The 72,089-nt window shown below is 33.1% G+C and overlaps 3 protein-coding genes across 9 annotated transcripts; 1 reads left to right on the forward strand and 2 right to left on the reverse strand.

The window, feature by feature from the left end:
- Positions 1–14,773: 14,773 nt before the first annotated feature.
- Positions 14,774–20,607, reverse strand: LOC109006069 (zinc finger CCCH domain-containing protein 3-like). 2 transcript variants are annotated; one of them, XM_018985231.2, is made up of 7 exons: positions 20,204–20,607; positions 19,269–19,438; positions 19,038–19,091; positions 18,177–18,272; positions 17,726–18,031; positions 16,377–16,643; positions 14,774–15,454 (listed from the first exon to the last, which is right to left on the reverse strand). In XM_018985231.2, exons 1-7 carry the CDS (start codon positions 20,265–20,267, stop codon positions 15,095–15,097), a joined length of 1,317 nt encoding a protein of 438 aa, XP_018840776.1. In that variant the 5' UTR covers positions 20,268–20,607; the 3' UTR covers positions 14,774–15,094. The 2 variants fall into 2 exon arrangements, with proteins under 2 accessions (XP_018840776.1, XP_018840775.1); XM_018985230.2 differs by having other exon boundaries at positions 18,156–18,272; positions 20,204–20,605.
- Positions 20,608–24,618: 4,011 nt separating this feature from the next.
- LOC109006070 (sialyltransferase-like protein 2) lies at positions 24,619–33,407 on the reverse strand. 6 transcript variants are annotated; one of them, XR_004801268.1, is made up of 17 exons: positions 33,274–33,407; positions 32,922–33,048; positions 32,773–32,846; positions 32,297–32,386; positions 32,022–32,126; positions 31,332–31,432; positions 30,479–30,671; positions 30,299–30,389; positions 30,156–30,220; positions 29,484–29,638; positions 29,325–29,406; positions 28,830–28,939; positions 28,569–28,625; positions 27,229–27,728; positions 27,025–27,076; positions 25,069–25,250; positions 24,619–24,896 (listed from the first exon to the last, which is right to left on the reverse strand). XR_004801268.1 is itself a non-coding variant. In XM_035689039.1 (14 exons), exons 2-14 carry the CDS (start codon positions 33,007–33,009, stop codon positions 27,542–27,544), a joined length of 1,371 nt encoding a protein of 456 aa, XP_035544932.1. In that variant the 5' UTR covers positions 33,010–33,048; positions 33,274–33,407; the 3' UTR covers positions 27,094–27,541. The 6 variants fall into 6 exon arrangements, 4 of the variants coding, with proteins under 4 accessions (XP_035544932.1, XP_018840778.1, XP_035544952.1 ...); XR_004801272.1 differs by lacking the exons at positions 24,619–24,896; positions 25,069–25,250 and adding an exon at positions 25,262–25,453; XM_035689039.1 differs by lacking the exons at positions 24,619–24,896; positions 25,069–25,250; positions 27,025–27,076 and having other exon boundaries at positions 27,094–27,728; positions 32,022–32,099.
- Positions 33,408–39,209: 5,802 nt separating this feature from the next.
- On the forward strand, positions 39,210–51,934 carry LOC109006071 (E3 ubiquitin-protein ligase COP1). The gene is made up of 13 exons (XM_018985237.2): positions 39,210–39,736; positions 39,988–40,065; positions 40,607–40,762; positions 41,174–41,530; positions 46,530–46,687; positions 46,808–46,873; positions 47,482–47,560; positions 48,045–48,200; positions 48,304–48,402; positions 49,679–49,783; positions 50,326–50,505; positions 51,220–51,330; positions 51,431–51,934. The coding sequence occupies exons 1-13, from the start codon at positions 39,389–39,391 to the stop codon at positions 51,599–51,601; spliced, it is 2,064 nt and encodes a 687-aa protein (XP_018840782.1). The 5' UTR covers positions 39,210–39,388; the 3' UTR covers positions 51,602–51,934.
- The last annotated feature ends 20,155 nt before the right edge of the window (positions 51,935–72,089 follow it).

Raw genomic sequence — 72,089 nt, forward strand, 5'->3', positions numbered from 1 at the left:
CACAAAACTCAATCAAGCATCTTAACTCACTACTATTCAAATATAAACTCAAATCATCTAGATACTCTTAGCATCCAAACGAAGTCATATGATAATGACTCTATATGTGAGGAAAAATTATGGCAAAGAGTAGGAATTACATGAGGTGGTATTGAAGTTATTATGTTAGTTGTGTTTTCTTACTACTGGTTATTACTAAGAATTCACAAAAGTATAGGAGATGGAAATGGGATAATTTTGCTCAAAATGGACCGCCAACTAAGATGGTATATGTCCCTCACATGTAGAGCTGAGTAAAAATTTGAAAATTCCGACTTTGCTCAAATTCCGCTCTCACTTTGCTCCAACTCCGACAAAATGGAGTCAGAGTCGGAGATGTCACTAGACCGACTCCGATCTGATCCTACTCCGACTCTGATATTATATATGTTATAAAAATATATATTTACCTATATATGGATCATATATACTAGTATCTTACATAGTTATATAACTAAAACTTATATAGTTTAATATACTTATATAGTTAAATTCAATAATATACTAGTATGAGCTAATTATTACATAATATACTTATATTATAATATAAATAGACTAATAATAGTTTAGTATATATAAACATTATAGTATTACTACCACGCATAATCAAGTATAAAAATAAGTTAGATGCTAGTATTAAAATAATTATAATATAATAAGTTAATAACACATAATACTAATTTATTAGAGTATAATAACATATATTTAGACACTAGAAATTCTAGTATACAATTAAGTTTGAAATAAGTTAGACACTAGTATAATATAATGACATGTAATACTATAGTATAATAACATATAATTAGACATTATAATATAATTCTAGTATATAAATAAATTAGACACTACGATAGAAATAACTATTAAGTGTAGTATAATAAGTTAATGATTTAGTGGTTGGGAACAAATAACAATATTTGGTGGTTGGCTTTGTTTTAACAGTTTTGTTTATGTAACTTATATTTTAGTTTTGGCTTGTAGTAAATTAGTTGTGAATGATTTAGTTTATATATATATATTTATATATATTAGCTTTGGCTTGCAAGTTGTAGTAAATCAACAATGAATAATTTAGTTTTTGTTATGTTTTTTTAACTTATATTAAATCAGTAGTGAATGATTTAGTTTTTCAATTTTGATTATATTTTTAATAAAATTGACATAAATCACCAGTGAATGATTTAGTTTTTAGTTTTAATTTTTTTTAAATTAAAATTTGAAAGTCCCAAAAAAAATATTTTTCAAAAAATGGACTAAATATGAAACTAAACAAAAAAGCCCAATAAAAACCTAAATCTGACTCCGACTCCCACTTGTTAGAGTTAGAGTCGAATCGGAACCTTCATAAGTCGGAATCGGAGTTAGAGTTTGGATTTGAACTCCGACAAAAGTTGAAGTCGGACTTAGGGGATTCCAACTCTGACTTTGTTGGTGCTTACCCCTACTAAGGCGTATGTAGTTAGCGCAAAGCTAAGATATGTAGTAGTGGGAAGTGGCTAAAAAGCTTAATTTTGTAAGAAACAATAAGAAAAAAGTAGAAAAGAAAAATATGTGAAGAGGGAGGGTAAGGATGAGGCTGGATCTCCCCGCTCTATTATCTTTGAGTTTCGACAGAGATCGATGCAGTAAGGAGAATAAGAAACCAGAAAAAAGAAAAAAAAAATGCATATGCCAAGTAATTAATATGGAAAAGGCACTTAGGTAAAGGTCCAAAGGAGGACGGAGAGGAGGGTTTCGAAGATTGACCGACCCTTTTTAAGTTTGTTAGAATGTTGCTATGGTCTTATTTCAATTTATATTATTTCAACATTTAAATACCTTTCAACACAAATACTTTCTAATTTTTAGGTCTTGTTTGAATTGAGAGAGCATCTCAATATATCTCATCTCATCTAATCATTACAATTTTCTCAAACTCTAATACAAAATATAATAAACAATTTAAAATTTTTAAATTTCAAAATAAAAATAATATTTTATTCAATTTTCAACTTTCATCTCATCTTATTTCATCTCAACTCACTATCTAAACTTTAATCTTAACTTTTTATATAATTATTATAATTTTTACAAATTTTTAAACAAAACATAAAAAAAAAACAATTCAACATTTTCAAATATTAAAACAAAAATTATATTAAAAAATTATATTCTAACAATATTTTAATTTTATAATATTTTTATTCAATTTTTTCTATCTTATTTTTTCAAAACCTCATAAAATATTTTAACTTAAATTATTTAATTTCTATTTACAGACTATTTTACTATTATTCACAAATTCTTTATCTCATTTCAACTTTTTAATAGTCAATTTGTTTCTATGTTAAACATTTTGTATGACGGAAAATCAAGAAAACTAACGTTTCTGTGTTTGGCTGTAATGCGAAAATATTTTTTCAAAAACGTTTTTTGTTGTTAAGTGCATATAATCTTTTACGTGAACGTTAAATTTGTATGTGACAATTAAAATTGTAATATTAATGCGTCAAATTTTACTTCTATAATAAACTTTGTTATATATTAGGTAGTGTTAAATAAAATATTAGACCATATGGTCTATCTAAAATCATTTTCCGTTTACTTCTCCACACATCTAAATATATAGAAAGCTGAAAACGATTTTCAAAAATATTTTTAAATCGAATCATGCTAACCCAAAATTGAGAAGATATATATATATATATATATATATATATATATATATTTAGAAGATATATTGGTTGTAGTAAAGTAACAAGACCCAAAGTACAGAAGTAATGTCTAAACTGTCACTCATTTTAATACAAGAGCTATGTTGGGACACACGATTTTTTAACTTCAAGGTCAAACTCATCTCAACTAAATTTATATATTTTAATTTATTTATTTACTTTCAAATATATTAACATAATTAACAAAATATTAATATTTACATATCAATTCAAATTATTTAAAATCATCTCAATATCTAAATATAGTTTGAATATTTTAGAATATTTATAAATAATAGTAAAATAGTTTGTTAATAATAATAAAATAATTTGAATTTAAATATTTTATTAAATTTTGAAATATGAGAAAAAAATTAAATAAAATTATTGCAAAGTTAATATAAGTTTTTAATTTAATTATAAAAGCAATGGACAAGAACGTTAGCCATTCTCGAGACCATCACACTGACTGCTGGCACCACCGACCTCAACCCCTGACTGCTATCTCTGTCCTCTCTCAGGCTTAAACCACTCCCCCCAACCTCCCTGTCCCAGACCTGCCCTCACTCTTTAAGTTCTTATAAAGAGAATACCGGGTGGCCGGTCGGGCTGTTATTCTTCAATAAACAGCCATCCAATACTGATGTGCCACGCATGTAACTTATGAAGCTTATTTTGAATTTGTCTACACCCGATACAGCCCCCTCACTTCTTCGTTTTCCCTTCCATTCCATTCCCAACCCATCTCAACCCCACGACAGAACTCGCCCCCACGACAGAAGTCGACCCCACCACGACGAAACTCGACCCCACCATGAAGGATTGAGATTAATTTCTTAAAAATATTTAATAAAATTTCATCGTTTATTTAATTTATTTCAATATTTTCAATTAAATTAATATTTATTTATATTTAAATCAGTATTTTAATCTTTTATTGTTAAATTATTTTGAAGACCCCAAGATGAAATAACTGGATAAACACCTATAACTTTTTCATTCTCCCTCACTTTTCCCTCCCCTCTCTCTCTCCTCCCTCAGCTCACGCGTACGCGGTATGCTGCCCCTCCTCCCAGCCGAATCTTCCTCTGCCCAGCCCGACGCCGCCGTGCGTCGGTGAGCCTCACCGCCTCTTCCACCGGCACCACCTCATCCACCGGCACCACCTCACTCCGGCAAGTCCCCCCACACCGGTCTCCCTCTCTCACGCTCTCTCCTCCTCTCTCTCGGCTGTGCACAACCCAAATGGGTTTGATGTTGCTGCGCCGCCGTGCGCCATCCTCCGGCGCCACCACCTCCACGGTAGCCTCCTCTCCCACCGGCCATCCCCCTCCAGGGAGCTCGGCCTTCATCTCCGTGCCGCTTGCTCCCACGAAATCCACCTCTCTCTTGCACAGGTTCTCCACACCCATGGCGGAGCTCCACCTCCTCTGGCCACTGCACTACCACCGGGACCTCCTTTCGCCACCGACCACCTCTCGTAGCCGTCCTCACGCCCAGCCGAGCCACCATGCATGTTCACCTTCCCTCACGGACGCCCACTTCCCCTTAGGCCACCTCCACCACCGTAATTTGTGGTGATTTTTTTTATTTTATGGTATTTTTGTTGTGATTTTATAGTGATTTTGTGGTGATTTTGTTAATTTGGAGAATTTTTGTTATGATTTTATGATGATTTTGCCGTGGTTTCTCTTAGAGAGGGACGCGGAGATTTGCGATTTTGTGATTTTGCCATGTTTGTTACTGTTCACGATTACTGTTCATTACTGTTGATGTCACTGTTCATTGGACGATAGGCTCTTTTAAGTATAAGGAATATATATATATATATATATATTTAGGAAAACACTAGTTTCACATACCGAAATCCTCCAACGATTTTTTTTTTAATTTTTTTATTTAATGATTAAATAAGTGTTTTTAAATGAATATGTGATTTTTTTTATTTTTAATAAATATTTAAATAGTTTTAAAAAATTGTAAAAGAAAAAGTTAAAAATAAAAAATTAACTTATCTGTAGAGAATTTCGATAAAACCATATGTGAACGTAGCAACGTCCATGTATTTATCCAAATAGTTTATATCTGTTTAAATTGAGATCCTTAAATTCAAATAAAAGGATACTTTTTTATTATTTTTCACTTCTCTAAAATTTTTTAATGTGGATCTTTGACTCCTTCGGAAAGAAAGGGCACCTTGCCCAAGAAAGCAGACAGCTTTGTTGCCCTAGAACTGTAGGATTTGGACCAGGACCTCAACGCTAATTTTATTTATTTATTATTAATCTAATAATAAGATCTAAATAATATAAATGGTTATTTTAATAATAATAGAATTTAATTATATTTTACTCTCTCAAACTTTTACTTAATTTATAATATACTTCTAAAACTAATAGTTATATCAAAGTAGACCTTCAAACTTTCAAAACTTTTCAATTCCTCATTCTGTTTACTAGCAACATCAAATTTAACAGAAATTCATTGTAAATATATAATTTTTATCTAATTAATTATCATTGACCATATAAAATATAAATTAATATATACTATCTATTAATAATAAATCACTAATCATTAACTATATATAAAATTATTTTATACTTAAGTTGTAAGCAAGTATAGATAATTTATGTACACAATGAAATTGTTTGATATTCATTAACAATATATAAGTTAATAAAAAAATTATTTAATGATTTATGATTTATTATTAATTGATAACATATATTATTTTATATTTTATATGATTAATAATAATAAATTAGATAAAAATTATATCTTTACATTGAATATTATGTACATGAGTAATACGTGCAGTGAATTTTTATTAGATTTAACGTTCTTGGTAGATAGAGGAGTAAGATTAGAAAATTTTGAAAGTTTGAGGGTTTACTTTGATGTAATTATTGGTTTCGGATGTATATTATGAATTAAGTAAAACTTTGAACGGATAAAATATAATTAGTCCTAATAATAATAATAATAATAATAATAATAATAATAATAATAATAAGAGAAGTAAAAAAGAAAGCAGAAGAGTACGATTAGGTAGGGGCTAAGCTTAAAATTCCTTATTCACGCATGGAAAATTATAGATATATAATCTCATCCGCAATTAGATTCAAATACCATCGAATAAATACTGATAAAATGCAGACAGGAATAAACAAGCTACTTATAATAATAAAAGGATAATACTATTCTCTCATCTCTATTTTACAACTCAACTCTACCGCTTTGTTTTTTAGTTTTTTTTACTTAGTGATTAAGAAATTATTTTTTAATAATATTATAATTTCTTTTATTTTTTAAAAAAAATATTTAAAAGTGTTAAAAAATACATATACAAAAAGATAAAATAAATCTCTATAATTAACGGTAGCTTCCAATGGTAACTATGAGCGGTGAGTGTAGCAGCACTCATAATAAAATTTTGTTTCTGTATATATTATAAATTGATCCTTTTTTTTTTTTTTTGTTTTAATAGATGCTCATGCTGCACAGGGGTGGACCAATTTTTTTATAGGATCAGGTTTTAGTTGACCCTATCACTTTCTAGGAAAAACATTTGTTAAATACTAACTAATTATTTGTAATCCCGAGTTTTTACACTGTCAACATGCTACTGAAATGGATTATGCAAATAGTATTGATATTCTAGTTTCTCTATCACTGTAACAAGTCCAACAACAAATGATATATTGATTTGATTTAACTTTGTCTTATGAACTAAGCATCGTTGATTTGGTTATTAAGACTCACTCCCTCATTATGGTTAATTGACTTAATAAAGTTTCTTCTCTCTGAATTTACTTAGATATTTGGGATGTATTTTTTTATTTCGAAAATGATTTTTTTTAGTATTAATCAGGTTTACGAAGAAAGTAATGAGCTAGTAGACAGTCTAACAAATTATGGTGTTATGGGACATACGGTAAACTTTTCATCTCTCTTTCAACACCCTAAGCATATGATTACTCTGTTCTTTCCGGATTGTCTGGGTCTTCCTACTATTAGGTACTAAGTTTTCTAGTTTTTTTTTTAAAAATCTTTTTGTAAACTTATATAAAAAGTCTTCATATTTTTTTAGGAATTTGGTTTTGGGCCATTATTATTTTTCTTTGTAACCCCAAGTTTAATTATCTCTACAAGATATTTTTCCATCATAAATAAGGGTAATTAATAAAATTGGAGTCTCATCATCTTTTCTAAAAAAAACTAAAAAAAAAGAAAAAAGAATTACATATTGATATACCAAGCTTGTAAGTAGTTTAAAGTTTAAACACCAACTTGATCCTTGAAATTACTATTAGCAACTGAATCTTTTGCTCAATGTGATTGTAAAAATAGTCAAATTGATCTAACTCACCAAAATACTGTTATAAATGTTATATCAACACTAACGAGGGTTACACACATGCCACTTAACAGTCCACATGTGCACCATATGTGTAAAGGTTAGAAAAAAAATTATCTGGACTTTTAAAAAATTTCTGTTATATACAGTTACTTATATGTATTTTTTATGCACTTAATTGATATAATTGGTAAAAAATAATTATTTTATATTAAAAAAAATGATACAGCCAATCACATTAATAAAATACGTAAAAATAATTACACATAAATTTTTTATTTCTAAAAATCATAAACCTTTTCAAAAGAAAAAAAATTCTTAAAAAAAATTTAAAGAAGAATTTAAAAATTAATGAATAATAGCACCTCATCTGGACTTTAGATGATACTACGAACTGCCGAATTCTCTAAAATTTCTTTAAATTTTAAAATAATAACTAATTATTATAAAATAAAAAGTAATTTAGAAGAAAAACGCTGTCGTGCGGTCACCCTATGTTGCCGCCACTATTTTTTCGCTGAGTTTTGGTTTTCCAGTTTAATAATTTTTATATATTATAGTTGTTAATATTTATTTTATTTTCTATTTTCTATTTTTACAAAAAATAAAAAATAAATTACCATTTCCCTTTATAAACTAGTCATAAGTTTTTTAATTTCTATACCATATTAATTTTTTTTTTCCATTACAATAAAAGACCAGAAAAAATCCATTACAACAAAAAAGAAATGGGAGAGGATCATTAATTATATATGTATCAGCCACTATTTATTTCTACACCTCACACATCTAATTTTTTCATAAGTTGTAGAGTGTGAGGTGATGAATAGTAATTGATGAGATAAATTTTTTTTATATAAGACCCGTTTGGTTTGATAGATGGTCTCAATCCATCTCATAACATAATATCTCAACATTTAAACACCATTTAAATACAAACATTTTATAATTTTTAATTTTTTCATCAATTCATTACCTAATTATTACAATTTTTTCAAATTTTTAAATAAAAAAAATCAATTTTTTTAGATTCCAAAATAAAATTAATATTTTAATTTTATAATATTTTTATTCAATTTGTTCTCTCTCATGAAAAATCTCAGAAAATATTTTAATTCAAATTATTTCATTAGTATTCATAAAATATTTTACTATTATTCATAAATTTTTATCTCATCTATATAATCAAACGGGTCTCGTTTGTAGATGAGATGAGTTGAGATAAAAATTAAAAATTGACTAAAATATTGTTATAATATTTTTTTAATATTATTATTGTTTTAATGTTTGAAAAAGTTGAATTATTTATTTTATTTTGTGTGAGAGTTTAAAAATTTTGGAATACTTAAATGAAATGGGATGAGATATATTGTGAAAATAAACGAGACAATAAAGAACATTGGATATTGTCATGTTAAAATGGTGATCTTCATTCCTCCTAAACCTAATAGTTCCACGTTGAGATTGATTAAGACCTACTATGGATGACAATATGTGATACGAACCATTAATTCAACACAAACACGATATGATAATAACGGATTTGGATTTAGTCTTAATGAGTTTGGATCAAAATGGATTGACCTGTTAAGAAACGATTTTTTAACGGATCAACATGTTTTGATCCGTTATGACCCGTTAAGAAAGTTAAAGTTACAATTATACCCGTATACCTAAAAGTAAAATTGTTGGTATTTTAATTTCGATATTTTTTTTATTTGGATTGTAATTTTGAACTTGTAGTTAGTTTTATATTTTTTTTTATAGATATTATGATTTTAACATTTATATAAAATTATGCTAAACTTAATAAGGTCAAATAGATTAATTTCGGATTTATTCAATCTATTTACAGAAATGGATTGAAACGAGTCGAGTCGTGTTTTGTTAACTTATTTTATAGTATTTATTAACTGATCAAAATATATTAATATGATACGATCCGTTATGTTAATAAATCATGTTACAGTTTGAGATTTTGATATGATAAATTTAACGAATCGTGTTTAAATTTATTTATATAATATAATATATATATATTTTGACATGATACGTGTAATTTGACATTCCTAAAACCCACGATAAGACACATCAGTAGCTAATACCCACAAGAATCACACTGATCGAGACCCATAGTTTGACCAACCGGGAGCATCGGGTTGCCCGGTATAACTAATGCACCCGACCGCGTTGGACCAAAACTAAAGCAAAGACGCTTTTCTCTATGCAAATAAAATATATAGAAATTGATAGGTATATAATTATTTTTATAATATTTTTTATAATTATGTTTTAAATAAAATATATTTTATAAAATAATTTATAAAAATAATATTATTATATATTTATTTATTAATTATAAAAAAAACTGCACATATATCATTATTTTAAATATATTTATTTTGAACTAGAGAAAAAGACAAGCGGCCTTCTCTGACCAGGACTCGTATTTTGGGGATCCGGTGGGTGCCAACACATCACGCCAACCGACAGCTGTATGATGCTCTCGTCGTCTACGGCCCAATGTGTGCCTCACACCTTTCCACATAAAAATAATGACAGTATGCCCTTTTATTTTACTCTCTTATTTTGATTATTTATGTTTTTATTTTTTTAATTTATTAATTAAGAAATTGATTATTAATATGTTAATATTTTTTTTTAATTTTTTTAAATATTAAAAAAATTAAAAATATAAAATATAAAATATAAAAAATATCAATTTTGGCTAGACAGCACGCCCAACGGTTATTGTTGGCATCAGACAACCTAGTGTCACTCTTGTACATAATTCTAAGTTGCCTACTTTATTTTAAGGCTGTGTTTTTTTATAGGATTTTAAGGTTATGTTTGGGCAGTAAGATTACTACATTACTATTTTATATTTTATAATTAAATTTTACAATTATTTAATATTTTATCATTTTTTACTATTATTTATATATTATCTGATATCACTTTACTATCTAAACTTAGCCTATGTTGAAACAAGAAAGGCCCGTTTGATTTTGTTTTACATCTATTTTATCTTATTTCATCTCAACATCTAAATATCATTCAAACATAAACATTTTTTAATTTAAAAAATTTTAACTTTTTTATATAATCATTACCTAATCATTACAATTTTTCTCACATTTCAAATAAAATACAAAAAATATTTCAACATCTTCAAATTCCAAAAAAAAAATTACATTAAAAAATTATATTTTAACAATATTTTAACTATATAATATTTTTATTCAATTTCTCTCTCTCATTTCTCAAAATTTTATAAAATATATTAACTCAAATTATTTTATTATTATTGACAAACTATCTCACTATTATTTACATATATCTCATCTCATATGTGTAACCAAATGAGGCTTAAGAACAATTGCATTAGCTCATCCTTATTTTTTTCTTAAATTATTTCGTTTTTGCAATCATTTTTTTTAAAAATTTTTAAACATACGTATTTAATCAGATTATTAGCAGATGGTGGCAGTGTGCAGCATTAGTTTAATAGTTTGAAAAATATTTTAACGTTTAGTTTAAATTTTCATTAAATATTTAAAAAATTGTTCTTTTACTTTTCAAAAGCTTTCATTAAAAAAGCGTTATGTATTTTAATTTTAAAAAGAAAAATATTTGATTTACTAAATTATATTATAAAAATAAATTCATAAAATGACGTAATTCGTTGTAGAATCTATTCATACCTCTCCATCAAGCTGCCATGCAATGACTTTATAAAAAAAATAGTTAGGAAGATCTAATCCGAAGGTTGGTCCGGTCCATTGTGATCATCCCATTGTTTTGGACGTTTATGATTTTATCATATTGTTTTATAATAGTAGATACTTTATAATCATCGAAATTGCATTTATCCTATTTATAGGAATGTGTTAGCATTTGAACTAACTATTGTAACAGTTATTCTATTATTTAATCAGCGTGTAGAGCACACTGTCCATATTATTTAAATAATAAAATTTAATTTATAAAGTTTAAATCTAAATATTTTTCTTCAACATCAAATTATACTATATAAATATTTTATTAAATATGTTATCTATACCTACTTATAATTAGTAGAATATTGTGAATGCAAACGTATATTTACATAATTACATAATTATTTACATAATTATGTAAATGCAAACGTATATTTACATAATTAGACCATTAAAGTAACTATATTTATTAGATTATGTATTGGTATTGGTGTGTCAATATGCAAATGCAAAATCATTTCTCTTTTCGTATTCTTGTGGAGTTTTCCCAGAAGCGCACGTTAGCATAATTTGGCCAAAAAAAGAGGTGTGGTTGGGTAGCTTGAGCCGGGTGGTAAAGCTGGATTGGTCTGTTAAAATCGGGGAACATCGGATGGTGGAGATTAAAGATAGGCAGAGAAAGCGGGGTCCACGAATTTTGATAGCAGTGGCGGAATGATTAAAGTGTGCACGACATCGGGTGGGACCGACCCTACTGTATCAGAATCAATGTTTTGAATACCGTACCGGATGGCGTACTGGTCAAGACACTGGAACGAAATATTTCGGTACCAGTACCGTTTCGGGATAGTCGATATATGAATAAATTATATATATAAATATATATAACAATTATATTCTAAAATAATAGTTTATATATGAATAAATTATATATAAATACATACATACATATAAATTATAAATAGTCTAATCTAAATTGGGGGTCAAAAAATAAACTTGTAGTTTGAAAAAACGAAAAAAAAAAAAAACACACAGGCCGAAATATCGGCCGGTACAGGCCGAAATTTAGGCCGGTACGGCCGGTATTTTGGCCGGTACGGTATATATCTAGTACCTGTACCGGCCGGACGGCCGAAACGAAAAATTTCGGCCGTACCGGCCGGTACGGTACGAAATTAAAAACATTGATCAGAACCCATATTCCAGAGACGAAATAAAAAACACAAATTCTTCGCAAATTAAGGCTTGTTTGTAAAAAATTTCTATCCCCAAATTCTATTATCATCTCATCTCATTTCCTTCTAAAATATTACTCGAATACATATACTTACAAACTAATCATTAAAACATTTTTAAATTAATCAACTTCTCGAACTTTCAAATAAAAAATAAAAAATAATTCAATTTTTTTAAATTATAAAATAAAAATTATATTAAAAAATTATATTCTAACGATATTTTAACTTTGTAATATTTTTTTTTTCAATTTTTTTTCTCTCATTTTTCAAAGACCTATAAAACATTAAAGGATTATGGTTCAAAATAAATAATATGGTATTTGAAGGCAAGTTTGATAGTCCAAGTAAAGTGATAATTGCTGCTATATCAAGTCTTAAGAGTTTTCAAGAATTTAGACTTGAGGGGAACCAGAATAAGAGGGTAAATATCAAAAGAAGAAAAGATACAAAGTGGAAGCCACCAGATGAGGGTGTACCAAAGGTAAATTTCAATGCTGCTATTGATAAAACAAATAACAGAGTTGGGTTGGGCATAATAACAAGAAATTATAAGGGAGAGCTTTTGTTCTCATTATGTGCCTCAAAGATGTTTAGTGGGAGTTCAGATTTGGCTGAAGTTGTTGCCTTATGGAGAGCTATGGATCTAGTTGTGAAACTAGATGGTAGAAATGTGGTTTTTGAAGGAGATGCTGAAAGAGTGATAATAAAAGGGAAGGGAAATATATGTGTATTGATGGGGTAGTTCTTTGATGACATGAGAAGCAGACTGGTTCATAGACAAGATTGGGAATGAAAGGTGAATGGTGCTGGATTGAAGAGGAACCTATTGAGATAGCTGGTTTAATTAATAGAGAAATGTTATGTAATAATTTAGAGCAACATCATGCTGGTGACAGATTGTAAACAGATGCAGTTTTGCACATTTTGATTATGAATGAATGAGAAGTACTTATTGATGATTCAAAAAAAAAAAAAAAAAAAAACTATCTCACTACGATTCATAAACTATTTTATTTTATTCACAAAATTTTCATATCATCTCACTCCCCTAGCATGCCCTTATTTTATATTTCGATTATTAAATAATTGTAATCTATCTCCCACATAAAAAATTTAGTATAGATAACCTTGCTAGAGAAATCGCAAATTTTAAAAATGTCTAAAGAAGAAAGAAAAAACCTTGAAAGATGGAAATCGAAAATAAATTTAAATAATAAATAAAATCAAGGAAAATGAATGGTTTATTTCAAAGAAAACATGAAATTTAAAAATTAAATAATTAGAAAAACTATAAATAATAAAATGAAAAAATTCCTGAGAAAAAAAGTAAAAATAAAATTTATTTTATAATTATTTTATTTTAAGTTTTTAAGTAGTTTTTGTTATTTATAATCTTTTCTCAAAAAAAAACTTGATAGCACATTTTGTACTTTTTGAGAAACTTTAGGGATAATCTCGAATTTTCAAAGAAGAAAATTGTGTACATTGTAATTCATTTATGGTATGGGTAATCACAAGAAATTGATAGTTTATGAAGCTTATGGAAGTTAGGTGTTGATTTGAGGGGGATTTGCACTATTTATCACACTAATTATCATCCTCGTATATGACATAGAATTATTAATATATATATACATACATAGATATATAAAAATAAAGGATGATATATATTTTCCTAATTATGTAATGCCATAACAGACAATAATAGTGAAAGGATGACTAGTAAGCTCCTCGATTTTAAAGAGTAATACTAGATACAGTCATATATTGTATAGGCGCCGCATTCTTTTTAAAAAAGAGCGGGATCTACTATTAAAAAATTAATTTTTTATATGAGTCTTTTATTTTTGCATTTTTTTTAAAAATAGTGCGTGATCCTTGCATACTCTACGACTGTAAATATCATTTCTCAATTTTAAAACCCCAAAGAGATGCATAATTTGATAGATTCATTTATTATATTTTATTAGGGCCTAAAATTTTATTTAAAGTGTGCAAATATAATATGGATCTCTGTATTAATTTCTCTCTCTCTCCAAATTATAAAAAAGAAACAAAACTATGCTAAGACTCAAGGGTGGCCTTTTCTTTAAAGATCAATGTGCAATAAGGCCTCTCTCGTTTAGATACAGAATCATCTCATCTAATTATTACATCTTTTTCAATTTTTGATATAAAATATAATAAACAATTCAACTTTTTCAAATTATAAAATAATAATAATATTAAAAAATAATATTCTAACAATATTTTATTTAACTTTTAATTTTGATATAAAATCATCTCATTTCATCACACTATCTAAATGAGACCTAATTTTAGGCCTCAAAGATCAATCCATAAACTGGATGAACGCACTGTGCATGGGATTCATCCCCGCGTACGTCCGAGCATAACCATAAGGCAGCAAGCGTTGATGTGTTGTAATTTATTTATTTTTTAATACATGGAGAGAGGGGATTCGATCATTGATTTTCTTAGTGAGAAATGAGAAATCAATATATTGCCAATTGATCCAAAGGATTTTGATACGCTCCGCTTTTAGAGTATGCCGTGGTATGTATGTGTACTGATGTGTTTTGATACGTCTAAAGGAAAATGCTTGGTGCCCTCAAAAGTATCTGCATTTTGCAAATAGGTTTTTTCATATTTGTGCAGGTGTCTGACAGCTCATGGCACATCTAATAACATTGAATCATATCACCAACAGCTGCTATTTTCGTGTAAGCAAAAAGCAAGAGGTTGCAGGGCTCGATAATTCTAAACTTCACTCAACAATCAAACACCAAGCATTCTGCATATGCCCTCATCAACTCGAATGAATATCATCCAGCAAAAAAAAAAAAAAAAAAAAAGAAATAATTTTGGGAATTCTTACAAACTATCACCTGCATTCTTATTCACCACAAAAAATGCCTTCCACGCCCCCCCAAGCTCCACAGAACCGCAGGTGAAAAAAGGGGTGCAGGAGGTCCCGGTAACTGATATCTCCTTGATATCGTGCATCAAAAAGTGCTATGACAAGAGAACTAAAGTGAAGTGACTTCAACCAGATTGATCATGTAAAGGTTCTGCTGCTGAGCTTTGAATGGAGTGTGGTGAAGAACCGGCCTCTTCAGGTGAATCCTCTGAAGTCTTTGTGTCTGATTTCTCATTTTTGTTGCTTGCAGCATCATGTTTCTGGACCCAATCAGGAAATTTTGATGATTTCGAAGGGGAAGTCTCAGATGAGCGGGCTGTTGACATACTTCTCGGATTACCGAACCGAGGTGAATCAAGCATAGCTAGATTAGGGAGGCCCAAGCTATAATTATGAGGAACCGCCACAACTGGGTGATCAAATTTGCAAGTTGGGCCGTACTTGCAGAGCCCATACATACTGTAGTACGAACATACAGCTTGCCCCTGTGCACATAGCAGAGCCAGAAGTCAGTCCACTGATAGCGCAAACATAGGAACAAGAAACCAAGACATTAGTAGTGAACTAGCTATTCTTAATTAGAATATTTATTTCCTCTTTATTCTCATGATAATTTATTCCCTATCAAAATTATCATAATTCACAGGCTCTTAAAAATGGCACCTTCTGTTTAACTGACGGTTAAGATGAATAAGTGAGAAAAAAATAAAACGAAGTAGGAAACTCTATCGAAAAACAGAGCTACCAAGTGAGAAAAAAAAAAAATTTATATGCAAATATTGGAGAACAAGTTGGGGAAAAAGTTTGTAGATGCTGATTTACCAAGTATTTGAAGTTTTGTATTGGAGAAGAAATCGAATTGGTTGTCTTTTCTATTTTCTTGTTAAGCTTTGGAAGAGATGAAATCATGCGAAATGCGAAATGAAAAATCTGATGCAGACGTTGATGCATACGTTGATGGTAGAACCCAAAAATAAAATAATGATAGAAAAGTGAATAGCTAGCCAGTTTCATTGGCTAGATTTGGCCAGCCGAAATAACAATGGGTAAATTTACTGTATATTTACTTAGTTTATTATGGGGTGTGTTTTGAGCTAGCTAGCCAAACTTTGGCTAAATTTTATCTATAGCTAGCTCACTATAAGTGCTCTAATAGCAACAGTAATTCGCTGAATTATTAAATAATCAATATATTCCTCGAAACTTTAATCAACAGCAAACAAGTTACGAACAAAATATGGTACTTAGTAAGTAGTTCAAATTTGCAAAAGAACAGAAACATGAAATTCTTTCAAAAGACATTCATGATATTCAAAATTACACCAAAGTTTCAAGCAATTGTGAAAGCAGACTGTTAGACAAAGTAACATGCATGTTACTGTTTATTAAATAGATGAAAAAACATACCGGTCTCAAAGGAAGGCCAGGTGGATTTGCCCCTGATTGTGCAATTCTTTCTTTTGGGTGATGGAACTTGCAATCAGATCCATATTTGCATGTCCCAGTGTTCATAAAATACCGGCACTCTGGTTGATCAGGCCTCTCAGGGAGACTTGCAGTAGTTCCTGATGACAGCCCTCTTGAAGCTGACTCACCTAGATTCTTGGAGTTGTATATAAAGTTGGAATAAAGAACAGCGGTAGAACCGTTAGGAGACATAGGGTTCATGTTTCCCTGAGTAAAGAAAGGAAGAAACGCATGATCAAAAAATAAAAGTGAAGAAAATTCCAACGCGACCTAACAAAACCATCTCCAGCCTCCAACTAGATGCAATAAAAGTGAAGAGAACTCCAGCACAACCTAACGGAACCATCTCCAGAATCCAACTAGGTGCAACAACTATTCTTTTTTGCCGAAAGAGGAACAATGAAATGAGGCCATCTAAGAGCATTAAAATGCTCAATTTAAGGGGCTTATGTGTTCGAATGTGTATAGGCAGATGATAATTAGGCTATGCCTCTTTTTGTTTTTGGCCATCATAATTACATTACAACAACGTCACCAAAGAAATTATCACCAAGCAAATTTATTTATACTTTTTGGTTATCTCATAATAACTTTTGCAACCAAAACTTATATAAGGCATTTGTTCGTCTTTACACCTAAATCCCATAAACAATAAAACTGTTGGTTTCAACTAACATTGCAACACAGCTCACCCCAACCGATAGGCAATGACTAATGCTCTAGCAGATATGGTACAGTGAGGGTCACAGGTTGGCCGCCGCGACAGAAAAATCATAGAGCCAGTTTCCACATTGTTGTGGTGAAAGACTTGTCCAAGAATCTTAAAAAAAAATGTGAAATAAACTTTACACTGGTGTCAACTATGCTTGCTAATTGCTTTGAGGCCTCGTTTGTTTTCAGAAAACATCTCATCTCATCTTATCTAATCATTACAACTTTTTCAACTTCCAATATAAAATAAAATAAACAAGTCAACTTTTTCAAATCCCAAAATAAAAATAATATTAAAAAATATATTCTAACAATATTTTATTCAACTTTTTAACTTTAATCTCAACTCATCTCATCTCATTTCATCTGCGAAAACAAACAAGCCCTGAAAGTATCCTTGTAACATAGTTCCAAAGGGACTACATTAAGCTACAAAATGGCTTATTGTTCCTATAGAAACTGTATAGAGAGGTTGGAAATAATGATGAAACAGCCAAATAGAAAACAAACCAAACCAAATGCAAAGTTCTTATAATTTAAAGCAACAATTTGCTCAATTTAGGAGATTATGTACCGACCATGTACGTGTTCCAGCCCTGGGCAGGTACAATGCCTTGAGGAAGAAAAGCGGGCATGTAAGTTTCCGGACCTGGAAAACGCGGGCCAGATATATATGGCACTCTTGGTAATGACCATGCAGGAAGTCCACCGGTATAAGGTAGACCTGATGAAGGCATAACTGTTGAGCCCATAGATCCAACATCAGCATGCCCAGTTACTGGTAAAACAGTTCCAAGTGATGCAGGCTGCGGGTGATGGAACTTGCAAGCAACTCCAAACTTGCACAATCCAGTTTGCATGTAATAGGAACATTGTTTTTCTTCCTGAAAAAATATCAGAACAATATGTCCTTTACAAAAAGAGAGAGAATGGAAGGTTGGTGGCATCATTCTTTGCATTTATCGCAAATGAATCAGTAAACAGCACTAAAACGACAAAGCTAAGGACCTGACGCATGGGGAGACCTACAACGTTGAATGAGACTGGTCCAGCACCACGCCTATCCCTTGGATGATGATATTTACATGTTGATCCATATTTACAGGTCCCTGTCTTCAGAAAGTACTGCAATGCATGGCCCAGATGAACATACATAAACTACTACCAATAAAAGAAGGTTGATCCAGATGAACTTCAAGCTAGGTTGTTGAGCATTATCCTTAATAGTCAAAACCACATCATCTTCTTTTGCTTATTAGTAGTACTTGATTTTGCAGAAAAAGTTTGGATGTCATTTAGAATAATACATCAAAGAGGAAACGTCTGAGAATATATAGATAAACATTCCACAGCATACAGATGATAAGTGAAAATAAATCTCAAATACAGATGGTGTTTCCATCCTGAAACAATTAATCAAGGAACAATTTCTCCTACTGGCAACAAATCCTACACAAAACTGCAACGGTCCGCAACAGATTATATAATGGGGGAAGAACTGGTGAAAAACCAGAAATCCCACAGAATAACATCATTTAAATGTTGCTGTCAGAAAGCTTGTTACTTTTCCTTTTTTGCCTACTAGAAATTCTTGTGCCAAATTCATTTTTCTCCAAAACTGTCGGCTCTTAGAATAATTCTTATGGAATCTTTAATATACTAAATATGAAGTAATAACTTTCTATGTCTATAAAATTGAAAGGTATATCAAATTAAACAAAACATTTATTAGAAAGCAAACCACATTGTAATTTTGTTTTTACTACTTCCGTTACTACAGATCACAAAACAAACAGTAGAATAAGAGACACCAATAAAGAAGAGTACAATTTTATTTCTTTTCATTCTTTCTTAATCTTTTTCAACAATCGAAGTAGATTAAAATCATACCCCACAGTCAGGCTGTCCAACTCTTTCTGGGAGTTCAACACTGTACAGAGAACCCTACACGTTACAATTTAATAGAAGGGTGGTCAGTGCTGAAAACTAAGAACCAGGTGGATGCGGCAAACATGATCCTTCAGTGAAAGCCACATAAAAGAGAGAAAAAAAAAGCATAGTTTTCTACAAGATTCAAGTACTAAACTCCATTTAAGATGCTAAAAGTAATTGCTTTATTACCTGAGAAACATAAGAAGGGTGATTATAACGACAGTTACTTCCATAACCACACAATCCAGTCCTCAAATAATACAGGCAGTCAGGTTCACCAGGTCGATCAGGATATGGAGCTGATTGGGCGGCACCATCACCCTCCTGATTATCATTGATTTTTAACCGCCAAAACGCTTCTAAATCACCACACAAAAAAAATATATATATATAAGCCAGAATTTTGAATAGCTTGAATCTGCATTGCATAAATTACTGAAGCTCCCCAAAAACAACAACCCACTTATAAACAATCATTAAGATAATAAAAGGGCCACCACACTAAATTTTGACATGTAAGTACAAAAATAACAACAGCAAAACTAAAATTATTCAAAGCCTGAATTCACATTGCGGTTTTTGTTGTATCAGGCAGCAAACATCCGGAAAACACAAAAAACATGTCACTGCAATCATGAAAGGTATCGTAACATGACTATATTTAGCTTGATAAAAAACACATTTTACCGTTGTCACAAAAAACAACAAGTCCGATTCCTTCCTAAGCCTCAACATTCATAGCCCCAACTATCAATGTTTCTCAAATTCATAACCCATCTTACATCAAATAAAGAAAACAAGACAACACTCTATCGAAACAAGCTCAAAATTAAGGTACACATCACATAAGCCCCACAAAAGACAGAGTCTTCCAATCCTCGATATGCAATGTACCATGGATCATACTTCATCAGAACACCCAAATAGCACCAAACATACGAATTAGAAACAGAGAACCGAAAAAAAAAAAAAAAAAAGGGACTTAAACTATTCACATACAAAGCAAATATGATAACTGTAATAACCACAACACCACGATCAGTGCCAGAACATCAGAGATATTTCACAAAAGCCATAATCAGATCTCTAACACTCTACAAAGGGTGCACGAAATTCAGTACTACCTTCAATGGGATTAGCGGATTGATTAGGAGTAGCATTCTTCTGAACCTGCCGGTTATCTGGCATCGGTAGCACGGAAAAAGCGTAAACCACAAACCCGGAAAAAAAATCTTCAAGTTTTTCTCGATTCCTCCAATCAAACCCGGAAAAAAATCTTGAATCTTTCACACAAGTCACAGAAAGGGCATGATTTCGAGCGAATATGGGTGATCAAAGACTGAAATTGATGGGAATTGAGATGAAAGTTGCTAAAATTACATAAAAGAAAAAGAAAAAAAATCCAGAGAACCACGTTTCTGAAGAATCAATGTGAGAAATCTAACACATACATATTCCAATTCCATATATATATATATATAAAAAATATACTTTTCCTTTTCCTTTTCCGGTTTGGAAATCTCTTGGATCTTTGAATGTGAAACCTGGAAATATAATATAGTAAATAATGATTTTTAACATACTAATATTTAAACTCCTTTACTCTGTCAAAATAAAAAAAAAAAAAAACCTCCTTTACACTCGTGTACGGCTCGTCAATTTTGGGACGTTGTTCCGAAATTACTATCTTGCCCACCTCGGGAGTATTTGTTTATATTCTCTGTTTGATTAATTTATTATTAATTTCGATAATAATAATTATTTTATAAATGAAAAATGATAACGAATTATTTTCTCGTTTTTTGAGTTCTAACTTCTAAGATATGTCGTAAATCGTGACCGTCATTGGTCGTAAGTACGAAGGGCGGTGGTGGATTTGGGCCCTTCGATATTAATTAATGGCGGGACCCACGGGAAGCGCTATGAAGGGCATTTGTGTAGTTTTGTTTTTTATTTTAAAAAGGAAATTCTTTAGAGAAAAAAAAAGAGAGAGAGAGAGAGAGAGAAATGCTAAAAATCGTCGCCGTCAAAGCAAGCGAATGGGATGTGGGGCATGCGAATTGGTAGGTAAGTGGACTGATATGGATCGTCCGATGTGAATATTTTTCTTTTTATGGGAGTGTGGGGCCCCACAGTTAGCGAAGAAAACGAACTTGTCTCGAATTTGCTAAAACTTGGGGGGCCCCACCAGACGGGGGGGATTCGCTGTGGGGGGCTTAGCATATTTCCCAAATTGACCCTCATGTAGATGTAACTTGCCACTAGTTGACTAGTGTTTGTTTTTAATAATAGAAATAAATAAATGCCATTAGAAATTATGTTCTTTTTTTTTTTAATAAATAGAAATTGCGTTGTTGAATCTAACTGTTTGTTTTATTATTGGACTTGCTCTTTTCATATATATATATATATATAAATGATTAACAATAAGAGAATGTTTGGATAGTGAATTAAGATTAAATAAAAATTAAAAATTAAATAAAATATTATTAAATATTATTTTTAATATTATTATTATTTTAAGATTTAAAAAATTTTAATTGTTTATTATATTTTATATAAAAAATTTAAAAAAATTATAATGATTAAATGAGATGAGTTAAATGAATTTTTGTATTCAAATCAGACCTAACCGATTAGTTTATAAATATAAATAGATTAGATCACTGGAATTGATTGTCTAATTTGGATTTAGTTTGCAACTTTAAGTTAATATTCATGGAGATATCTCAATCTCTGATGGGAGAAAATAGTCTTAAAATAAAAGAGTAGGCGGAAGAAGTCAAATATGAGTTTAGACAATACAAAGGCTAAAAAAAGCAAAATAAAATACAAGGGAGAAGGGGGTAAAATCGTCCGAAGTGGTTAATTTTGGACCAAGAATTCTCAAACTTGGGGGATGGTGATTGCCGAGTCCACCACCAAGAAGCCAATGTGGGTCCAGGAAAAAGCGATAAATAAAAAAATTAATAAATAAAGGTGTTGAATATAAAACAGTAAAATACAAAAAAAAATATATATATATAATAAATAAAAAAGGGAGGGGCAAAAGTTGGTGGTGTGGGGGAATCAAAATCTGCCACCTGTCATTATAGTTATTGGAAACGAAAGTATTCAAAAAAAAAAAAAAAGGTATGATTTGGTTGGGTTTTAAGGACTTGGTGTGTTATGAACTGAGTGTATACAATACGTCAACGTATTTGACCCCTCCTGACCAAGACTATCCATTGATTTCACTTTTCTACAACACTTTCTTCCAAGAAAAATGTCCAAAGCCATCGCTCTTATTTCCTTCTTTGCCCTTTTATTATTATTATTATTAATTATTAATTATTTAAATATTGGGTTAGGCGGCCATCTGGACGGTCACCTTATGTATGACTAAAAACAACGGGTCCTTCCAATGGTTTCTTTTAATTTGCTTTGTTATATTCTAAGAACATAATTATGGTATGCATCAAACAGTTAGTTGTCAGTTGAGAGCAAATATATTGACATAAAATGAAAAAAACAAAAAACAAAACTAAATTTCCTATTCTTGTATGAGCTTTAGAATTTCAAGTAAAAAAGAGTACACACGTGATATGAATAACATTTGCTGATGCCTAGATGTTTTATCTAAGGGAAATGCTTCGGGACCGAAGTGTGTTCCGAATGTTTTTTTTTTTTTTTTATTAAATGATTAAAAATTATTTTTTAATGATGTTGTGATTTTTTTATTTTTTTAAAATTTTTTTATGATGTTTAAAAAAATACATAAAAAAAAAAGAAAAAAAGAAGAAAAATAAAAAGCCTATTCAGGACACAAAATGGGTCCCAAATTTGAGACCCATAGCAGTTCCCTTTATCTAAATTATATTAAATATGTAATAAATGTTATAAGATCTATTTAATTGTTTTTTTTTTATCTCTCTCATATTTAGTATTATAAAAATGAGAAATGATAGTTATAGTCGTAAGTCTGCAAGCACTACGTAATCACTTTAAAAAAAATAAATACAAGATTCACATGAAAAAATTAATTTTTTTAATAGTGAAACTTATTATTTTTTAAAGTGATTACACGGCTTGCACACTCCACGATTGTATGTAACATTATTATATAAAAAATAATATTTATTATTTTAAAATGTGTAAGTTCCATGCACTCAATTTAAAAAAATAAATAATAAATCTGGATCCACTTTTTTAATGATCCTAATCTAGTAGCTAGTACGATTTACACAACTCTCACAAAATAAGAGGCAAATGTGGTTGGTGGTTTTATCTTCAATTCTTCCATTTTCTACCCCTTAATTTTTAGGAATGTTGGGTTATGGAAATTAAGGATAATCCTTTCCCTCTTATTTTTTTCCCAGGAAATAGAAATATTTCGTTACCAAGCCAAACATTGGCTTTCAACCATTAATGAGATAATGCTTCTCCAATTTAATTAGGTGCTGCTATTATGAGCAGTCAAAGTTAGGCGTGTCCTTAGTACAAATTGAGTTTTTTTTTTTAGAAATATTTTTTAAATATTTAAAAAAAATAATACATTAATAATTATTTTTTTAATTATTAAATAAAAAAAAAATACACGAACAATCAAAATGAAAAAACAAAACATGGCGGATAATCATTTTCTTTAATTAATTGCTACCAAAGGCAGATACAATAATGAGTAGTTGTCTTATTAGCACAAATTGTTGCTCTTTTGGGACATTTGTCAAACACCACAAGCAACAACTACTAGTCTACTGCAATCATCTTGTTGTTCAAACCACACCTCCCTCAGTTTCGCCTACACTTCCTTACTTCCTTCATTTCCTTTTCTTTTTTCTCTGTTCCCTTCTCTATATATCTTTCTGTTTTTTTTTTTCTTTGTATTTTAGTTCGCAGCTTCTGAAAGCTAGGATGATGCCATTAGGAGTGTCCTTTTCCCAATCATCCATTCCACAACCCATATAAGAAGTTTACTCAATACTTTACGAGCAAGTTACCAATGCATATTAACCCCATAACTTGAACCAGAAAGCCGTACATTTGTGCTAATATATTGCTATGTATGTCTACTTTTCAACACAACAAAAAAGGAAGAGGAATGAAAAATGTTGGGTATTGAATGTTAAGTTTCAGAAAAGCGGTTGGTAAAATAAGAGCCATAATAAGAAGAAACCTTGACCAAAACGAAGGAGACCTAATCACTACTCACCGTTTGTACTAAAGAAGGCAGTTAACAGTTGGTCGAGAAAGTTAAAGCTACATTGATTATTGCAATCCATATATATATATATATATATATATATATATATATAATATAGGTCAATTAAAGCTGCGGTAGGCCATAACAGACAGACTTTTATGTTCTTCCTTCTTTTCTTGAAGGGTTAGACCTGCTGGGATCTGGAAAATCATAGCATATATAGGTCCATAATTATTTCATTTGCAACCATGAAATCTATGGAGAAATCTATAAAGTTTTAAAGATGATGACCTTAGCATTCAGCAGTAAAGATACTCAAAAATCCCTTTCTGAAAAGTGAGAAATCCAGTGTTAGGAGACCTCTAAATTTATTTTCAAGTCTGCAGTATAATTCTTTAACCCTTGGATAATTTATTTTAAAAGCTAAAGTTGATTTAATGAGAATAATAATGCTGTCAGGAAGCACTGCCTCAACACTAGTGTTGAGAGAATTGAATCCTTGATCAGTACTTTCTCTTCCAACCTAGCTAGCTAGCTAGGGAGCTGATCTGGAATGGAGAATACTCCCTCTACCAAAGTGAAACTTCCTGAGGTTTCTGCTGAATCTTCCAACTTCACAAGCTGCCCCCAAATGGCTGTGGACACAGGAGAATGAGAATGAAAGTGAGATGGAGAATTATATGTAGCAAAGCAACCTCTAAAGTAAATTCTGTGTTGTTCTTTGTGGGAAGATAAAAATAATATTTGGGAAGCATAAAAGTGATGAAAGCACCAATTGAAATTGCAGTAGTTGTAGTCATTTGGTACCTGAAATAAGTCAAAAGTGTAGAGTAACTTTAATGGAAAGGTTCTTGGAATCAACCCCATATGAAAAGCAATTGGAGCTCGAGTACTGCTTACACGTATCATGACTTCTGAGTGGATCAGATTTTCGCAAGTCATCAGGAGAGAAACCAATCTCATCGACAAAGACACCATCATGTGCTGGCCTAGAAGTAATGTAAAATAATGGTCATTGGAAGCTTAAATGAAATTAATGAACTTAAATATAGAAAGGATTCTGAAAAAACTATGCTCTCTCTCTCTCTCCTCTTGTTTTTTATTCGTAAGTTAAGCATGCATCCAATGGCAATGGGTCTTGAATTCATAGCTCCAGCAGCATCCATCCTATGTTTAGGAGCATCACACCTTCCTATGGCAAACAAGGTATAAAGTTTTCATTTGTTTAATCAAAAGAATAATTTTCTTTAGAAGATCTCAAGACGGCACAAACAAACATTTATCACTGAACAACACACGATCAATGATGAAATGAAGAGCACGAAAACATATTTAAATTAACCGCATGCTACTCTTTATGATTCTTGTAAATAGGATAGAAATGCAGATGCATGCTAATTTATTCATATCTATCAAATTAACGAAAAAAACTATAAAAAAAACTAGCAATCATCCCAGCTTCAGCCCCACATGTAGAAATCATATGAGAGAGAGAGTTCTTATTTATTAAATAGCTTCTGCTGGTTTTCCTTCTTCTGCAGGGAAGCAATAGAAGTTAGATGGGCATGAGGATTAATGAGGAGCCAACCTTTCCCTCAAACCAAATCATAATTACGATGAATTACTCCATGAAGCTAGCTCAATCTACTGGAGCACTTAATAAAACAACAAACGTAGATGGAGAACACTTTTTTTTTTTTTTTATCAGTAAAAAGAGAGATATTATATATATGAATGAAATAGACATAATCCTTGTACACAGGACGTATACAAAGGAACTCCTAAATACATTCTAAAAGCGATAAATTAAAGACAGGAAATCTTGAACATTGTCCCCATGTAATACAATAGTGGAAAACCAACACATTAGAGTGTGGAGAAAAAAATTCTTCAACTCAGTACTTGTGCGTTCCTTATCTTCAAAACAACGCGCGTTCCTTTCCGTTTAAATACACCACATAATACACAACGGAATCATCTTCCACACTGCTGCCACTTGCTTGCAACCTTGCAACTTTGACCAACATCCCAACAAATCTACCACCTTAATAGGCATAATCCAGACAATATCAACCCTCAGAAAGATCTCATCCCACAACACTCTTGTTACCTCATAGTATAGTAATAGATGGTCCATAGATTCTACATTCTTCTTACATAAGTAGCATCAATCCAATACTACACATCATCTCTTCCTCAAATTGTCCGTGGTCAATATCTTCCCAAGAGCTGCACTCCAAACGAAAAAAGCTACTCTAGAGGGCACACAATAGATGGAGAACACTAAATTATATTCTATACAATTTCTAGATTTAAACATGACTTATAATTCTTTCCAATATGCAATAACTTTGAGATTTTATAGTTCTGTCCTATAATATGATTACCACTTGAAATACTTTGATTTTCAAGAATCGAATTGCTTTCCAGTGGTCAACGAACCAAAAACACCAAAACCAACTAGTGAAAGTTATGATACCTGAATACGTTTAAAACAAATCATCAAGCAGTTCTCTGCAATGCAATGCAATGCAAGGAAGATTTCTTTCGAAGCAGTAAAGTGGAATTAATAATACATCCAAATAATTGAAGATCAGATGTTTTTTTTACTATCCCTTTATTACATTGAGGGAATGCACTGAGATTTGGGAGAGGGACTCAAGAAAGTTTTAGAAAGAAACGAATAAACATGTTGAAGGTTCAAAGTATCAAAACAAAGCAGAAACACCGATAATGCAACTGTCCTAAAGAGTATGAACAAACCAGGTGGTTGGGTTTTGGGCCTTTGATCCATTATACGCACAACCGTTGGAAACTAGCCGAAGGAAACAAAAGCAAAAGAAGTACCAAGATTAGACAGAATTTGAAATATTTGACGAAGTACCAAGATATTGTTGAAAAATTCACTTACAAAAGGAAAAGTAAATCAATAAAATTGAAAAAAAAAGAAGGGAATAAGACTGTTACAAGGAAACCATTTTCTGTGTACTAGCAATCTCTTGAACATTCTTTCAGCTGACACAAGTGCATTTAGAAGGAATGGAAGCTTATCCACCACCTGCAACCCAATTGCCATCTGCATATGGGGCACTACTAAAGCTTTTACAAAAGGCCGGGGCATGAAAAATCTTCAACGCCTTGGCCAAATTCTTTAACATGGACTGACAGATACTAGCTGCTTCCGGAATAAACTCAACAATCATCGACCTGCAGCGATTTCTTCATCCACTTGCTAATAGAGAAACCGATATAAATCACGTATCAGTCAGCTCTGCGTGATTTAATTGGCTGGCACTGTGCAAAGTACCCCTTGTCCTAGACTGTGCTCCAGCGGGTACATGGTTGTGCCCTTCACAAATTTTTTATGGTCAGCAGCGACCTTTCTGATGTTAGTAGGCTCTCTCTCAACTTGCTTCTTAACGATCGAACATGAGGCAAGTGGGTCACCTGACGCACCTCCAACCCTCCTACACAAAATTATAAAATAACATATTAACAGAATGTTATGATCCTGAGAATTAAAGGTTTAATTAAATTAGTATCCAACAGTTCTGAGGCTTTTGGATCAATGGTTGGATCTTTAACAATTGTTAATCCTTGGGATCATAAAACAGAAGCAGACAAATTATTCACCACATGTCCAAGACAATAGGTTTGAACTTAATAGAAAATCAGAAATGGTTTGGAATGGGCACGGACCCTGTGTCCTAGCATCGCTCATAGGAAATTGATCTTTGTGTTATTGAATATGAATCTACTCAAGAACTATAGCACTCGAGGCTTCACTTACTAAAAAGTAATCTGGGCTTTGAATTATGCTTTATAAGCTCCATCTATTCCTCTACTTAATATTATATTAGAAAAGAGATAATGCATTAAAAACCTCAATTAACATTGCAGACAGAGATATCGAATATGGAATGTCACAAATGAATTTTTTTTTCTATAAGGCCTCGTTTGTTTTCACAGATGAGATAAGTTGAGATAAAAGTTAGAAATTGAATAAAATATTGTTAGAATATATTTTTTAATATTATTTTTGTTTTGAGATTTGAAAAAGTTAATTGTTTATTTTATTTTGTGCGGAAATTTGATAAAGTTGTAATGATCAGATGACATGAGATGAGATGAGAATGATTATGAAAACAAACGAGGCCTAAAGGAAAGGCAGTAGTCGTGCAGAGCTTCCATTAGTCAGAAAGACACCATATGATATAATGGATCTATTTTTAAAAAAAAAAATCCAGAAAATTTTCCTTCTTTCCAATATTGATGGTTGATGCAACTATGTACGAATCAGCTCATGCCTCAAAACTGTTGAATTGTAGCACTTGCAACAAATGGACGACTCCTGCCACATAAAACTGGTGAAACAATTTCAGAACCTCTCGATACACAAACATGCTTCAAGTACTTGACAATCCCAATTGCAAAGGTTTATAAAACTTTTGAGAGAAAATAGAAGTTGTACAATTCATTCATGAACAAACATCAAGTCAATGAATTTTAGCAGCTTATTCTCAACTATAAATTTTCAAATCTACAAAGAAAAATAGAAGATCACTTACCTCAATAATTTCTCTGATGCAATTCTAGCAGCTCTAATTGTGCCATGGCTTGGTACCCATTTGATGACACGATTTGGATCAGCTCGCATAGGAGAATGGATTTTGATCAGCTTAACAAGCAGAAGAAAAAGACAAAACGAAGTTAAATGATATAGAATAACAAAAAATGATAATATTTCACTTATATCAAGAAGTGCTATGGAGCACCCATACAAGCTGTTACTAGGAAAAGTTCTATTTGCAAAAATTAAACTAAAGCATAACCCTACATATTTTGCGATCATCGTGATTGTAATTCAGTAATCAACATAAAACTGTTTGCTCCATGAACCCTGTTAATAGAGTTTGCAACTTCAAAGCCCCATAACAGGGACTGGGCACTGGTGGTCTTTGTTCTCTCAAAAAGAATAAAAACTTTTCTGATCCAATCATCATTAGGTTAATACCAACAAAACTATACATGTATCAATAGAGAAAAGAAGCTTGTAGACTTACTCCCAAACACTCCATCATTTGATAGTAAGCCCTACCATGCAAAGGAGTATGACCTTGTCGAGATTCTGAGAAATATCTAGTCCTGAAAGAATATTACAAGGATCCCTTACATAAAAGTATTTCATTTGGAAACACTAACAGCTGAAAGAAATTTTATACCATTCTTTATAACCGGGATCCACAGTGAAGCCATACATATCTACTGATTCGCAAATAGAGAGAGCAAATTCAAGAGCCTTGAGCCCAGTTCCTTTAGCTGCTGAACCAAAGGATGCACCCAGCATGAGATATATAGGATTTTTTATTGGAATATCCTGCATAAAAAGGCCCCAAAAAGAAAATTCAAGCTTTCAGTAATATATTTAACCCCAAAAGCAAGGAAGTAATGTTATATTATCAAGGAATGCCAAAGTGAGCATTTATTCAAGAGGGAATACAAATGATAAAGATTTCTCCAAATTTTTTGGGGGTTTGAGGGGTAAGTAAGAGCAAAATTTCAACAAGTAGGCAAGAGCGGAGATTTCAAAAATTGGTTTGCTGTCAGCAAGCAAACTTTTATTTCTCCCTTTTCATCTTTGGGTCAAAATCAGCAATTAAAAGCACGTTCCTAGAGTATAGAAATACATGTATGACTTTCAAGGAATGAATGTACAAATAAGTACCAATTTTTTTAAGTCACAAAAATTATGAAATTATTATTATGTTTCTAGACGGTGATTTACAACAAGAGGGAAATGTTAGGAGAAACAATCACATTTATGCAACAAATATTGGAGTCGACCAATGTTTTTTTGTGGGACCAGCAAAACTACAGGGAAGCAACATACAGACCAGTATCATTTTCTTCATGATATCATGAATTGTCGTTTTAATGATCAAGACCTCCCTCCTTGTTTCTGCAGAAACCATATCTTCAGTGTTCCTGGTAAAATGTGACAGGATTCACAAGTTACAATAGAGCATGGTGCTCATACCATCTAACTCCACAACTTTATCAAGAGCTTTGGCAGATCCCCTATTAAGAAGACGGAATGTACTCTTTTTGCCAACATAGTCTGAATAGATCTGCAATGCATCCAATAACAGAAAAGGAAGATCAGTTATTAAGTGAAGCAAACGACAGATTTCTAACATCAATAAATAAGCAGCTTGACCTGGATTGGAGCACCATTTTCTCTGATAACAGCATCGTAACCATCTATCTCCTTTCCAAACCTTGTTTTCAATAGATCACCTGAGTTCCCAATAACAGCACAACGACCAAATTGTCGGGGAAGATATGGTGGTGTTTGAGGGAGTACCAGTGAAAGTTTCTCCATGCATAGACTCTTGTTCTCACAGTGATTGCTGCGATGGAGAAATGAGCTACATCAGATTGCATGGGGCAGTGAATATTTTCAGCAGCTTTAAGAACTTACTTTACATTTGAAAAAAATAATATCTCTAAAAAAAGTTACAGCCACTTGAAAACTTTCTATCAAGGTTTTTCTTTTGCATAATTTTTTAACTTTCTCAGGATTTATAGGGAAAGTAAGATTTTGTTATGCACACATCAAAATGATATAATCTCATACTACAAGTAAAAGTATTGTCTTATTTCACATCATAATTGTACTAGACGTAAAATCAATGCCGAAGTCATATGGGCCATTGGAACCAGAAAGCTTTTATCATCTTTTAAATAATTCGTGATTAGCTTACATGAAAATAGATCAATTGTATCAATATTACATAGTTCATACTCTGGGCAGATGATTTAGGTGCCGTTTGGATAGTGAGTTGAGATAAAATGAAAGTTAAAATTTGAATAAAATATTGTTAGAATATTATTTTTTAATATTATTATTGTTTTGGAATTTGAAAAAGTTGAATTGTTTATTATATTTTGTGTGGGAATTTGAGAAAGTTGTAATGATGAGATGAGATGAAACACTTCTTGTATCCAAGATTTTATTAATAGATTGATTAAAAGTAATTCCAGTACCAGCCTGTTGTATAACTACTTACAGAAGTATTCCCTTATTGATCCTGTGCCACGCATATTCCTCCCATCCATTTGGCAAAGCATCAATGAATTCTTTGGTGAGTATTGTGGTACTATTGCGCACCTGAGCAAAAAACTCAATATAAGACATATCAAATATAAAGCATATAAGGAAATCTTAAACAAACATATCAAAAACCCAGTGTACTTGACAATAATCAAGGCAAAGAGAAATGGAACAACAGATTAAGGGCATGCTTGGTAATGAGATGAGAATTCTTAAATAGTAGTGAAATTGTTTGACTTAAGATTTTTTATTGGGTTTTGGAAAATGAGAGAAAAATTTGAATAAAAATATTATAAATTTAAAAATTTGTTTGAATATATTTTTTTAATATTATTTTTGTTTTGAAATTTGAAAAAGTTGTATTGTTTTTTGTGTTTTGTTTGGAAGCTTGGAAAAATTGTAATAATTAGATGAAAAAGTTGAACATTTGAAATTGAAAAGTGTTTTGTGTTTGAGTGATATTTGGGAAGGAAACTATGAAAAGTTTTGAGATCAACTCATCTCACTTCCCAAACATGGACTAACTTTATTACACAACGGTGCCAATTACAAAGATAATTCACTAAGTCTATTAGGCATATCTTGTCTCCTTCAAAATTAATCAAACAGTTGAATGATAGGATCGCCAGGAAAACAGCAGGCTCACCTGTTCCCATGTAGCCACAGTTTCACACAGATTAAAATCAAATGACAACCCTTCTAGTTCACCAGTTTTAGGATCTCTCTGTTTGCATTCCAAATTTCCAAGGAACTAAGTCAGAGAAGAACAACATACAGTTGAGCAATGTAAAGAAACACCAAATACCACAAAATTAAATTTAAAAAATCAAAAGTAAATGTTTGCTGACATGACTAACTTATGCATAATATATAAATTATATCTATCCAAGCATCTGATGCAAACCTAGGAGAAGAATTTACCCATTTGGGGATGGTGTCGCTAGGGAAGTTAATCTTGACCTGACAATAATCTTTGCCACTCGCAGCTTGTAAACCTAATCCATTTGCTCTCTGCACGGAAATCCAAAATCAGTAGCTACACAAAGAATCACGCAAAGCATAACTTTCCTAGCCATGTAGCTCCCATAGAAGTCAGATCCACTAAACACAAGTCAATGAAGAGTAGAACCACTGGATTCGAATTTCAACTGATACTCGAATTGATTACGCGCTTCAAGCTACAAAAACTCCTCACAAATGTAACTCCATTTTCAAACGAAGTCAAATGAAGCACTTCCATATCCAAACACGTGAATTTATCCAATCACAATTTCAACGACAAAGTAACTGGTGTGATCATTTCATCAGTTTAGTAATATAATTTGGATGAATTCAAAAAAAAAAAAAAGTTGCAATGTTCAAATTGATAGAAAATGAAAAATTAAAAAACTTCTCACCACACACTTCTGGAAATCGCTCTGCAAAGACCGCAAGGCTTCCAAATCTTCATTCGAAGGCCAATAACTTTCGTCTGAAAATGGCACATTCATCAAGTTTACTCATGCAAGTATCTATCACGCACAAATAGACATAATCTATTACATACGGAGATGGGTGACGCCAGTGAGGTAGACGAATATTGCAGCGAGTCCTGAAGCTAAAGACACTAACAATCCAAACTGCAAAAGCCTCATCTAATGCTTAATTCACTTGCTAGCTTTATCGTAATCCACCTAAGAATTCCAAATCAATAAAACATGACAATCAGATCAGATTACAACTGAGATATTTCTTTTTTCAGTTCCAACAAAAATAAATTAAATAAATTCTTATGAAGAGAAACAAACAATGTGCAGATATAATTAATCATTTGTAGATAGATGCACCAGAAGAGAATTTATTAGTTCAATAAAATGTTGAGCCCTAGGCATATAACAGAGAGAGAAATGGTTACGAACTAGGCGAAGAATGGGTGGTTTTACGACTCTGAACGTGGGGAGTAGGAACCAAAAGCCCGCGAGTAAATATGGCGGAAAATTCTCTGAATTTACGAATTCAGGGCTCAGGCTCAGAGAGAGAGAGAGAGAGAGAGAAGAGATGAGCAATTACCCTCGTCTAAAAATATTAGTGATAATTATATTTTAGCCTCGAATTTTCATTCTATTCATTATATATCTCCGAAACTATTAATTACATTAAAGTAAATCATCAAATTTTTAAAATTTTCCAATCTCCCCTTCCATTGACCAATAGCGATTTAATAAAAATTTATTATAAAAATAAAATTTTTATCTAATTTATTATTATTAATAATATAAAACATAAATAAATTATTAATATATATTAATAATAAATTATTAATTATTAATTATATCTAAAATTATTTTATATCTAAATTACAAGAAAATAAGAATAATTTATGTACACAATGAAATTATTTAATATTCATTAATCATATATAAATTAATAAAAAAATTATTTAATGATTTATGATGTATTATTAATTAATAACATATATTATTTTATATTTTATATGGTCAATAATAATAAATTAGATGAAAATTACATCTTTACAATGAATATTATGCATATGAGCAGCACGTGCAGTGAATTTTTGTTAGATTTAACGCTGCTGGTAGACAGAAGGGGAGATTGAGAAGTTTTGAAAATTTGAGAGTCCACTTTGATGCAATTAGTAGGTTCGGAAACACATTATAAATTGAGTAAAAATTTAAGAAAGTAAAGTATAATTAATCCAAAATATTAATAAAAATAAGATTTAAAGACGTGGCTAGAGGAAATATATTATATCAATTTTATATTTAAAAAAATTTTACAATCTCTTGAGTGGTAGCAAGCCATTTGAAAGTTTTTATATTATATAATATTCACGTGAGATAATTTGATTTGTAAAAATTTAGAATTTATTTTTTAAATCAAAATTATGTGTAAAGCATAAAGTTTGTAACTATATTTTTATAAGAGTTTTTTATAAAATAAATATTTCTCTTTTCATTTATTGTAATTGAGAATATTCAATTTCAATATCCTTTTTAAATTAATCACTTCAATAAATTTTTGTTTTTAAAACCATATTATTAATTAATATAATTAAAGATAAAACCTCAGGTCTTTTATTTTTTTGAAATCAGTACTTTGCCTTTCATTCATCAATAAAGTTGCTTATTACAATGCTTTTCAAATTGAATGCAACTGATCTCAATATCACTAGGTCCCTCTTCCAACCATACGCATCACCTTCAAATAATACGTGTTAAACCGATTTCCAAGTAGAGAGCGATTGCCCTCCTAAGGAAATTTAGGGCTCGTTTATTTTTAGAAATGAGATGAAATGAGATTAAAGTTAAAAAGTTGAATAAAGTATTGTTAAAATATATTTTTTAATATTATTTTTATTTTGAGATTTGAAAAAATTGAATTGTTTATTTTATTTTGTATTGAAAGTTAGAAAAATTGTAATGATTAGATGGGATAAGATGAGATATTTTCTGAAAACAAACAAAGCTAATCCTGCATTGACCGGGTGATTAACAAATAACTGAGGCATGCAGAAAGTTGCAATCAAATCACATTCCCAGTTTCGGATGACTACTCCTCCACCCATCTTAGAATTTTCACCATCTAAAGCAGCATTCCGGATTGCTTTTGGGACTCCAATACCTGGCTTTTTTCCAAATAATCTGTTTACTGGCCCTATTGCATCTTCTGGTTCCTTCAATGAAGCTTGAGCTTGCTGAAACTCCTCTAATTTAGCTTTAGCACTGCTATAAACAACTCTGGGACTATCAAATTTCCCTTAAAAAATAAACTTATTCATCCTTAATCATATTCTTTTGAGAACACAAGCTATCTCCTCCAGCACAGTTATCTACAAATTCGTCACCATCCTCTCCCATAAAACTAATGAAATCTTCCGCTGCACAACCCCATTTTTGTAATACACTGAGTGACTCAGCCCAGACATCCGGAGCTGCATGACAACTCCATAGAGCATGGCATGTCGTTTCCTCCACCAGTTTACAGATTGGGCATAAACCAGTTTCAGTAACTTTCTTCTTGTATAGATTGTTTTTAGTAGGAAAGGCCTCACTAGCTGCTTTCCCGAAAAACACCTCAACTGCATTTGGGACTTTCATCTTCCTAGTGTTTTGCCAACCAACTTTAGAGCTTATAGTATATGATTGTTGACCCCCATCACTTTCAATCTTTGGACTGCTAGATAATATGCACTCTTAACAGTAAAATTGTAAAATTATTTTTATTATAACGTAGATTTAACAGATCACATGAAACTACTTCAATTTGTGAGATTACTTTTGTGTAATCTATTTATAATTGTATTACTCGTCTTCTAATATTTTCTTAATGTAAACTATAGATATTTTTATTTTTTTTGCATTATATTAACAAATAAATGAATAGAGTGGGCACTCATCGGAGAAGCAACTCACAACACTAGCAATGGTTTATTCATTTTTATCTTTATCTTCATATTTACATAATATGTCTTTAAATTCATCTATATTGATTTATGCATCTCTAAATTTTTACATTTCTATGAATATTACTTCTTCAAATTGCATTATTCACTCTCCAAACAATATTTTTAATGTTTTTTTCTCTTTCTTATCCATTAAAATCAACTTTGTGTAATTTGCATTAAAATGATTTTGATATATAAAATTTATATTAAGTTGATGATACAAAGTATTTTTTAGTACATATTAATAATTATTGATAAAATTTGTCATTTTAATATATGAAATTGATAATATTTAGATATATGAAATTTATATTTTTGAGCACATAATGTTAATTATAAAATATATAAAAAATAATAATTTTAAGAAAAAAATTAAAAATAATAATATTTTATTATTATTTAATTTAATGTAAAAAAATTTTTTGATAGACAAAATCACATCTTTTCAAATATGCTTGTAGAGAATCCAATGGTAGTTGCCGACGCTGTTGGATGCAGGCATTAACTCCACTGAAAAAAGCGACTGCAGTAACCATACGCTACCGTTGCCAGAGCGGAATAAATTGCGAAATTGCCAAATTTGGTCGTGCTGCCTGCAGCAGCGTAAAGGACAGCCAGAGGCATATTGGTCATTTTCACTCTTCATAGCATTTATCACAAAAAATGCCACCCAAAATAATTTACAAAATAGATTATAATTTGAGAGAGGAAAACATAATATCTATAAAAAAAATTAAATTTACAATTACTCCAAATTATCAATTTCGATTAGTGGTTTAAATAAAGAAAAAATTTATTTATCATTTCAATTCCTATCATCTTTTCATCATCTCATGATGTAGTAGTAAATGATAGGTTCATAAGTAAAATATAATAAATAATTTATAATCACCTATTGCCACATAAGATGATGAAAGGATGATAGAAATTGAAATGATGAATAACATTACTCTTAAATAAATTGAGTTTAAACTAGTAGTAGGTCGTCAAGATTATTACTTTTATTCTAATACATTATACAAGTCAAGTTAAAACTTATTAACGAATTATATTTTATGTTCACGAACAAATCATTTCCTTTTTTTTTTCAGAATGAATATAATAAAAAAATTATTTATATTATATCTTATAACTTTATCTACATATTTTAAAATAAAATTTGAATTTTTGTAAATATTTCTATATAGTTTGTATATACAAATATAAATATAAATGATTATATTCATAAGAGTTCAAATATTATAGTTCGTATTAGAAACATTGTTCTTCTTATTTTCTATATAAATAGAACATTCTTATTTTAAATTTAAATTTAATATTCTAAAAAATAGTAAATCAAATATATAAAAGTTTATGAACTTATATAAGTCGGTCGAGTTGAGTCAAGTGTTATACGAGTTGTATAATCTCATAATCGATCATAAGTTTTGGTTTATTATCGGCCTATTTAAGTGTAATAAGAGTTTGATCTCGGACAACTTGTTAAGTAATTTTATTTTCGACAATTATCCCATAAACTCTTAAAAAATTGCAATGTACTATTTTTTTTTCTTTGCACTTTTGATTTCTTGATCTAAAATTAATTTTCAATTTTTATGTTTTGAATCTTTTAATATATTCTTTTTAACAAATCATTCTTTTTCATTTCTCTCTTTTTTCTTAATTTTTAATTTTTTTATGAATGATATTGTGAGGGAGGATGTTCCTAGTGTTAGGCCAAACCACACGAGCCTAACCCGCGAGGCACCAATGGGCCTAAGGGTAGTCCGATAGTAGGAAATCAGTATAAAAGGATAGGATGAGTCAGGCCAAGAAGGATAAAGTCGGCTCAGGAAGCCCATAAAGAAGCAACAAAATAGCACGCGCAAAACATGGATCATGAGTTAGAAGGCCTGACAACTCTACTGGCCGACAATCCATATACACAGGATCAGGGACAACCCTGGTACTTGGACACTGACGTCTGAATAGACTTGGAAGGTGGGTGCGCCAGACCGAGATCACGCTGCATTTAATGAAAATTAGAGACGGACACGCCATGATGTGAATCCTAGACTGTCAGCAGTTGCCATGATCAGACATGGATGCCTTGTCGCATGGTAGGACGTTGGAAGAGGGCACGACCTGAATACGAAGCAACATCACCACGATCGGCTTGATAGGGGACCACCCTTACTAGGCATATATACCATTTCGTGGGGGCAAAAAACTCTCTAAGCACTCTCGCTTGAACTCTCACTCTCTTAAATTATAGATTGAAACTTATATTAACTTAAGCATTATAGGTGTTTCTCACCAACCCGCGTCCTTATTCCTTCATTTTCGCATGAATGGATTAAACAAGGCGAAGTTGCTCATGCCGGGAAACATGATATTAACAAATCTTTATGAGGGGCTAGATTACAATTTTTGGAAGTTTAAAGCGATAATTGTCATAATTAATAGTTCGAAGAGTGATTATAAAATGGATATTAGATGGTAGCTTGAGAGAGATTTGTTTGTTCTTTATTCTAAAATTAAAATTTTTTACGCAGCACGTCCCTGTCTACATAGATATCTCTAAAATGCGGTCTGAATTCGTCACCAAAAGCAGCACCTTTAGTACTCATCCTCTCTCTACCAATTCTATGCGACGCTAGCATGGTTTAATAACTTTAATTTAATAATAATTACCACAAGTATACTAATTAAAAAACCATTTACATAAAAGAACATTTATAAAAAAATTGTAATTAGATAATAATTATTAAAAGTAATATAGATTAGATAATATAGAAATGATTGTTGCAGTCGTGAGTACAAAAATACCATACAATCATTTTAAAAAAAGTAAATAAATACGAGACTTATATAAAAAAAAAAAAATTTTTAATAATAGATCTTACTTTTTTTCAAAGTGACTGTACAGTGTTTATGTACTTCGTGACTACATGTAGTATTACTCTAAATAATAATTATTGATTAATGCTAGATTCACACATACTTTTTATAAAAAAGAATGATATGTATTATTAAAAAGTAAACATTTTATACATAAAGTACACTTAACTTGCGTATATTAAAATGATAAAAATTATTTTTCTTAATTATTAAAAAGATTATCTAAACTCATTATCTAGTGTCTATACCGACACCACATCTGCTTTAATTTTTATTTAGTTATTTATGTTAAACTTGTTGAGTTATCTACTCATCATTTCTATATAACATTCTTGTTAATGGAAAAAAATAAAAAAAATAAAAAATAAAGTATGTGTATGATATAAAAATGATGAATTAAAATTTTTATTTGTTTTGAAAAAAAAAAAAAAAAAACAAGTTAAAGGGAATAAAGCAGGGGCTGCGCCAACTGGCTCAAAACAACAGACCCCGGTAAGGCAGTTAGCAACTGGGGAGAATGGGATCGCGTGGTCCGTTCTCACCCTCACAAACTTCGGTTCTGGGTCCCACTCTTCTCTTCTTGCAAGTTGCAACTTCATATGAACGAAGAAACCGTACAGAGACAGATTTTTCGCAGATAGGGAAATTTTACTGAGAGAGAAGAAAGAGAGAAAGAGAACTTAGAAGCGATGGAGGAAGTGTCAACGGGCACGGGGCCTTTAGTCCCGGCGGTGGTGAAGCCGGAGCCGGAGCGGGAGCGGGAGCCGAAGCCTAAGGCATCTCCATCTTCCTTCTCGGCGGCGCAGCATCCGGATGAAGAACCAGAAGGAGGCTCGGGCTGGGGATCGGAGGAGCTGGACAAGGACTTGCTTTGTCCGATATGCATGCAGACGATCAAGGACGCGTTCCTCACCGTGTGCGGTCACAGCTTCTGCTATATGTGCATCGTCATACACCTCCGCAACAAGAGTGACTGCCCCTGCTGCTCCCACCACCTCACCCTCCACCAGTTATTCCCCAACTTCTTGCTCGATAAGGTTCTTTCTCTTTTGTTTCTATTTTAAGCACTCGATTGCCTCAAACATAATGAATAATAAACGTTTTCAAATTAACGAGAAATTTCCATTGACCGGACCTAATTAGTTTAATTTTTTATTGTTAACATCGTAGTTAATTTGGGATTACATGTGAGAGTTGGAACATAGAATAATGAACACTTTTTCTTCTTGAAATTGATCTACTTGGAAATGCAGCTTATTTGTGCGGTTTATGTGTCCCAATTTTGTAGCTACTGAAGAAGGCTTCTGCTCGTCAAATATCCAGAACCGCTTCTCCTGTGGAACAATTTCGTCACGCATTACAGCAGGTCAGATTTCGTGGACTAGTTAGTAGTTCTGTTACGATTAAAGCAACATTTATTATTTATGTTGTGATCCTAAATCTTCAGTTAGAAAATTTAAAATCCAATCTCACTAATAAAACTGACGGGCACCAGCCCGAGTAAAAAGGAAGCATACAAGAGGAATAGAGGCAGTCAGGTTTGAACTCAAGATTAGTTAACTTGATGCCATGTTAAACCATCAATTTTACTTTCAAGAGAGCTAACAGAGAATGGTGAATTTAATCGACTAGTAAAAATGTATTCCAAATACATTTGTATTGACTATAGAATGTATTCACAATGCGTTCCAAGCCAAGACGACGTGATTGTTAATTTTTTGTAATGCCAAGAGTGCAGTGCTTCAATTTGGGCCTTTCTTATAGTCCTATTTGTGACTTGAACATTTTTAAATTAATCTTTCGAACTTCTAAGTTTATAAGAACCTAAAGCGATAATGTTATGTATCCATTGTTGGTGTTTCCCCATGTCATTAAATTAATGTACTTCTGAAAAACATACATGACAGGGTTGTGAAGTATCAATTAAGGAGCTAGACACCCTTTTGTCACTCCTCACAGACAAGAAGAGGAAAATGGAACAAGAAGAAGCCGAGAGAAATATGCAAATATTGCTAACCTTCTTGCATCATTTGAGGCGCCAAAAAATTGACGAGTTGAATGAGGTTTGTTGTATCTAGTCTGGGCCCTCTATTTACACCCTACTTTGATTTTGCTTAACTTTTGCTTCGGCATCTTCTCTACCATGTATTCTGGGCTATGAATATTCATGATTTCCTTGTATCTTTGGACAGTCGTGCATAGGTGTCGCCCTTGTTCGTGATTACTTGCCTATGCCTACTTTTAATAAAGTTCTTACTGATTAAAAAAAAATCATGTATTCTGGAGGCTATTTGAATGTGTGTTTGTCCCTACAAGCTGGTGGTAGTTATTGCTTGTTAGATATATCAGGTGGACATGTCAAATCTTCACATGTTAGGTGTGTCTGTACTTAGGTTAACCAGCTTTTGATCAATCTTCGCTTAGGCAATCACATTAGTTGACATTGAAGTCTCGGGAGTTGGTTTTCTTTGTAGGTACAATCTGATCTCCAGTTTATTAAAGAGGACATAACTTCCGTAGAGAGACATAGAATGGAGTTGTATCGAGCGAGGGACAAGTACTCTGTCAAACTGCATATGCTTGGAGATGACTCTAGTGCGAGAAAATCATGGTCTTCATCAATGGATAAGAACAGCAGTGACCTTATCTCCAGTTCTCTAACTGCACGTGGAGTGATGGCTACAAGGAATCTCCAAAATAAGAAAGCAGATGGAAAGTCTCAAGTAACCTCTCAGGGGCTACCGAGAAAGGATGCTTTGAGTGGCTCAGAATCACAGCACATCAACCAATCAGGTTTATCTGTAGCAAGAAAAAAACGGGTCCATGCTCAGGTTCGTAATGTTGTGTGGTTTCATCTATAGAAATACAATCCGGTTGCTTTATCTTGAATAATTATTGTGCCTGCCAATCTTTAATTCTAATCTTTGGCTTCAATGTTAATGTGTGAATGCTGAAAAGAAAAAAAGCTCCAGAAACTTACTACACCATGTTGTGGCATTGGTTTTTTTTTTGATCATTAAAAGAAAAATATTATATATATGAATGAAATAGACATAGTCCTTGTACACAGGAAGTATACATAAGAACTCCTAGCTACATTCTAAAGACGATAAAATAAAGACAAGAATTCCTGGATATTATCCCCATCTAATACAATAGTAGAAAACCAACACATTAGAGTATGGAGAAAAAAATTCTTCAACTCGGTCATTGAGCGTTCCTTATCTTCAAAGCAACGTGCATTCCTTTCTGTCCAAATACACCACATAATACACAACGGAATCATCTTCCATATTGCTACCACTTGATGACTGCCTTGCATATTTGGCCAACACCCCAACAAATCCACCACTCTCATAGGCATAACCCAAGCAACATCAATTCTTAGAAAGATTTCATCCCACAACACCCTTGCTGACTCACAGTGTAATAATAGATGATTTATAGATTCTCCATTCTTTTTGCACATGTAACACCAATCCAACACTACACAACCTGTCTTTCTCAAATTTTCTGTGGTCAATATCTTCCCAAGAGCAGCACTCCATACAAAAAAAGAGACTTTCGAAGGCACACGGGATCTCCAGATACTCTTCCAGGGAAACTGAATACTACCAAGTTGTGTTGTTAAGATACTGTAATACGCCTTCATTGTACATATCTTGTGGTTATTAATCCGCCACTTCAAACTATCTCGCTGTGCCGTAGGAGTCTCCATCGAGTATAATAAGCTGAAAATTTCTAAAACTATAGGTAATTCCCAATCATGGAAATCCCTAATAAAAAGAACATTCCATTGCTGCACACCATGAGAGTATACAAGCACATCTGCCACTGAAGCTTCCCCATTAACTGCAATACGATATAAGGCCGGAAAAGCCCTTTCCAATGCATAATCTCCACACCACACGTCCCGCCAAAATCTAATACAAGCGCCCTCACCAACTACAAAGCATATTTGATTTACAAAACCTGGCCATCCCTTCCTTATGTACTTCCATAAACCCACACCATACCTCCCTCTCACTTCCTTAGAGCACCAACCACCCCAATCGACCCCATATCTAGCATCAATAGTTTCCTTCCACAATGATCCCCTCTCCAGATGATCTCTCCATAACCATTTTCCCAATAATGCTTTATTAAAAATTCTTAGGTTACACACTCCCAACCTCCCATTCACAACTGAGGCACATACAGTTTTCCATCTAACAAGATGGAACTTCTTCTCCTCCCCCATGCCTCCCCATAAAAAAGCCCTAAAGAGTTTCTTTATTCTGTTCACCACCCCTACTGTAACACCCCGAGTCCAAAAGTGTGATTTTTATTATTATTATTATTATTATTATTATTATTATTATTGTTATTGTTATTGTTATTGTTATTATTTTATTAGATATGTTTTGAGGTAGTAATTTGTTTTGAATAGGATTTCTCTACTATACGTCTCTTTTATCTTTCTGTTTGGTCTGGGAGTTTTCTGAATTGAAATTATCTCTAATTCAAACACTTCAAAACTCTAATATCCTCTCAAGTGTTCCTTTCCTTGTGGGAGTAGTTTTCCAAAGTTTAGTCAAACTTAAACCCCTCCAGGTCACTCACAATAGCTTCCTTCCCCTCATCTATAAAACCCACAAGACTCTTAGCAAAAACCATGAAACTCTCACACACTAGCCACCATAGTAGCTTCGGTAGACAGAGAAAACCACTTCCCAACAGCCACCCTAGCACTACTCTTCATACCAAATCAACCACCTCGCCGAAAACTACCACAGAACACGCCGATGCCCTCCGTTGCCACTAGAAGAGTCGGATCACCTCACGACAGCCACAGAACCCGCCGACCAAGCACCTCCCTCTGCCTCGCACTCCCTTCCGAGGTTCCAGTCGCGTCGCCGGTTGATTCCAGCCACTCGAGAACTGTCGTCACCTCAGCCTTCTTCCCTCGGTAACGCGCTACAAGTTGGAAATCAGGAAGTAGCGCTAAGAAGTAAATAGTATGATCATATAAATGTATGCGTATTGTGAATATTATTGTCATGCATGAAAATATGATGTGCTTATGATGGTTATCTACGCTACGCTAAGAGTCAAGCCAATGTTAGATTCCTTTCATGATCTTGAGGGAATATGAGATTATGCTTGAATGAATGAATTTGTTTGATTAATTGAATGTTACTAAAAATCGTATGAAAGCAATGAGATGTTCATGTAGTAATTCAAGTCAAGTATGCCATGTAATAGAATAGCCATATTATGCAAGCCATGTTCATGTAGTACTTAGATTATGTATGCCATGAAATGTCATAAAATATTCAAATCATATTATGTTATGCCATGTATAAGAAAGTACCATGTTATGTTATGCCATGTATAAAAAAGTGTCATGTTATGCTATGTCATGCTATACCATGTACAAGAACATGACATACTATGCTATGATATGTACAAGAATATGATATATTATGCCATGTTATGCTATGCCATGTACAAGAATATGCCATGTTAGAAATATTCATGTAAACCTAATAAATTTTCATGCATTAAGAAAGTTAAGAAATATTACAGTGCCACTGACTCAAGCGTGGATAACCACAAGTTAAGTGAAACACGGACCCAAGCGTGTTTCACATCATGTTATCCAAGTTAAGTGAAATACGGACCCAGGCGTGTTTTACTCCATGTTATGCAAGTTAAGTGAAACACGGATCCAGGCGTGTTTCACATCATGTTATCCAAGTTAAGTGAAACATGGACCCAAGCGTGTTTCACTCCATGTTATGCAAGTTAAGTGAAACATGGACCCAGGCGTGTTTCACTCATGTTATGCAAGTTAAGTGAAACACGGACCCAGGCGTGTTTCACTCCATGTTGTGCAAGTTAAGTGAAACACGGATCCAAGCGTGTTTCACATCATGTTATCCAAGTTAAGCGAAATACGGACCCAGGCGTGTTTCACTCTATGTTATGCAAGTTAAGTGAAACACGGACCCAAGCGTGTTTCACTCATGTTATGCAAGTTAAGTGAAACACGGACTCAAGCGTGTTTCACTCCATGTTATGCAAGTTAAGTGAAACACGGATCCAAACGTGTTTCACATCATGTTATCCAAGTTAAGCGAAACACGGACCCAAGCGTGTTTCACTCCATGTTATGCAAGTTAGGTGAAACACGGACTCAAGCGTGTTTCACTCCATGTTATGCAAGTTAGGTGAAACACGGACTCAAGCGTGTTTCACATCATGTTATGCAAGTTAAGTGAGACACGGATCCAAGCGTGTTTCACTTCATGTTTTGCAAGTTAAGTGAAACACGGACCCAAGCGTGTTTCACATCATGTTATGCAAGTTAAGTGATACACGGACCCAAGCGTGTTTCACATCATGTTTTGTAAGTTAAGTGAAATACGAACCCAAGCGTGTTTCACTCCATGATAAGACAAGATAAACAAGATATTATGCATTCACGATTACATGTTTGCCACGATTATGTATGCTTCTGCTTTTGGTTAATGATTAAAACATATGCTATGTGAGTCTGGGACGATATACGTATGTAAAATCCTTCAGAAAGTCATGTTACGTGTTTGATTGTAATCTATGAAGTTGTAGGTTTGTTTTGAAGAGTCTCATAGAAATTAATTGCATATTAGGCAAAAATTATATTTTACGATATGATATGCTACTTACTGAGTATTCGACTCATTTTGTTTGTTTGTCTTCTTGTTTTCTTCCATGTCTAATTCTCGCAGATGATGTCTATGATGATGCAGAGTTGGATTCCCAGGAATAGATCTAGTACAAAGACTTAGGAATGAATAAGTGATATTCACACAAGAATTAGATTCCTTTTTATTTCATTCATAGGATTAGTTTATGTTCTTTTATTTTACGTTCAGTTGTTAAAACAATCATGTTTAATTCAGTTTTAACGTTTTGATGAATTTCAATAAATAAAGTATTTCAGGATATGAATCTCTTTACCGGGCACTATGTTATAAATGTTAATAACATCTCTATCCTACGGGAACGGGGTGTTACACCTACAGGCATAGGAAACAAAGATAGAGAATATGTAGGGAGGTTAGTGAGTGTACTCTTGATAAGGGTGAGGCGACCCCCTTTTGATAAATACACCTGTTTCCAACCAGCAAGCTTTTTTTCTATCTTCTCCACTACTCCATCCTATATAGCTCTATTCTTGAAAGTTGCCCCCATTGGGAGGCCCAGATATTTCATTGGGAGCGAGGACACCTTACAATCCAAAAGGCTTGCCAAACCTAGGATATTAGAGACCTCATGCACAGGAACTATCTCAGACTTGCCCAAATTCACTTTTAACCATGACATTGCTTCAAAGCAAAGTAGCAAAGCTCGTAAAGTTTGGATCTGGCTACTAGTCGCTTCACAAAATACTAACGTGTCATCTGCAAATAGAAGATGTGGCATTGGTTTTCTAATTGAATACTATCTGAAACCTTACTCTTGCTTTGGGTTGTCCTCTCTTTTATACTTGTGCTTTGGTGGAGTTTCTTGGGCATATATATTTTTTATATATATATAGAAACTAGAAAGATAGAAAATTGGTATAAAATCTTGCTTAACTCTAATCAGTATCATATCCTAAGTACTTGGGTTTTGGTAAATGTTCATGAGTTGCTCTTGGTAATTCTTGTATAAATGTACTCTGGTGTTATTAGATATAGTATGTATTTGCATTGATTATTATACCATAATATGTGTGGCTCAGCCTACCAGGATGAAGAACTATGTCCACATTTTTATTTTTCTTCTATCTTGAATCACCCATGTTTCCTTCTCTGGCTGCAGTTCAGTGACCTACAAGAGTGTTACCTGCAAAAGAGACGTCAGTTGGCAAACAAACCACTTAGCCAGCAGGAGAAGGATAAAAGCATTATACCCCGAGAGGGTTATAATGAGGGTCTTGCAGATTTCCAATCGGTTTTGACTACCTTCACGCGGTACAGGTATGATTTGAATCTTTAATTTCTTTATATCAGTACTTTTTAGAGTTAGCTGGTGCTACCGTGTTTTATCTTTATCCACAAATTTTTCATCTGCATTTTTCTTTTGATCTTCTGAAACAGTCGATTGAGGGTCATTGCGGAACTTAGGCATGGTAATCTAGTCCACTCAGCGAATATAGTATCAAGGTGAGTTAATTTTCATATGATGGCAGGACATTCAGATTTGAATGTTAGGGATGATAAACTCGTTTTCTGTGGCCATTCTCACAAAATAACTCGTGCATTAATTCTTGTGTCTGTTGTCTGTAATAATATTAGTAATTGAAACAATGGGCTAAACTGTTAGATCCTTTTACTCCCCCCACCCCGTTAAATCATTTTTTTTCACATGAGAGACATACATGTGAGGAGCAGTGAACCATCTTGTCACAAATCAATCTTAAAACACATACTCCTGTTTTAATCTTTGACATGATAGAATAATTTTGTTGGGCAAATAATTGTGACTTCCGGTAGTTGGGAAATTGTAACTTTTAGTGAAGGGAAAAAGAGCTACTATGTTACTAGGACACGATAAAGTTGAAATAATAGTCTGATTGCAAATTGTGAGGGCCTGTGATTGAGGGAGATAGGGGATTATAACTACAGGGATCTGTGTAGGTTTGCCATGCGTTTAATATGCGACTCGTAACTCTTGATTTTTTTTCCTTATGTAACCTCATTGTTTGTTGTGTACTGTTTTCAATGGTTATTGGATCTTCTGAATATTTACGAATTAATGTGTTTCATTGCAGCATTGAATTTGACCGTGACGATGAGCTGTTTGCTACTGCTGGAGTATCCCGGTGCATAAAGGTTTTTGACTTCTCCACGGTATGGTCTCATGCACCATTTACCATTTATTTTGTTTCTGCTCATAATGGTTGGTCCTGAGTGGGATAGAATGTTGGCTCAGACTGGATGATTGATATACAAGAGAGTATGGGGAAGAGAATATGGGCTGGTTGGCTGAAATTACCTTCTCAAAATTCTTTATTTTTTTTCATAATTCTTGTTTAAAATTTAACATATTGTAGCTGAATTTTTTGTTCTTCATTATTATGTAAGACGAACAATTTAGAAGATGCCTTTTAATAAAAGAATACTGCTTGCTGTAAGTGGAATTTCTGGTTGTTTTGCCTCATAACTATTGGTGAATCCTCACTGATTGAGATTTTTGTTTTGTTGATTGAGTTGTTCATTTAATGGCCATGGATACTGGTTTGGGGCTTTGTTGCTGATGTCTTAATTTAAATCTAAGTAATGATTTTTTATCTTTAGCTGGTTTGGTGACTATTTATTAGCTATTGCTCTCAAGGTTGTGAATGAACCTGCTGATATGCACTATCCCGTTGTGGAGATGGCAACGCGTTCAAAACTCAGCTGCTTGAGTTGGAACAATTTTACTAAGAACCACATTGCCAGTAGTGATTATGAGGGAATTGTGACCGTTTGGGATGTAATCACCCGACAGGTAAAGATTAGAAATATCTTCTTTAGACTATCTTGTTCTAGTAGTGATGTATTCTTCTTTTGGTTTTGGTAAGATTCTTATCCCATTGGCATTAACCTTGCAGAGTGTGATGGAGTATGAAGAGCATGAAAAACGTGCGTGGAGTGTTGATTTTTCGCGTACAGAACCATCGATGCTTGTATCCGGTAGTGATGATTATAAGGTACTATTTGGTGCAGTTTTATTCTTGACCGAGTCTTTTGGTATGCTTAAGCTAACTGTTAAGTAGGGGGGACAATCTAGGAAATTAATGTATTGAAATTTGAATGAGAAATTAATGTATTGAAATTTGAAGGTGTTGGTAAATCCCAAATCGGTTGCATTTTTTGGACTTTATTTGGGCTTTTGTACTAGCTGGATTCTCCAATAATAGTTTGTTTATTTGCCTTTTTGGAATTCTTCTTTTGAGACATTATGTAATGACCCAAGGAAAATCAAAGCCACATCTACGCTCATACTCCAAAAGATTAGTTAAGTTATAATCAGAGCCTATTGGAAGCATTACAAACCACAAGAATTTCTCCTTTCTAGGCAATGTGGAATCTCATTCATCACTCTTCAGGGTGTACAATCTCCCACTTATATCCTTGTTGTCAGGCCATTCTATTATAGATGATAAGGCTCAAGTCTCGCACTTTTGGCTGGGTATTGGCTCTGATATCATTTTTTAAAGGCCCAAAGAAAGTACCACACCACATATTCCAGGACTGGTAAATGTTACAATTGGAGTCCCTTAGCAAGAACTTCTCCGTCCGTATTAATGTGGGAACCCATTCACTGCCATTCTATTCTCAACTTAGGGTATTGCATATTAACTTTAAATCTGGTATAAGTTCCCAACAGTGTTAGATTGGTGGACATCAATTTCTTGTTATCAATTTTCCAATGTACCAATTTTGCACCCTACAGTAAAGCATTATAGTGGAAACTAGGTTCAATTTGCTCAAAGTGCATCTATTCTTTGGATTTTATTCACTGTATTTCTGTGGATAAGCCTCACCGATAGTCCATACTGCCTATGTTCCTTTTTTTTTGAATAAGTAAAATCCATACTACCAATGTTGGTTCCTATTTTCCTCCAATTGCTATAAATGTCCTTTGTGGTTATTGTGGATAATGACTTACGGAATGGGGAGGCATGAGGATAGTAGCCTCTCATCAAAGAAGCATAAGGCTAGCTTGATTCCTGGCACTCTTGTCATCTATACCCTAATTAGCAAATCCTAGCTGGAGGCAAACTGTAAAGCTTTAGTCTGCAATATTTGAATCATCATTACCAAATTAGACTTGTTGCTATATTTGTCTAGGTTAGATTCTGGATTAGATGAGAATACTGCATTCTTTATGGTTTATTTTTTCTTTCCACTCCTTATAATTAAGCGTTATAGTTCCATACTAGATTAAACTTATGATGTATATTTTCTGTATACACAATGCAGGTCAAAGTTTGGTGCACGAATCAGGAAGCTAGTGTTCTTAACATTGACATGAAAGCAAATATATGCTGTGTCAAGTATAATCCTGGATCTAGCAATTACATTGCGGTATGTGCCGTTCATTTTTCATTTTGGGCTCAAATTTATGGTGTCGATTCATTGTGCATTGTATCCTCTTTGATTTTCATAATCAATTATCGTGGAGCTGAACTAGTGCTTTGCTCAGCATTGCATTCTCTAATGCCTAAAAGCTTTTCTTTGATCTGATCTGCATGGAAAATTGTTTGCATGCACATGCATAAACAAGTTCTGCTGTTTGACATCCATTTTTGGGTTTGTTGTCTGGAAAATCTGGAAAAGGTTTATTGTGAAAGGGCAGGCAAAATATTCTGTTCATGTTGTGATAGCAGCCCCCCCCCACAAAAAAAAAAAGCAGTACAAAGCTGTAGTTGTAGGTTATTTGTTGACAACCATTTTCCAATTTCTGGTCCCGTATTTAAGAATGCCACTTTCTGCTTATTGTTATTTGTATAACAGCCATAGAGATAGAGAGCTCTGTGCAATGGCAAGGACATGTTTACCTAATATGTGGTGTCCTTTGGGACAATAGAACCTTTCAAGTATGAAACACTCTGCCTTATTTTTTGTAGGTTGGTTCTGCAGATCATCAGATTCACTACTATGATTTAAGAAACATCAGTCAGCCACTCCATGTGTTCAGCGGGCACAGGAAAGCCGTTTCATATGTGAAGTTCTTGTCAAATAATGAGCTTGCTTCTGCTTCTACAGACAGCACACTGCGGCTATGGGATGTAAAGGAGAACTTGCCAGTGAGTAATATATTAATGAAGCAAAGTAGTTGCAGTGTGCATCATTAGTTGTCAGTTATTATTTTATGCGTGCGTCAGTCCAATGCATCCATAAGTATATATGTGTATACACATGCGCGCGTGCGCGTGCACACACACAGATATATATATAGAGAGAGAGAGAGAGAGAGAGAGAGATTCATTTAGACTTCTTAAAAAAAAAAAAAAAGTAGGTGCAACTTTGTAGCATAGATGGCTTTGGATTTAACATTTTGGCTTCCTTTCCAAAATTCTATTATCACTTCCATAGTAACTCTGGTTATTAAATACTAATTGAACATAAATGTAAAATGTACGATAAAAAAAGTTGTACCTACTGTTTGAACATAAATGAAAAAGAAAATATATGACTCGTCATCTTTTCCCAACTTCATTGGATTAGGAATTCATCATAACTGTTGGCTGTTCTGAATGTTGGCTTTTTCATTCAAGGGGGTGGTGCATAAATTTCTATTCTTCAAGAGAATATCTATCTTTATTGTATGCATGCATGCATGCCTTTATGCGTACGTATGCCTTGATGTCTTGAGAGGCACTAATTTCGGTGGGGAATAGACCATTTTTTGTTTTACTCGTTCTATCGAGTTCAGTGTGGGAAGCTAGCTTTATTTTTTACTGCATGAATGAATACAATGAAAAAGTTGTCAAGATCCTCTTTTGGAATAATGTTTACAGGTTCGTACCTTTAGAGGCCACACAAACGAGAAAAACTTTGTGGGCCTGACAGTAAATAGCGAGTACATTGCATGTGGCAGCGAGACAAATGAAGTGTTTGTCTACCATAAGGTTAGTAAAACATCGAAAGCAAAATTAATTCTCCATACAAATATGCAAACCTTGTAACGAAGCCAAGTGCCTAAAAGAAGTAATTATGTCCACTTTGCAGGAAATCTCCAGGCCCGTGACTTGGCATAAATTTAGTTCTCCCGATTCGCACGATGCTGATGATGAGGTTGCGTCTTACTTCATTAGTGCTGTATGCTGGAAGAGTGATAGCCCTACCATGCTTACTGCTAATAGTCAGGGCACCATCAAGGTGCTAGTTCTTGCGGCTTGATAACTTAGAAGCAAGATGAGAATATTTTAGAGCAGAGGGAGGGTGAAATTGAATTGGAATGATGATCTGTTTTCCAATTGTTCAATATAATTTGATTTTGTATATATCATTTATATTTGGTAATCGGAAGGCTTTAGAGCCTTGGAGGCCATGGCCCATGATTGTGTAAAATTCATAATATGTTGGTCATGGCAGTGCAGCTTAGTTTGTATTTGCCCATACTACCAATCTCTCTCCCTCAAACACACACACATACTGACGTTAACCCTGACTGAATTTGGTTCATATGAAAATTATGGTTTCTTGAGCAACTTTGAAAATAAAATGCAGTCCTCAGAAAATGAAAGATGAGAATAGAACGCAGTTCTTTTTTTTTTTTTTTTGTTCTGTTCATGAAATGCGCATTTTTATTGCCTGAAATCCTAGAAAGCTAAAATATCATTGTGAGTTGGATCTACACGCTCCAAAACCAAATTTTGGGTATTGTAATCCTGAATTAATATCAGGCCGACAAATCGAGACATTATATACATACACATACGTACACGCCTACAAGGAGAGACGAAGCATGGGATTGTGTTGTCCATTGGAGAGACCATAAGTTCTGTATTTGTTCTGGCAAATATGTGTATAGTAAAGTACTGTATATTATTTGTTGTCTCTTTCTCAAGAACTTAAAAAATATTTTTCTGTGTTAATTTTTTGGATAATGATAGAATTACTATCTCCTACTATATATATATATATATATATATTTAGGTTCAAGACTTCAAAACTCTTGGTACAAAATAACGAGATGAACTACAGTTAGTTTTTATGACGACTACGCTTCCAACAACGCAAAAAAATTAAGATATAGAATAATGATAGACTTATTATCTCCAACCATCAATTTATTATTCTCTTTATTATTTTTTTATTTTTTACTTAATAGTTAAAAAAGCGACTATTTTTTACTCCCGTTATTTTTTAGTGAAGTTGTATATTTTTTTTAATTTACTACACTATAAGTGAGGTAGTAAGTCTATCATTATATATATATATATATAGAAAATCTATTTATCATTTATTTTCTTATCATTCCATTATGTAATATTAGATAATAGATTTATAAGTAAAATATAATAAATAATATTTAATCATCTAATATCATATCATGAGATTACGAAAAAATGATAAAAAAATAGTTGAGTAGTATTACTCATATATATATATATATATATATATATATATATTATTTCTTTCTTTCTTTTGGGCTTGCATTTACAGTTGCACAGTTGAAGCCATATAGGAAGAAGAACGAGAAAAAAGGAAGCTGGTACAAGTACTGTATAAGAAATACTGGACCGCCTGCATTTTCGTCCACACACTTACGTCCCACAAGTTACACAGAAGTGGAAGAAAAATCCCTTACTGCATCATGAACTCCTTGAGTTTATGGAGTAATAACACCTCCTTTTAGGTCAAAATGTGATATATAAACAAACTTACCCACCAAAAAAGATATACTTGAACAAACTTCACATGTTTGAAAAGAAATCGTAACTATTTTATAAATTGAGATTACTCAATAACATTCGTATAATGACTTGATATTCCAACTATATATTTTATAAAAATGAAAAGAATATAGAAGATAAATAAGGAAACGAGAACTTCCGCGAACCTATTGAAATAAGAATCTTTGTATGACAAGTTTCTTACGAGATTTTCTTGACTCATTGGACTTGCAAGGTCAAGAAAACTCGAACAGAATTCGTGGAGTTCAAAAATAAAAACTAAATATACAAGAAGAATAAGCTCAGGAGAGATATCGCCATGACATCTATACCACCATTATTTGTTCTCCCGTTGTATAGCCCTGACCCAGAGGAGGCATGGGCAAAGGAACCGTGCATCCAACAACCAGATGAGCCATGGCTAGGACCCAATCAATGGGCGAGGACCAAAGAGTGGAGAAGAAGAGCTCTTGGGCTAGAAAGCTACCTGAATAAAGGTGGGAGAGGGGAGTGCAGAGTTATATAATGTAGTGCAGAGTGGTCTGAAATGAAGGAAGAGGAGTGCATGAGAGAGGTATATATGTATATTATTTATGTAGTGAAGACTGGTCTCGGCATGAAATAAAGGCGGAGAGTATAATTAGATGTTTAATAGAAAGTGTGGCTGATGTATCATTTTCTATGAAGGAAGGGACAGGTCACAGGAGACAGGATGGATAATGAGAGTTTGTTCCTTGGGATTCAAATTCAAAATATCTATTCCACTTCCATGTCGGACTCTCTGTCATTTCCTTCTGCCTTTTCTTCACTAACTTTCTTTTTATATTTCAAGGTTTATCATTTTTAAGGGAAAAAATAATATGTTTTTGGGCCTACTTTTTCACTAATATGTTCATTTCTTTCAAAGCATCTTCTTACAATTTCATACAACTTATTCAAATTTTATATAAAAGGATTTACTGAACAACCATTGCGCCAGTGATTGCACCATTGAAAACTGGTGCATGAACCATTTTGGAGACAAACCTCAACTTTAAAGGTATCGTTTGGTTGTTAGAATGCATTCAACTCAATTTATATTTAGATCTCTTCTAACATTTAAATATTTAATTTTTAAATCATTAAATTCATCTCAATTCAAAATCTTTTTATATGTGAGATCCATAATTTTTTTCAACTTTTTATAAATACATCTAAATTCATTTTAAATAAATTCTACAAAACTTACTTTATCATCTTAACTTCCTATTATTTATTTCAATTCAACTTAATATTCAAACACAACTATTTCAATTAGCCACTTAACTTGAAATGAGTAGAATTGTGTTCACAGAAGAAAAGGAAAAACAAAAAATACTACTGGTGCACATTTATGTTAATTCAGCACTGTGGCCTTTGACCTTTGAAAATTGCCTGCAACATGCAACGCCAGCCAGTCATCACAAATCATTCAAAATCTTCTCACTGCTGCAGCCAAGCAGCAGGAAAAAGAAAGAACAGAAACAGAACCCTAGGTACTTAGCTACAAATGGTCTCCCCACAAGAGCTACTTATGGACTTTTGCTACGGTCCCCGCCTCCCATATTCGTACAAAACAAAAAACCCAAAACCCTTTTTTCCATGTCTTATGTAATAATTATACATTGCAGTCTCAGACTTGGGGTCCTGCATCGTGAGGTCAATCTCAGATGGGCCTCCTATTAAATGCATGACCCTTTGACATGCCCTTAAAGGGGGAGCAAACAAATTCAGACTGCAGCAACAAAAGAAGGCAGGAGGGAGGTGGGTTAAAAACAAGTTTGCCTTTGGCATTTATGTCCTGTTCAAGCTCGATATACTCTGGATTTGTACTGTTTCCCCCAATTTTTATTGTTATTGTTTTACAAAGTTTTTCTCATGATATAGAAAGTTCTCCAAGATATTGTTTGATTCTTGGACAAAAACACATGACCCCGGCCTGTGCAACTCACTCACTCTAATATCTATCTATCCCTTTTAATTATAAGCAAAGTTAATTTTACTGACTGGATGATTTGGAGAAGTTTATCTTTGGTCTAGTGAATGTTAGCACTGACAAACACCACAAGATTTTGGGTGCAATTCATACAGCAAAAATCTCAGATTCAGAGGCTGTGATCAGCGTTTTAATTCCATATACTTGAGTGCACCAACTGACAACCCTTTTTATTTATTATCTGATTCAAACCCTCGTGAAGCCATCATGAAGCACCCTTCCAAACCCCATTATTGTTGTTGGAACTTGGTGGGGGTCCACTTCTCTTTCACATTAACATGCACACATCGGTTTGTGTGTTATAGGCACTCAACTTGCCCAGTGGACTAAGTTTGGTCACTGACCATTATTACCATGAAACCTCTCTCTAATCCTTTGGGCAACTCGATCTATGGGAGTCGAAGATTAGAGATTATAAGACGAGCACAAACTTTGAGAGTACTGGTGTCTTGAGACTGTGACATTGGAAAGGTCTCACTGATTGTTAAGGTCAAGTAAGGAACATGACTGGATATATGGGAGGTCTCAAATCTAATCTAATGGGGCCGGAGTGAGTTTTGAATAGCTAGGAAATTATCATATAATTTGAAAAAATTATATTTACAGATTGTTTAATAATGTTACGTATACTCGTAGAATGTATAAGTATTAAGTAATTATTTTAGTTGTAAATTTATTTTTATGAGATATATTTGAGATTGTAACACTTACCAATCATGAATATAAAAGTTGAAGGAGGATGATGAGAAAAATAATATAAAAAATAAAAAACTTTGGGCCCATTGGTTCAATCATGGGGGCTTTGAACTATAACTTCAAACCTAACCGTACCCAACAAGGCCTCCATGCTGTGATCATATATATCCAGCCCAAGCTCTCCCATCTGCCTCAGTAACTTTTCTTTTTCCCTCTCTCTAATCATATTATAATCTTTCATTTTTCGAGTGGATTTAATGATAATTAACAAATAAGAATCTGACACCTCTGCTTTATGAGACGAGTCTCCAATTTTTTTGTTTTGCTAGGCAATTTTTTGAGGACTACTGCTCTAGTAATTGGGGGAATTGAACCCCCGACGTGTATGGATCCCATGCATGTATATATAGCGTGGTAAGAGGGAAATCGAGAGAGAGAAATCGGGAGAGAATTTTGGACTACCTCATTATATTAAATGAATAATATTTACAGAGAGTATTTATACTTGAATAGAAAATAAAGTAAAGAGCACTCTAGTTTACAGTGCACGTGACTGTAGATAAGTGAGAATTAAAAATTAATACAATATATACTAATAGCCTCCCTTAAGTTGGAATGTGAAGATTAATTACACCCAGCTTGCACAAAAGACTACAAAATCTATCGGAACCTAAATGTTTAGTAAAGAAATCTGCTAATTGATGTTCATAAGAAATGTGAAGAGTTACAAGATTTTTATTTTGAACCATATCTCTAATTAAATGGTAATCTATTTCAATGTGCTTAGTCCTTTCATGAAATACTGGATTAGCAGCAATGTGAAGTGCTGCTTGGCTGTCACAATAGAGAATTGGTGTTGATGAAAAATGGATCCCAAAGTCAAGGAAAATAGATAGTAGCCACTTGATTTCACAGCAGGTAGAGGTCATAGAGTGATACTCAGCCTCTGCAGATGATCGTGAAACAGTGACTTGCTTCTTGGATTTCTAGGAGATTAAAGAATCTCCAAGAGAAATATAAAAACCAGTAACTGAGCGTCTGGAATTTGGACAGGTGGCCCAATCAGAGTCACAAAAGCCTTTCAGCTGCAAGGAAGAGCTGAAAAACCTGAGTATCTCCAGATTTAGAAAAACCTGGATGAAGCTTCATATACACTTCTTCATCCAAATTGCCATGAAGAAATGCATTATAGACATCCAATTGATGCAATTCCCAGTTATTAATAGCAACTAATGCAAGAAAACATCGAACAATGGTTAGTTTTGCAACAAGTGTAAAAAGTATCAAAATAATCAATACCTTCGCGTTAGGTGCATCCTTTTGCAACCAATTGAGCCTTATACATTTCTAAAGTGCCATCAGATTTAAACTTACGCTTATAAACCCATTTACAACCAATTGGTTGCTTCCCAGGGGGTAAGTCAATGAACATTTCTAAAGTGCCATCAGATTTAAACTTACACTTATAAACCCATTTACAACCAATTGGTTGCTTTCCAGGGGGTAAGTCAATGAGGATCCAGGTTTTATTTTCTTCAAGAGCAGTAATCTCAGCTGCCATTGCATCCCTCCAATGAGGGTATGATATAGCTTGGTGGAAGAATTGGGGCTCATAAAGGGAATCAATAGAAGCACAAAAGTGTTGATATGAGGGTAAAAAATTAGAATATGAAAAATAAGAAGAAATAGGATAAAGAATACCTGATGAAGAAGAACCATAAACTAGAGGAGATGGAGTAATTGTTGCATTTGAGAGCAAGGAACAATGGTAATGCTGTAAATAATCAGGTCCTTTCTATTTCGTGTAGATCTTCTAAGAGGGATTGGTGGTATGGTAGTTTGGGTGGAATCATGAGAGAGGGAAGAAGAAAGTGGGATATAAGAGGAATGAGGGGATCTAGAAGGTAAGGAAGATGGAAGTGAAACATCAGAAAGAGGAATGGGTAAAATATGATCTATTGAAGGAAAAATATTCTGTGTGTCAAGAGTCAGGTGATGATATGAAGAATTTGATTTAAAAGGAAAAATATGTTCATGAAATATGACGTCTCGAGAAACAAGAATTTTATGAGTATAAAGGTTATAAAGTTTGTATCCTTTGATGCCAGTAGGATATCCAAGAAAGACACAAACTTGAGCTCAAACAGATAATTTATGGGATAGAGAAGTACTAAGGGAAGAAGCATAACAAAGGCAATCAAAATTTTTAAGGTGAGTATACTGAGGTTTAACAGAACAAAGTACTTCATATGGTGATCTGTTATTTAAGACAGGGGTGGATATTCTATTAATAAGGTAGACAACAGTAATGATGCAATCATTCCAAAAATGTAAAGAAATATTTGATTGAAAATGAAGAGATCTAGCAACATTAAGAATATGTTGATGTTTTCTTTCAACAATAGCATTTTGCTGAGTGTATACACAACTATGTTGATGTATAACCCCCTTACTAGAAAGAAATATTTTCATATCAAATTCTAAACCATTATCAGTACTGACAAATTTGATTCTACAATTAAATTGGGTCTCCACAAAAGTAAAAAAAGATTGTAAATATGATTGTGTGTCAGATTTAGATTTTAACAATAGATCCAAGTACAGTGACTGTAATAATCTACAATAGTAAGAAAAAATCTGAAACCATCATATGAAGTGATTGAGAAAGGCCCCCAGATATCACAATGAATGAGTTCAAAAAGAGAACTAGTAGTAGAAGAGCTCAAAGGAAAAGAAAGTCATTTCTGTTTAGCAAGTGGACATACATCACAATAAGTATTATTTGTATTTGTAGAACAAGGTATACCAGAAGCTAGGACATGCAATCTAGAGCCAGAAATATGTCCCAAACGACAATGACAAATATAAGAATTGTTTGCGACAACATTACAATGAGAAAAGTGTATTTGAATTACAAGAAACAGAACTGCCTGAAATATGCTGTAAATGATATAAACCTTGAGAAATTTTAGCTATTCCAATCGTCTTCCAATTGAAGAGGTCCTGAATGTAGCAAAAGTCATGTAAGAAAATAAGAAAACAAGATAATTGAGAAGTTAGTTTGCTAACAGAGACAAGATTAAAGGTAAATGTAGGAACATAAAGAATATCAGCTAAGACTAAAGAATTAGAGAGTCTAATCGTGCCTTTGTGTGTGACTCGAATGTAAGAACCATTAGGTAATTTCACAGAGATGTTAACAGGAATTGGGGGTGTTGTAAGAAATGAAAGAGAACTAATCATATGATCACTTGCCCCAGAATCAAGAATCCAAGATTGTGGACCAGCAATAGAGAATGTTGAAGATATACTTGAAATGGGTTGTGCAGAGGTCGATGGTGCACTGAAGCTAGTGACAACAGAAGGTATTGTACCTACTTGATTAACAGATGAAATATTAGTTTGAGGTTGAAGAAAATTAATGAGTTGTTGACATTGCTTGGGAGAAAAAGGAAAAGGTGGAACCGTAACCAAATTAGGAACATATTGGTTAGCAATAGCTGGATTGGTAGTGGCTTGATTGGGGGTTCGAGACTTTGCTTTATATCCTGGTGGATAACAATGGATCTTATAGCATTTGTCAATGGTATGACCTGAGAGGCCACAATGAGTACAGTAAGGGCGATCTTTACGGGGAGCCGATGGTTTACCAGTCCTGGATCCAACAACAGAGCCCTTCATCTGACTAGAATCGCAATTAATCAACATAGCAATAGCCTCATTAGAAGATAAAGAATCAGAAGAAATTTTTTGCTGCTTTTCCTATTGAAGGATAAGCGAGAACACTTTGTTAATCGGAGGAAAAGGATCAGAGAGTAAGATCTGACTACGTAGATGCGCATAAGACTCATTAAGTCCCATTAAAAATTACAGAATATAGTCCTCTCGTTGATATTCAACAATATTTTTATAGCTCCACAAGAACAAAGAGGCATAGGGCCAAAATGAACCATTTCTTCCCAAAAACTTTTTAACTATGTAAAATAAGAACTTACAGATGCATCGGCTTGAAGTAAATAGGCAATAGCCTTCCGGATTTGGAAGATTCGAGGTCGATTGCTTTGTGCAAACTGTTCCTTTAAGTATTTCCACATCTTCCACATAATTGATGTAAAGAACGGAGGATGCGGTTTCTTTGGACAAAACATTAAACAACCAAGAAAGAACAACAGTATTGCATCGAATCCAAGCGTGATACATAGGATGTAACGCCCCGTCCCCGGAGAGTTAACTCATGTCACTTAAAAAATCATTTTCCTTCCACATAGTACATATTATAATTTTTCTCTATCGCACAAAATACTCATATTTATATTAATTACTCCAGAATAACTATTCTAAGACAATACAAAATTTAATATAAACATCAATCTCTCAACAAATCACATCATCAGAGCACAACAAGCTTACTGAATGAAAATCCTCAATACCCATATAAACCTTCTATGCTTAAACCATCATTCTTAACTCTTCTCACCCATGCTCCATATCCTTGATCCTCAACTAAAACATTCAAATTATCTGAAAAATATTGTGGAGATAAGGGGTGAGTTATCAACAACTCAGTAAGCAGAGAACATATACTAGTATGTAAACATGAGCCATTTCAGAAAGTTCAGTATGCAGAAACAAAAACATTTTATTTTTATATGTAGATCTCAGAAAAACGTGTTATCAGAAAATCAGAGCGACTTTTCAATCTGTTCATACTCAAAATCAACAATTCATATTTAAGGATCCATTTTATATTCAAAAGCGCTTTGGCATAACATAACTGAACATCTTCATTTTATCATATCATATCATATACCATGTTTAACCCCCGTGATAGGGTTGTGCTATCCCCGGTGGCCAAACCAGGCATGTATCATGTGGTGAACTTCCCATTTTTCAATCTTGGAGCCCCGAGTGTGCACACAGGAAAGAACACGTAAAAAGACCACTTTGTTTCCAAAGTGGGTGCACTCATATCATATCATATCATGGTAGTACCAACCATATCACGTGAACCAGTATCATCATCTCAGAATCATATTCAGAACAGATAAGTATGCCAAAGTTTTATCATATCTATATCATATCAAAACACGTGTGAAACATATTCATATAATTTCTATTTGATAAAAAACAGATCAAAATAATTTCATATCACATGCATAAAATCTCAATGATATCATATTCGCTCTTTTGCATATTTCATAAACATGTCAACTATTGCTCATGTCTACACAATGCATGTCAAAAAATATTTTCTCTTTTGCGTACAGATTTCATGAGTGATGCAAATAAACGACCGATGTTGATTTTTCTCAAGTTTTTATTTCATCACAAAATATGCATAGTTTTCAGAAAGTCAACCTCAGTCTCAATAATTCGTATAAAATCTAGCATATGAATCCCGCTTACCTGGACGACTTAACTTTTCCAGAATTTTCCTCAAATATGTCGAGTCGACTATAAATCGTCACCTATAAAGATAATCACGTAATTTTCGTAAGTTTCCAATCAATCATGTATTTCGATATTTAAGCCTAAGCTTTTTAAATAACCTATTTTAAATTTCTCAAAACTTAAAACCTTCATAATCTCAAAATATATCATCACTTCCTAAAATCACCAATATCCGTCACAACCCACGTCATACACAAAACACCAATATTTAAACCCGAACCGCCAGCAAATCTCATAGTCTAAACCAATCATGCTAACAATTCCATCACCCAATCCAATCAATCCCGTTACTCATCGGACTCAGTCCGGCAAAACCAATCAGCAATTAAATACAGTGTAATGTGTTAGTGCAAAAATACATTAGATTCACGAGAATTCTTTGGAAAATACTTACAATGCTATATAATAATTTCTGGAGGATCACGGAAGCGCAAGAAGTGGAAAAACAGCTACGGAACAGTGCAAAATACACTGTGGTCGTGGGTCACAGATATCCACTTTTCAACGGGTGCAAACGAAGACCCGAGATTGATAGGATAGGGCCTAGGGATGTCGATGAAACTAGTGGTGGTGATGGTTGGCCGTGGGTGGCGGCGCAAAGGGTGGTTTAAGGCTAAAAATACCAAAAACGGAAATGGAGTTGGATGTGCTTCACTGGTGACGGATCGGAGGTGGGGTTGGGTCCAATAGGTTGCTTGGAGGTCGAGGATGAAGTGGTGAAGAAATGGTAGCCAACGGTGGTGCGACGGCGGCGCAGCGGCACAAGAGGTGTCGCGACTTCAATGGGCTCGTGGTGGCTAACGGCGGCGCGGCTGGGGCTGGAAATGGAGGGGTGGCTTCGTCGGCGGCTGGGGAAAACGGTGGGCCGGGCGGTGTCGGTCACCGCCGGCTCACGACAGCGCTGGGAGGACAAGAAGAATCGGACAGAGGGAGAGAGAGATGGCTGGCGTTGCGCGCAGGAGAGAAGCAGGGGAGAGAAGAAAAGAAAGAAAAGAAGGAAGAAAAAGAAAAAGAAGAAAAAGAAAAGAGGAAAGAGAAAATATAGGGAAAGAAATGAGGTCCAATCCTCACATCTTAGGTCACAAAAAAAATGAACTAACGAAAACGATTTTAAAACAGCAAGTGAAATAAAATAATTCAAACGCAGTGATTACAATGAAAATAAATAATTAAACCTAATAATAAGTTAATTTAATTTGAGAAGAAATTTAAACGCATAACAATAATTAATTTAAAGAAAGCACTTCAAAAAAAAATTAATTTTCGTAAACTAAAAATCATAAAATAACCCAATTAAAATCCAATAATTTTAAAATAAGAGAATAAATTTTGAATCAATAAAAATAATTTTTTCATTAAAAATACCCTAAAATACAGGGTGTTACATCCTCCCCCCCTTAAAAAAATTTCGTCATCGAAATTTGTAAGGTCAAACATTAACGCTAAAGCAGGATACAAGATACAACCAAAAACACGCTCGAAAAGACCATACCATCAACAACTCCCAACAAGCATGAGTAATGCACTCCCAAATCTACTCCTATAGGCGATTCCATTATGCTTGCATTAGTCTCTCAATGACACATCACGTCTATTACTCCTAGGGTGGCCACGAAATCTAAAATCTCCATTTCCACCAACAACATTAATACAACACTCAGCAAAAACCCAATGATTATTATTATTTTCGTAACATGAAGTGTGCTAACCTCAACCGACTCCTATGTTAAAACTCACCAACCTTCATTGTATTCTACAAGTTGGTAACCTATTAGCCACTTCCAAAGTTAACCATCAATAAACATTTCTATCATTCAGACCTATTCCCTCAAAATCAACAATAATTATATCTTAAATCTGCATCACTAAAAGTTTAATCTCTATTTACAAGTATCATCTCAAATTTTCAAATCACCAATAATCCCTTAAGATCAACACAAGGTTTGCATCCTTAATTATATCACAACATAACACTATTGAGTGCGAGGTAGCTCAACACCTACTAACTAGAAAACTCTCACCACATTTGGTAGAAAATTCTTGATTTCCAAAACCATGAACTATTACACACTTTCCTCAAACTCACAAAGAATTCATTCCTGAATTTGTACCAACTATTATCCTTAAATCTGATATGGATCAAATCCCAAAACTTGCCACTAAAACCTCGAACTAATAACAATTATTTTTTCCAATTCAAACCAAATTTTCAATCCTCATAGAAATACACAAACTAAATCAATACCTTCAATACCCAAAGAAATATTCTCCTTGAAAATTCTTATATCAATAACTCAACTGTGATCAACCTTATTTAATGATCACAGACTAATCAATATCCAAAATAAATCAAGCTAGGACACTAAGCCTGTAGAATTAAAAACTTAAATCTTATTACAAATTAGTCCTTCAAATTTGCAATTCTAAAATCTTAAACTATATTAGAATCATTTTCCAAAATCTGTAAGATCGATGAACTTATATCCAATAATAAAACAATCGACTCTCGAAGCTTTCAAGATCTAAAATATTAAAAGATAACAAACCATTTCTTAAAGTCTGCAAACCTTAATCCTTTAGTGAAATTCTCGTAAATCTATCCTTAAAGTTTGTTGAACTTACAACCTCTTATTCTAAAGCCTTATGTCATATCTCCACAAAATCTAAAACCTCAATTATCCTACGCCCCAAAGAGATTGCCCAGACATGCGTTCCTTTCATGCCTCAAGATTTCAAAAGCAAACCAAGTCGATAAAAGTTCAAGCCTACTACACTAATATTGATACCTAACAATGACATTCTCAGTCGTACCATCTTCCTGCCATAACTTAACCTTTTAACCCATTTTTAAACTTTAAACAAAATAAAATAAAACAAAATAATATAAAATAAAATAACATAATTTCAATTCAAATAAAATAAAATCAAATAAAATGAAATAAATTCAATTTAAATAAAAGTAATAATTTCAAATTAAACCCTTAAACTTTTATGGTACTGCACATATAATTTTACCCATTCTTAGCCATATCTTTAACCAACTCATATAGTTCTTCTTACCATTTAACATTGTAAAACCGACATTGCTCTAAACTCCCGTACATCTTTTGAATCTAAACCACAAAAATCTAAACCTTAAATCTTATAAAGATTATTTCTTAGAGTCCACAAAATAAGCTTGTCGGATCTAAAATCCCTAAATCTCAAAACTCAATCATAAAGTCTACAAAATTTAAAACCTTAAATATCTACAAATTCAGTTCTTATTCTAAACAAATCTACACCTCAAATCTGAAGTTTCTTCCTAAACTCACGGATATCCAAAACTCAAAAATTTATAGTCTGCAGAACCTCAAACCTGAAATATTCCCATAATCATATCTTAGTTCTCAAATTTCTATATATATCAAATATGAAATTACTTCCTAAACTGAATCGATATCCAAAACCTCATATGTTATAGTCTGTAGAACCTCAAACTTATCATACAATTGAACTTATGTGCACCTTCAAAAAATATAAACCTTACATCTTATAAAAGATCCTTACCTATAGTCAACAAAGTACGCCTACCTAAAACTCCAAGTGTAAAGAAAGTCATTTCTTAAAATCTAAAACCTTAGTTCTCTTCAAAATCTTCTTTTTAAAACCCACACCATTTAAGACCGCAAACATCCTAGAATATATTCCAAAATGTTGCCGGATTCTAAAACTTTAAAAACAAATAAAATCATCTCTTGTAATCTACAAATTTCCCTACCTCCAATCTGAGTTAACTTTCTGGCTCACAGATATTCAAAACCTCGAATTTTGTATGCCATCCAACATGAGTATGCAAAAGTTCAAACCGAATATTTTTTAAAATCATGTCCTAGTGCTTTCAAAATTTTAAAACCTTAAATATCATCAAACATCTTATTATAATATGCAAACCTCAAACCTGGCTTTCGCTCAAACTTATGTAAATATTAAAATCTAGATCTCGAAGTCATGTCCTACAGCCTTCAATATAAACCAATCAAATCTAAAACCTTAAATTCCTAAAACCTCAATCCATAAAGTCTACAAAATCTCAAACCTGGAATTTCTCCATAATCATCTAGCTTGTAGTCCTCAAATTTCTATATCCCAAGTATGAAATTACTCCTTAAACCAACAGATATCCAAAACCTCATGTTATAGTCTGCAGAATCTCAAACCTGGCTCCGATACCAACTGTAACGCCTCGTCCCTGGAGAATTAACTCATGTCACTTAAAAAATCATTTTCCTTCCACATAGTACATATTATAATTTTTCTCTATCGCACAAAATACTCATATTTACATTAATTACTCCAAAATAACTATTCTAAGACAATACAAAATTTAATATAAACATCAATCTCCCAACAAATCATATCATCAGAGCACAACAAGCTTACTGAATGAAAATCCTCAATACCCATATAAACCTTTTATGCTTAAACCATCATTCTTAACTCTTCTCACCCATGCTCCATATCCTTGATCCTCAACTGAAACATTCAAATCATCTGAAAAATATTGTGGAGATAAGGGGTGAGTTATCAACAACTCAGTAAGCAGAGAACATATACTAGTATGTAAACATGAGCCTTTTCAGAAAGTCCAGTATGCAGAAACAAAAACATTTTATTTTTATATGTAGATCTCAGAAAAACGTATTATCAGAAAATCAGAGCGACTTTTCAATCTTTTCATACTCAAAATCAACAATTCATATTTAAGGATCCATTTTATATTCAAAAGCGCTTTGGCATAACATAACTGAACATCTTCATTTTATCATATCATATCATATACCATGTTTAACCCCCGTGATAGGGTTGTGCTATCCCCGGTGGCCAAACCAGGCATGTATCATGTGGTGAACTTCCCCTTTTTCAATCTCGGAGCCTCGAGTGTGCACACAGGAAAGAACACGTAAAAAGGCCACTTTGTTTCCAAAGTGGGTGCACTCATATCATATCATATCATATCATGGTGGTACCAACCATATCACGTGAACCAGTATCATCATCTCAAAACCATATTCAGAACAGATAAGTATGCCAAAGTTTTATCATATCCATATCATATTAAAACACGTGCGAAACATATTCATATAATTTCCATTTGATAAAAAAAAGATCAAAATAATTTCGTATCACATGCATAAAATCTCAATGATATCATATTCGCTCTTTTGCATATTTCATAAACATGTCAACTATTGCTCATGTCTACACAATGCATGTCAAAAAATATTTTCTCTTTTGCATATAGATTTCATGAGTGATGCAAATAAACGACCGATGTTGATTTTTCTCAAGTTTTTATTTCATCACAAACTATGCATAGTTTTCATAAAGTCAACCTCAGTCTCAATAATTCGTATAAAATCTAGCATAGGAATCCCGCTTACCTGGACGACTTAACTTTTCCAGAATTTTCCTCAAATATGTCGAGTCGACTATAAATCGTCACCTATAAAGATAATCACGTAATTTCCATAAGTTTCCAATCAATCATGTATTTCGATATTTAAGCCTAAGCTTTTTAAATAACCTATTTTAAATTTCTCAAAACTTAAAACCTTCATAATCCCAAGATATATCATCACTTTCTAAAATCACCAATATCCGCCACAACCCACGTCATACACAAAACACCAATATTTAAACCCGAACCGCCAGCAAATCTCATAGTCTAAACCAATCATGCTAACAACTCCATCACCCAATCCAATCAACCCTGTTACTCCTCGGACTCAGTCCGGTAAAACCAATCAGCAATTAAATACAGTGTAATGTACTAGTGTAAAAATACATTAAATTCACGAGAATTCTTTAAAAAATACTTACAATGCTATATAATAATTTCTGGAGGATTACGGAAGCGCAAGAAGTGAAAAAACAGCTATGGAACAGTGCAAAATACACTGTGGCCGTGGGTCACAGATACCCACTTTTCAACGGGTGCAAACGAAGACCCGAGATTGATAGGATAGGGCCTAGGGATGTCGGTGAAGCTAGTGGTGGTGATGGTTGGCCGTGGGTGGCGGCGCAAAGGGTGGTTTAAGGCCAAAAATATCCAAAACGGAAATGGAGTTGAATGTACTTCACTGGTGATGGATTGGAGGTGGGGTTGGGTCGAATGAGTTGCTTGGAGGTCGAGAATGAAGTGGTGAAGAAATGGTGGCCAACGGTGGTGCGATGGCGGCGCAGCGGCACAAGAGGTGCCGCGGCTTCAATGGGGTCGTGGTGGCTAACGGCGGCGCGGCTGGGGCTGGAAATGGAGGGGTGGCTTCATCGGCGGCTGGGGAAGACGGTGGGCCGTGCGGTGTCGGTCATCGCCGGCTCACGGCAGCGCTGGGAGGAGAAGAAGAATCGGACGGAGGGAGAGAGAGATGGCTGGCGTCGCGCGCGGGAGAGAAGCAAGGGAGAGAAGAAAAGAAAGAAAAGAAGGAAGAAAAAGAAAAAGAAGAAAAAGAAAAGAGGAAAGAGAAAATGTAGGGAAAAAAATAAGGTACAATCCTCACATCTTGGATCACAAAAAAAATGAACCAACGGAAGCGATTTTAAAACAGCAAGTGAATTAAAATAATTCAAACGTAGTGATTACAATGAAAATAAATAATTAAACCCAATAATAAGTTAATTTAATTTGAGAAGAAATTTAAACGCATAACAATAATTAATTTAAGGAAAGCACATAAAAAAAATTAATCTTCGTAAACTAAAAATCATAAAATAACCCAATTAAAATCCAATAATTTTAAAACAAGAGAATAAATTTTGAATCAATAAAAATAATTTTTTCATTAAAAATACCCTAAAATACAGAGTGTTACATAAGATCACTCTCAGAAGGTTTGGGCAAAACACCATCAACAAAACATAGTTTATTTTTGGCAATAAGGGCCATAGACATGGATCGGTTCCATGTGAAAAAATGATCACCAATAAGGGGTTGGGAGACAAGCATCGCGCCGGGGTGATCTCCACTTTGAAGATACTATGGATTCGAATAATCCACAGAAGGGGGATGAGTGGAAGGGGGAGGGTGAGAAGGGGGAGGGAGAGCAAAAGGTGTTTTTGTAGTTGGATTGGTCATGACGGCGCAACAGTGGGCTAGGGTTATGGTTTCATCACTCTGATACCATGATGAGAGAGAAACTAAGAGAGAATTCTGGAATACCTCATTATATTAAATGAATAATATTTACAGAAAGTATTTATACTAGAATAGAAAACAAAGTAAAGAGCACTCTAGCTTAAAGTGCACGTGAGTGTAGGTAAGTGAGAATTAAAAATTAATACAATATATACTAATATAGTGATCCCTAAGGATCAGACCAAGGTACTGGTGGCATTCGACCCAAGGGCTATTGGCAGTAGTCTCCAATCGATTGTGCAACAATATTATTGTTACAACTCTCATATATTACAATTATTCTCATATTAAGAGCAACCTAGCATGCAATTAGAAAAAAAAAAAAAAAGAGCAATCTAGCATGCATGCATGCATGCATGGTAATGTGTCTCAAGTTAGGACTATCTTTGGTATTCTTCCTTCCATTGTTTCCTGGAAGCTTTGGGATCAGCGTTGCAAAACCAAGTATGAAAGCAAGTTTGAGACGGTGGGATCGGTCTGACATATTATTAAATTTTGGATTCGTAGAATTATGCAGTTAATCATTAAAGTGTTGAGACTCCCTATTAAGGATATTGATTTCTTACAAAGGTTGGATATTCCGGTTTTAGTTCCAAAACCAAAGAAGGTTTCTGTGGTTAAATGGATTAGGCCATAGCAAAACTTGATGAAATTTAATACCGATGGGAGTAGTTTGGGCAATCCTAGGCCAGCTGGTGTTGGGGGTATTATTTAGGATTCTGGTGGTAATTTATGTACGGCTTATTCAATATTTTTTGGACCAAGGTTCTAATAATTTTGCTGAGATAAGAAGTTTGCTGGAAGGGGTTAAGAGGTGTTGTCAGCTTGGTTTTCATCGAATTCATATTGAGACAGACTATCAAATACTTGTTAGATGGATTACTAGAGGCGAATGTAATATTTGCTATCTTGAGGACTTTTGGGAAGATATTTAAACTTGTCTTGGTTGCATGGAGTATAAAGTAAGTCATGTCTTTCAAGAAGAAAATGATGTGGCTGATTTGCTTGTACAACAGGGAGCTGAGGGTTTAAATATGAACTGGAATGACGACATACAGTTGTTGCCCAGTAAGCTTAGAGACCTTATTCGCATGGATAGAATTGGATTGCCGTATATGCAGATATCATAGTGAGGTATGTGATCCGTTGCTTTTGTTTTATTTTGACATTTTAATTATTCTTGTGCACTGACGATTTTATGCATGCAGGTTGTTTTTGTCTCTTGTTTTGTGTGGGTTTTTCTTGTCTCTTGTTTTGCTTTCTTACTATATGAAATCTTTGTATGTTGATTTTATAGTTAAGGTTTTTTTGCTTGGGTTTTGGGATTTTTTGTAACCCCCAGGTGATTAGCTGTTATCATGGTTTTCCTCTGCTACAAGTTAGGATTATTAATAAAATTGAGGTATCGTCCTCTTATTAAAAGTCCTCTTATTAAAAAAAAAAGTGATAATTATAAGTTATATATAAGTATGTATGGATTCGACACAACGTAATATATATTTATATATAATGATCACATAGCCTTGAGGAATTGGAGTTTTGAGGGTATGCATGATGAGGTCCCCTTCTCGGACAACTAAATTAATGACTTTGAAACTAGCTAGGGTATTAACTTAACTTTGAGAAATGATATTTGCATGATATATTCTCACGAAACCAACACCCCCTGCAGGCTCTCTAATTATTGGCCAGCTTGTACGTGGGTCCTTTGACATTGCTTGCCCGCAGGATATATAGTAATGTATACACTTCACCATCACTCATGAGGTCAAACACACCATAACCGGCCATAATTTCCTGCAAAGTTCCATCAATTAACCAACAATATTGTGCCATATATATATATATATATATATATATACACAATGATGATACGTAAGGAGAATATTTAGCTAACTCTTTTACGTGGTCAAGACCTGCCTATATGTCGTAATTAGCTTTTCCTACAAGCAAATCCGCAAATTATTCCAACTTCTGATCTATAATCTCATCATGTATTTAGCTGTACATGATGAATTATATATTTAAGATTTCAAGCACAAGCTAGCACTGAAGACTTGATCCCTTTTTTACCACTGATTATGACATGCATGCATTTCGTTCCGTCGCCATTTTTTGGGTGCTAGCTATAAAGCTGTTCGATTAATATATATATCTCTATATATATAAAGAGTCTATGAAATGAAATTTTTTTGTTGTAACGGAATATGCTAGTTTTCATTAACTTTTCATCCGTTTGTAATAATTACATAACACAGGGATACAATTGTATTTTCATTTACATTCTATTTATGGCTACTTTTATGATTTCTGTTGGTTTCTATTCTACTATTAATATGTTTAAATATGCTAATAAAGCAGATTTATTATAATAATAATCATGGATTCAATTTTCAATTTGAAAATACGTTATAATAGGAAAATAGATTTATGTAGATTTGTCTTTTTGTATTCGTTATAATAGGAAAGCATTATAATAATTTATAAATAGCCTATCTTTCAATAGCTTTTAAGATATATATTAGTAATAAAATAATAAGATATATGTACTTTATTTTTATTTTAATAAAATATATTAGTGCTTTGAACTCTACATACGTGCCTCAGGCACATAACATCTTACTAGTATATATATATATATACACACGAGACCAAATTATTATAATCATGTAATTTATAATTATATGGATTTAGGCTACAAATAGTTTATAAAACGATAATATAACTGATCTCCCCAATAGCTAGCTAGGCATATATATATATATATATATATATATATATATATATATATATATATATTAGTTGATGGTTGCCGATCGACGTTTGGATATTTCATGTGGACCTGCAGCCATTTAATTGGGCACCATATATAGGAATGCATAACTTATATTATAAGGCTTAGGGATAAATAATTGGATCAGAGGGCTTATATATAAATAAGAATTTCCAGTAGTGCTAGCTATATATATACTTAGCATGAGCTTGACTTGGCATGCTCGATCGGTATTGATATATCTTAATCTAAAGACAAGTGCGCACTTTTCTCTAGATTACTATATACCAATTAATACCGAGCTGGACATTTCGATCCTGAACCCAACAAGTTGACAAATTCATGGTTGCAAAAGCCGAACACGCATCTTTCTTTTGAAAATGATGTGAGATTGATTCATGAACTACTTTTGGTGAGATTCCATTTTCCTGGCCGGAGAATTGGACAATAATATCATGCAGTCACATTATATATATATATATATATATATATGTTTATCCGTATCTCATAATGCATGGGAGCTGCTTGTGGAGCCGATGGAATGATCATGTAGTTGAGAATTATCCACACAATTTACTTCTTTTCACTCTTCACACTTTTGCAAGAAACATGCATGCATTGGTAAAAAAATTAATGTTTTTTCTTATATATCTACCTGATCTTCGATCGTCTCAATACACACTCTTCCGTGTATAGGCCTTGAAACCCATGCAATCTAAGACAAGGAAGGAAAAATAGGCCGATACAATAATTAGTCATCAGACCATGCCCAACTCCTAACAATTAAGATGGTAAGGTCGGATGCAGTCGGTCCCCTCTCTTTTGGGGAATTAGATCATGCAAACTCTCGAGACCCAGCCATATATTAATTTAATATAAAA

Source organism: Juglans regia, chromosome 1 (genome assembly GCF_001411555.2).
Source record: "Juglans regia cultivar Chandler chromosome 1, Walnut 2.0, whole genome shotgun sequence".
Classification (NCBI taxonomy): domain Eukaryota; kingdom Viridiplantae; phylum Streptophyta; class Magnoliopsida; order Fagales; family Juglandaceae; genus Juglans; species Juglans regia.

What these genes read in the sequence shown, in the direction of transcription:
- LOC109006069 (XM_018985230.2), bottom strand. Translation starts at nt 20,267, where the DNA reads ATGCCAGATAACCGGCAGGTTCAGAAGAATGCTACTCCTAATCAATCC. An exon ending in TTGGACAGCCTGACTGTGGG is followed by an intron (nt 18,273 to 19,037) that starts GTATGATTTTAA and finishes CATGCATTGCAG; the next exon opens with TACTTTCTGAAGACAGGGAC. An exon ending in CTGGCCTTCCTTTGAGACCG is followed by an intron (nt 15,455 to 16,376) that starts GTATGTTTTTTC and finishes CTATGTGCACAG; the next exon opens with GGGCAAGCTGTATGTTCGTA.
- LOC109006071 (XM_018985237.2), top strand. Translation starts at nt 39,389, where the DNA reads ATGGAGGAAGTGTCAACGGGCACGGGGCCTTTAGTCCCGGCGGTGGTG. An exon ending in TCAGCGAATATAGTATCAAG is followed by an intron (nt 46,874 to 47,481) that starts GTGAGTTAATTT and finishes GTTTCATTGCAG; the next exon opens with CATTGAATTTGACCGTGACG. An exon ending in AGGTTTTTGACTTCTCCACG is followed by an intron (nt 47,561 to 48,044) that starts GTATGGTCTCAT and finishes ATTGCTCTCAAG; the next exon opens with GTTGTGAATGAACCTGCTGA.
- LOC109006070 (XM_018985233.2), bottom strand. Translation starts at nt 33,009, where the DNA reads ATGAGGCTTTTGCAGTTTGGATTGTTAGTGTCTTTAGCTTCAGGACTC. An exon ending in AAAATGGTGCTCCAATCCAG is followed by an intron (nt 30,390 to 30,478) that starts GTCAAGCTGCTT and finishes GATGCATTGCAG; the next exon opens with ATCTATTCAGACTATGTTGG. An exon ending in TACAATTCAACAGTTTTGAG is followed by an intron (nt 27,729 to 28,568) that starts GCATGAGCTGAT and finishes AATTTTGTGTAG; the next exon opens with GAGGGTTGGAGGTGCGTCAG.